At 33.3% G+C, this 72,089-nt stretch overlaps 1 protein-coding gene across 1 annotated transcript; it reads left to right on the forward strand.

The window, feature by feature from the left end:
• Nucleotides 1-16,997: 16,997 nt before the first annotated feature.
• Nucleotides 16,998-40,336, forward strand: LOC129948133 (venom acid phosphatase Acph-1-like). The gene is made up of 8 exons (XM_056058989.1): nt 16,998-17,441; nt 38,673-38,771; nt 38,828-38,911; nt 38,978-39,136; nt 39,201-39,386; nt 39,445-39,568; nt 39,642-39,859; nt 39,922-40,336. The coding sequence occupies exons 1-8, from the start codon at nt 17,229-17,231 to the stop codon at nt 40,102-40,104; spliced, it is 1,266 nt and encodes a 421-aa protein (XP_055914964.1). The 5' UTR covers nt 16,998-17,228; the 3' UTR covers nt 40,105-40,336.
• Nucleotides 40,337-72,089: the final 31,753 nt, after the last annotated feature.

Genomic DNA, 72,089 nt, shown 5'->3' on the forward strand with positions numbered 1-72,089 from the left:
TGTTTTCCATTCATTGCTTATAATATAGTTGGTACCTCCATAGTTTTTGTTCAGAGTAAAAAACAAAACTTTATAATAGTCCAAACGAATAATGCAGTTCTTGTGTAATATTTCATTAAATCTCCGATAGGGAAACTGTCAATTTTTTGTCAGCTATTTCAAAAACTTTTCAATGCACACATTTATGTGTACATAGATTTTCGTATATCTAGGACGACGCTTGGAAACTCTATCAAATGAAATACAAGATACAAACTGAAATTAGCAATAAATTTGAAAAACCTAAACAAAAGATAGGTATAGAGGTTCTGCATCAGGATATGGAGAGGACATTCAGGACACAACACACACACACAGTTACATAGCTAGGTACGCTCATATTATGAATGGTTTGCTTTTATGCTCCCAGTGAAATGGATCCCTTGAGTGTAATCCAATTATTACTGTCCGATGTGTGTGCTGTGAACTGAAAACGTTTTTCTTTATGGAAGTGGATAATAAAACAACAAAAACATACATAGTTTCACCTAGCGGCGTTCTATCATATATGAGGTGTATCTTGGACTCTGGAGCAACAGTGGCAGTTGCAACAGTAGCAGTAGCAGTAGCAACAGCAGCGGTAGCCAGGTAAAGTAACTCCATTGTGTTAGCTACTTCAACCGAAGTGAATTGCGAAAAGACTTCACTTTATTGATACAAACAAGAATTAGGGGAGAAGGACACACACTATTCTGCTGTGCGGCTAATGCTCCTTTTGAAAGGACGAACTACGTCCGATGACGACGACACGGTGGTGATGGCTTAACAAGTTCTTTTTTTGTTGTTGCTGCTGTTGGAAAATAAAGATACCTAACCTAGGTAAACATACAAACATAGGTACTGGGTATAGAAATTAATGATGTAATGAATTTGCTTGTGTACTTTTTGTGGCAAACTAAGGCTTACACGAATATCGTCTATGTTTCAGAACTGACTACGAGAATGGAAAAAATTGAATATTGTATAACATAGAAGAAGACGGTTTTTTGTTGCTTGGATAAAGATAAGTAAGTTATATGCAATTTAAGGTCAATCATTTGATTCACAAAATATCTCGAGGTAATAAGTAATAAACAAGTGGCAACTTAGAAGTCAAGTTTCGCCGTAAATCTTTTAATTACAATGACACAGCGTATATTTAGAAATTACAAAAACGGCTTGAAAAAAAAGGTGTCAGTGCGCATTGGTTTTGAATTCCTGATTATGATGACAAGAAATGACAGAGTGTGGTACAAGGGAGGATTTAGACGTTTAATAAGAGGGATCGCCCATCATATACACGAGTTTTTACTTACTGTTTAAAATGTTTTTTAATGTTTTGTAAAAGAGGCTAACAAAATTAAGATACCATAATGTGCAACGTAACCTAAAATGAACGCATTGCAAGGGCTAAAGTTACAACTTTAGTTTATAAATTATTTGAGAACGCTGTTGTTTAGCAATGTGTATTCTATAATTTGTTTGGGCGATTTTCTACATATCAAAGCAATCCAAGATTCCAACAGTTTTCTATATGTGCCATATTTAAGAACTAAAACCCTGTAGCTCAAAAGGGTTTTTATTGCTTTCACGCAAAAATTTAAGAAATTGTTTTGAAACTTGGCTTTAAACTTGCTACATATAGGAACTATGTACAGTTGTGTTCATAAAAACAGCAGTGCTCTCCAAATAAATCAAAAAGGCTTTCAATATTAACGTTATAATATATGTCATTAAACTTCCAATAACAAAATAAAACATTTTATTCATAATAACAGGAAATAAGTATTATCGATTTTTAACCGTTAGCTTTGACACAGTTAAAACCGTTTTATAAATATATGGCTTTTCCTAAAAATAGCAGTACATGACAAAGTACTAGATCTATTACGTAAGAAGAAGAACTGTAAAAAGTTATATGAAAGTATTCAAATAATGTAAGCTTACAATTAGTTCTTTGTTGCGCAACCATTGTTTTTTATAATGCTTCGCATCTACGTGGCATTGAGTCCACTAAAACCTAACACCTCTCGATTGGTATTGCGTTCCACGAATCGATGACTGCTTCCCGAAATTCTTTCGAATTCTAGGTTTTTGCTTTAAAAACTGCGTTCTTAACATCCGCTCACATATTTGCGATGGGGTTAAGGTCGGGGGATTGAGCGGGCTACAACATAACAGATAACTTCTTCTGCGCAGACTATGGTTTTGACTTTTTTGACGTATGCTTTGAGTCATAGTCTTGTTGGTATACCTAAACAAACAACGTTTCCTAGGGTAACATAACCTCCTCGAGAATTTGCACATACTCAATTGCATCTCTTATACCCCCGATGGCATAAACAGGGCCGACCCCGTAATATGAAAAGCAAGCCCATATCATAATTTTTCCTCCACCATACCTCACTGTTTTTATAGTGTACCGTGGATCGTATGCTGCATTTCAGACCCTTCTCACATATTCTCTACGACCCTTGGACCCAAAAAGGACGACTTTGCTTTCATCTCTCCACGGAACATTCCTTTGCCCAATCTCTATGACTTCGAGCTGGTAACTTTGTTTATAAAAGACGTCTTCGTATTGTGACAGCGCTAACATAGAGTTGAAGTCCATTTCTTATTTTCCTAGAGCTTATGGAAGGATTCTATTTGGCTAACTGAACAAATTTTCTGTCAGTTCTTTCAGTAGCCATCCTTTTTGGGCCTCGCGTTTTCGGTTTTTTTGCCATTTTAAGACGTTACTGACCATTTTTGCTGAGCAGCCTTTGATGTCTTGAATATTTTGGTAGATTTTTCCCTCCAAACACAGTTTTCGAATAAGTTTTCGAATTTCTTCGGTGCAGTGTCTTGACCGTCCACTTGTTTATTTTTGATCTAATATTTATTAATTTTTTATATGCTAGTATGTTACAAATACTTAAAACTTTAAATAGTGAAATATTTACTTATCGGAAAATAAAGAAAAATATGTTTTAACACTTTTTACTTATAAAATCAAGAGCACTGCTATTTTTATGAACACTCTATATGCAGAGAGTTTGAAATAATGGGTCTCACCGGGGAAAGTAGAGTATTACTTCAAGCTAAAAGTCTGCAATATGAAATCGAAAGACCGTTAGATGCAAGTAACATGGTAATTTTTTTTGGAAGAATTTCCGTTATTTAAATAATTAACAATCTAATAAAATGTGAACAGCACTTCTATTTTTATGAACATAGCTGTATGTATATATATGGCAAGTTTTGCATTCGTGCAAAATTTTGAACTCGAGATTTTAATCAAGAGAAGTCGAAAAAAGTGGGTCCCGCTAATCCGTCCGTCTGTCCTATTTGTTTGTCCACGCTCTTACAGCCTAAACCTTGGGTCGATTGAGTTCAAACTTGGGAGTTAAGGTTTTGAGCAGATGCGTGTTAGGCGTTCTTTTCATTTTTTTTAAAGATCAAAACTAACAGTGGCCCCCATATAATTTTGTTGGTCAAAAAACGAAAAGTCAAATTTTCTTAAAAACAAACCGATATATTTTTTAAATTTTCTGTAAAATTTTATTTTTTAACTTGGCTTCTTGAAAAACATATTCTGTATTGCTCCAGAAAGGTACAGCTCATAGAACAGTTATTTTGTTTTTTGTTTAAATTTTCTTAGCAACTTATGAACCGATTTCAATCATTTGTTTTTGAACGATCTCTTATATTGCTTTAACAATATTTGATTATCAAAAGTGCAATTTTTTTTGTTGTGATTTTTAAAAAAATATTGAATTATTTTTTTTCAAAATTCTATATATCCAAAACGGTTCAACATTTTTTTACGAAATTCAAATACAGAGCGTATATTTATAATCACTAAACAACTTCATACCAAAAATATTTTTAGAACATAACTGAAAAATTGTATATACATATGTGGATAAAATGATTTAAAAAAAGCGCTGATACGATTTTCGAAAAAAAAAATTAAAAATCAAGGGTTTTTTCATTTATAAAATGGCAATCACATTTTTGAAGAAAAATTTATTTATCAGTTAAAATTTCGAATCTTGAATTAATTTTTTAAAATTGTTTTACTTGTATTAAATGTAACTCCCTCCCATTTTACTGTGCATGAGCCCAAAAGAGCACATTACTTTGACAAAATTTTGATAACATTGCTATCTTTTATCCAAACTAATACATTCGCTACAAATTTATGTATTTGTATAACTATAACTATTGTTACTACCAACGATTGCAGTGTAGCGCCACTGCATCATCATAAACAAGTCTTTATCTATCTATCTGCATAAAGCTGAGCAAGCCAATGAACTATTTATTCTTTATCCGTTTTAGACACCTACCTAACTACTTAACCAATATGCTATCGTTTTACAATTTAAATATACATGTTCTGCCTCTTTCTTATTTTTAGATAATTTATTTTAAATCCTGGTTCTTCTAATATGATATTTAAATAAAGCTATCGATAAGAAAAAGCTTTCAACGAACTAGTTGAATACACAAACAATTGTTTTCGTTAAGTATGCTTACAAGTATTTTTCATTTCTGGGATGAGTTGTCCTTAGATTAGTTGTGTCTTGGGATGAAACTAGCTTACAAAAAATGGTGTGTATTCGATAAGTTCATTCAAATACACAAACCATTTCCCTTAACGTAATATTTTCTAAGTATTTCATATTTCTACTTAAAAAAATGCATTTCGCAAATTCTCTTTGTTTTGACACCTTATTTGTTGAAATTAGTTCCGAAAAAGGGAAACATGCTAATGAAATAATATATAATATGATGATTATATTATTCCAGGTTAAATGTCTATTCAATCAAAAAACAACTTCACATATTAAACAAATAATTTAAATAAAACCGGTCTAAAGATTTTTAAACACAAAAATTGACAAATTATATTATATAGGTAATTTTTTAAACAGACTGTTTGCATACAGGAGCAAGTTCCTGCCATCCAGTCGTTCACTTTATTTGCAAAACAATACATTCTTTTTATTGCCATTTCTGTAAATGCGGAAAACCCTACAAAAATTCAAAAAAACCTGTAAAATGAGAGAGAATCAATATATCAAGAATTTTCTGGCTTTTTTGACGTAGTTTTTTCGGACTTAATTTTCGTAAGACTATTATTACTATCGCTATCCGTCTGCTTACTCGTAGATTGGAGCTGATGCTAGAAAACTTAAAAATTGTAGAGAGAAAAATGTTTGGTTCTTAAATCTAAGGAAATATATGCATTTAAGTACATAACTTCTCTGAATATAAAATAGAAACAAATTAAGGTAAACAAATAAGCTGAGAAGAAACTTTTGTGTGGCAGTCACAAATTACACGCTTTAGACTCTTTTCACTTCAGTTCTCAAAATATTTAATGCTTTAATATTAATAAGTATGAAACATGCATTGTGGTTTTTAATTAGCTATTACGTTAACAAAAGTTTGGCTTTTGCTGTTATTCTGACATTTTTATTCTTGAAATTCGTGTTTTAATCTCAGTTCTAGAACATCTAAAGCGAATTAACTTTAAAAGAAATATTTCTTTAGTTTTTAACGATCTTAAAAGTTTCATATAAGAGAAAATTAATTTTGAAAGAAATATAATGAGAACTTGCCAATTTCTTCAAAAAATTTGTTAAAAATATTTCCTATATTTTTTTAGATTTAAAAATCTATCTGCAAAATAAACTTTGTACACAAATTTAAATGCCATTTTATGTCCCAAAAAACCTAGACTAACTTAATTTAATTTCGAAAATCATTAGAGGGGGGTTTTTAAAATTCGTTAAAAATGTTCAAATTTTAATGATCATCAAAAATCATCATCAATTTGAAAATTTGACCATCGACAAGAGCTTACAAGGTTATTAAAACCGGTTGATTGGTTCTGAAGAAAATTTAAGAAAACTGGTTTTAAAAAAATCTATTGGTTCAATTTTGAAAAAATCGAATTTTCAATTTTAAACTGTATTACAAATCTGAAAAAAACCGATTAAAGCTAAGACCTTACTTTCAATCGTCACAATGATTTAATGATTTAGGCTGTAGACAGACAGGGTCAATTAACTTATTACGATTAGTTTTGAATTAAAAAAGGGAATTCCTACAAATATACAAAACAAATTATCTGCCAGGGGGAGGGGGTTATGACCCCTCAACCATAGGTGTGCTAATATAATCCAGATAGTTACTGGTTAGCATTAACCTAAAGAAGAGTTTTAGGTCAGACCATTTTTCAACTTTTTTTTTAAATTAAGAACGTTAATATTTTGTAATTTTGTAACTGTCAAGGCAAAAATCTTAACTTGAAAGTTCATAACCTTAAACATTGAAATCTTATCTGAAAACCACTAAGAAACATTTTTTTTGTGAAAAAGCATATTCTGATACTTCGAAATCCAACACGGGTTATAATTGTGCTCAGTTAACGGCATGACACACCACTTTAAAACACAATAGACAATATTAATTGATGTTCTGGCTAAACTTGAATCAATCTTTTTTCTACAATTATTTATTAACCCACCACACACACACAAATGTATGCATAAAAATGTCATCGCTGCATTAATTTATTGTTAGAAAACAAACATCGCCATTAACGTAACTGTAAAATTCTAGTTTTTCAACATTTGCATCGAACTTATTGAATTAATTTTTTTTATGGATACAAATTTGGCATCTATGCAAATATAAGTTCATATTTCACCTTTCACTTTTTTATAAAATCATTTAGAAAACAAATAACCTATTGTTTACATTTTTTATAATTGCATATAAGTTTTTTGGCAGCAAGCTTCTTAGCCGAAATTACAGAATTAATTTTGCCATTTATAAAAAAGTATAAATTATTCTAGAATTCATTATAATCTAATGGCAAAGCTAGTTTCATTTGAAAATCATATGTATTGCATACATTAAAAGCAAAATATTTATTTCTGTTTAAAATTCAAATTTATTTAATAATACAAATTTATAAACAAAAACAAGACAACATACAAAAACAACTTCTAGGTTGCACTAACTTGCCTAAGAAATGTTTTATTTTATTTTAGTTACCTAAATCAGTTTTAAAACTGGTAAAACTCCTTCAAAAAATAATTTTGCAAAACAAGTGAACTTAGTTATTGCCTTTATAGAATACAAATTTTGCAAACACTTGCAAAGCTATATTAAGAATTTTTGGAGTATTTCTTTCAAACCCTATTTTTTCATACATATAAACTTTTATATGAGGCTCTAAATATAATCTTGAAAGCAGAAGTGCACTAGCACTTCCATGAATCTCCACGATTCTGAGAGCCTATATATAATAGTTTTCACAGGAGCTGAGATTTAGCATTTTGAAGAACGATTTACACAGACAAAATTTAAGAAGCTATCGAAACAACGAATGCAACTATTTTGTTCTAATATAAATAGAGTTACCAGATGCTTAAAAAATACTTAAATATACTCTAGATTTGTTTTATTCACATAAACATTCTGGTGACCCAAGATTTTTGGTAATTCAATTTCCATATCATATTGGAATTTTTTGAAAAATTGACCATGTTAACCATTATTTTAACAATTCCGATTGTTCATAAACTGTAAAAATCACATAGACGGTAAGCTTGATGATCAGATTTGACAATTAAATATGGGAAAAAAGCTTACCACCTTAATCAATTCTAATCCTCTTATTTTGTTAAGCATATTGCAGCCAGAAATTCAAAGCTACATGCACTCTTCAAGTCCACCGACTAAGGTGGCTGTGTCAGTTAAAGCGCATGGAAACTAATGCTTCGGCCCAAAAAGTCTAGGAAGACAGTGGATCATGTGCAGCGCACAAGTGGAAAGTAACCTCACCCAACTTGGAGCACGAAACTGGAGACACCTAGATAGGGACCGAGCAGATGGAGAAGTTTGTTGGGTGAGGGCCTAGTTCACACAGGAACGTAGCACCACCTTAAGTAAAGTAAGTATGTACTCTCCTTTAACTGAATACGCACAAATATTTTCTAAAAGGGTTTTTGTGACATCTGTCAATGTACTCCCTTAAGATGTTAAGAAGAAAATAAAAAAAAATATCAAAATAAAAGTGCGAGTTTTTGTGATTCAACTGAATAGGCGTCACGACAGTTTAAACGTTTCTTATGAGCGTTTTTAAGTACTGGATAGTTTAAATCAATAATTTTAGTGTTTTAAATAAAATCCAATTTCTAATCTAAAATTTTAAGACCAATAGATTTTAAAAGCTAAACTCGACTTGATTAGATACCAAGGCCTAACTGGACGTGTTGCAGCAGCTGATAAAATTCGACGAAGTCTTAATGGGTTTTATTCCTACTTAAAAAATAAACATTGATGGTAAAAAGAACTGAAAATACAGCAGCTTGAAGACGAGAAATCTTATGGCGTAAATCTAATTCCTGCGATACTGAGAAAAAAATGAAACAACAGTTTTAAGAGTTATTAAAATTCGAGAGATCTTAAACGAATTAAACTTCAGAAAAACCGCTCCTTAATGAACAACGGAAACTCATTCTATGAGAGTTTTTCAAAACTCAAACAATTTGGAAAAAAAATAGTATTACGTGGTTTTTTCAGACTATAAAACTATTTAATTTCGGTGGTCCTGTGTTTAATATATTATTTTCACGATTTGGTAAAATAAAAAAGGTGTTTAAAGCTTCATCACAACTGGTAAGAAGGTGTTGTTATAGTGAGAGCTGTCAATTATTATGGAAAAGATTAGGTTGAGGTGGCAACATCAAAAATTAATCCAGCTGCGCATAAAAGGATCTTAAAAGAAATTTGTCTATATAATCTAACATTTTTTAACCCATAAACTTGCTCAACCAACATGATAACGAGCCTATTTATTCGGCACAAAATCTTTGACAGAAAAGCAAAATTAGCACTTCTTTAATAACTGCCATACTTATGTGATCTACACTTTATTAACTTCCCATAGGGAGCTATTGTAATGGGTGCGATTTGTCAGATTGAAAATTTTGACATTTCTCGACGTTTCAAGGTCCTTGAGTTGAAATAAAGGATTTTTAGAAAGATGTCTGTGCGTAAGTGTGTACGTACGTTCGTACGTCCGTAAGTTCGCGACGTTTTTTTCGTCGTCCATAGCTCAAGATCCAGAAGAGATATCGATTTCAAATACATTTTGTTATACAGATAATAAAGCAGAAAGACGCAGAAAGGGCTCTCAAGAGAATTGCGTGGGTGGTTTTTTTAACATAGCAGTTTGAAAAAAAGGTGAACAATTTGGTTAACCCTAAATATCTTACGAACCAAAAACGCTAGAGACTTGAATTAAATTTTGTATAGTATATTGAAACGTGATATCAAAGAAGTATATTTTTTGAAAAAAAATCCATTTACGGGTTTTGTTTATAATTCGAAAAAACTGAAAAAAAATTTGTCACCTCCAAAATTTTACGACCAAAATATGATTTCATCTCCAAAACAATTTTGTACAACGAAAAATTATGTTTTTGACATCTGATAAAATTTTGAGAAAAATCGAATAGAATAGTTTTTTTTTTTATAAAAAATAAAAAACTAAAAAAAAATATATAAAAGTTGGTAAAAATTGATTTTCGACTGAAATATCTTTTTAAAATTTTGAAATATTGGCCTCAAAGTAATTTTATCTTATAAGAAATATTTTTTTCAACATTCGATAAAATTTTGAAAAAAATCGAGTTGACAGTTTTTTAACTAACTTAAAACTCTAAATAAAAAACAATACTAAAACAATACTAAACATTTACTTTCAACTCAAATAGCTTTTCAAAAATTAAAAAGATTGGCTTCAAATTTATTTTATTTCACAGAAAATATTGTTTTCGATATTCAGTAATTTTTAAATAAAAATCCAACAGTCCGTTTTTTCAGAAAAAATAAAATCTACAAAAAATAATACGCAAATTTGGTAAATATCGATACGAGTACATATAGACAAACTTTTAAGCAAGATAAATCTACAGACGCGATTGGAAGTTATTATTGTGGGTCGCATCTCAGCATCTTTTTAAATATACTTCTGGATAGTCAAGTTAGGTTAAAGTGGTTGTCCGTTATGGAGTAGGCCACACTTAGGCCAGTTTAATGGCTCATTGTGGTACCACATGAATCTTGAAGCTTTTTTCTTAGCCTAATGAAACCAGTTTAAATCCTTTAAAAAACGTGAGAGGTTGATTATGTTAATGTGATTGAGATAGTTTAGATCGTTATAGAATAATTTTCCTAGGCTATTCTTGCGCTTTTGAGCTAGATCAGGACATGCACAGAGGAGGTCTAGAACTGTTTCCTCTTTTTCCTCATCCATACAGCTTCTGTGTAAGTTATTTGAGAATACGCCTAGGCGCGACGCGTGCTTTTCTATTTGACATCTGTTTTACACGCTCGTGGACAGTCTCTATGGCCTAGCACCCAGCAAGTGTGAATAATGTGCCATCTCCATTAGAAATGGTCGACAGCTAAGGACTGTTATAGATTTTATAGAGATGGTTGGTGGTCGTCAGCTTAAAGAATAATTAAAATCTTTAATGTCTGCAACTGAGTTAGCTTTTAGTGAAAAATCGTTGAACAGCATCAAAAGGTTGTAGGTAGGGTTTATACCGGAACTAGTTTACGAAATGATTAAAATTAATAGTGGAACTATCAAATAACAAACTGAGCAGAAACTTGTTTCGCTCCCGTCCAATAACAATTTTAATACTTGTGCCTATGAAGTTGGCTTCATGAAAATATTCAACTTTTCTTAGTAGAAAGTTTTGCAGGTGGGCGAAAGAAAAAATGCAGACTGATTTTAGATAATTCTTTCCAAATTCTTTTTTTTTTTAACATCATTACCACCAACAAATGCCACTATACCCATTAATATTTGGCAAAATGTTAAACGAAACTTTCAAACCTTTTTGTGCGTATTCAGTTGAATGTATTTATGAGCATTTGTTTAAAAAAATGCAGTAAATATTTGACTTATGACCTCTTAAATTTACAGAAATGTACCAGAATATTATTGAAGTTCAAAACCCAAGTGTTAACTACGATCTTTCGACTTTATAACATGTAAGCAAGTCCATGGTTTAGAGTAGTTCTTTTTGATGTTAATGTAGTCTGAAAGCTAGATTGCCCTAAATTATTAAATTATGAACTACGTTCAAATAAATAGAATTAATAAAATATACCTAGGTAAATTTAAATATTTTTACTACATTATATCGCATTCATTTGCTACTGTGTATTTACTGCTGGATGTAAATAGCAAGTCAATATTTACAATTCCAACTTTTGGGGAGATATTGCATTCACAGGCTTCAAATGTGTTTTTTATTTATATGCAAATTTTGACCCTAGCTGTAAATTAATGTCTTCAAAAATATAGAAACAAAAAGAAACTATATAATTTTGAAAGAAAATGTTTTAAAATTTGGCATATTACTTTTATTAACAAAAAAAATAGTGTTATACATTTGGCGGTTTCAAAAGTTAACGTACTGAAATACTTCATCATTAATTTTCTATCATTTTTTGAAACATATTGGGCGGTATCCCAGCCATAATTTAACGAATGTTGGTTTTTAAGTGCTTAAGAGTTAAAGTATTATCAGAATAAACACGGTATTTCTCGTAGCTTGGTTGACCAGTTGATATCGCCTGGAAGAGAAATAACGCGGCCAGGAAATATCTCTTGCAATAAATCCATATTCAATCAAGTTGTGTGGAATGTCCCACCGTCGTGTTGAAACCACATATCTCCAAGTCATACTCTTCGATATCAGGCAAACAAAAGTTGGTTATCATATTACGATAACGCTCTGAATTGACGGTGACATTTGTTCCTTGTCGTTTTCGAAGCTTATTTTAAAATCACACCTCCGGAACATAGAATGCACAAAACAGTGACTTTTTGTGGATGTAATGGTATTTCTTCAATTACTTGAGGATTTTCAGAACCCCAAATACGACAGTTTTGTTTATTAACATACCAAGCGAGTGAGACATATGCTTCGTCGCTGAAGATAATTTTGTTCGAAAAATCGCTTTCAATCGCCTGTTGTTCAAGCACTCATTCGACGTATCTACAACACGTTGTGAATGGTCAGCTGCCTTCAGCTTTTCTGTAAGCTTGACTTTTTATTTATGTAGGTAAGATCCAAAAGCAAAATACGCCTGAGAACGACGAGGAACCGACACATTCGGGTCTTCGGCAACATTTTCACTTACAACAGCGATAGTTTCAGTTCTACGAGCGAAAATATGATGCACATGCCTTGAAATATCTGCAACCAATCTAATTTCTTTACAATGTTGACAATTGCTTGCGTAGTTGGACGATTATAAAAACCATAATCTCCTCTAAAAGCACGATATATGGCTGAAGCAGTATCACCTTTAACAGGAGGTTTTAACAATTAGTATGTGTTGTGCAATAATTAAACGATCCATTTTCGTAAATGTTAGACTTTCAATTGCCAAAAAAAATTGTTTTAATATCTTAGTAAGATATATGTCGATCCAGCCCTCCTTTACTTTTGAAACCTCAAAATGGATAACCTTTTATAACAATCAACTGTTAAAAAAATCGATGATTTCAATAAGCTACATCAATTTTTTTTTAAATATTGGGTTAGTACCCGTAATTCCAAAAACTTCCTCGGAAAATTAGATTTATAAAGATAAACAATTGATGAGGTAGAGTTTCAAACTATTTGCATAAAAAATGTTTCAAAAGCAAGTTAATAAGGAGTACAGACAATAATAGTGGATTGCAATACCTTTTTATAGAAGCCACTTGTGCATCCAATAAATGTCTGATTGGTGTTATCTACAAACCACCTAACATAACAGACACAAACGTTATTACAGACATTCTAGAGGAAGTAACACCTAACTTTAACCACATAATTATTGCAGGAGACTTAAATATTGATCTATTAGATAAACATAACAGTAGGACCAAAAACTTCAACGAAAATCTATTATCCATCAACCTTTTTCCAGTTAACACTGATCAACCCACGCATTTTACTTCGGCTAGCTCCACTCTACTTGATACATTCCTGGTCAATCAACCACATCTTGTGAACTTCTATGGGCAGCTTCATGTTCTCGGATTTTCCAAGCATGACTTAATCATCGATTTTTATAACATTAACCTAAATCCGACCTCAGAAACAGAAAGCATTTCATTAAGGAATTTCAATGCAATCGATAAGCAATCATTGGTAACAAGTATATATATTACTCTAATTTAGAAAATATATACTACATCTCAGACGTAGATGAGCAAGTTTATTTCTTTTGACACCTTTGTGCCAATTAAAAACGTGCGAATCAAAAACCCTGAAATAGGATGGTACACTAGTTACATTGATAAACTTATTCTGAAAGAAATATAGCTTACAAACGTTGGAAAAGGTTCAAGTTACCACAGTTGTTCAATGTTTCTTCCAAAAAACTGTGGAAGAACATTAAATCTCTTGGTATTATGACGAAACAAAAGATTGCTGATGATGACTGTGATGTAAATGAACTAAACAATCAGTTCGTAAGTTCTGTTTCTGACACAAATAATGGTGTTGCGTTTGACACAAACTTTGAAAGAAGTAATGAGCTTCTGTCAAGTTTCAGTTTTAAAAGAGTTTTTGAAGTTGAGGTATTTAAGGCCGTAAAAGACATACGCTATTGGACTAGACAATTTGCATCCTAAGTTTGTAAAAATTATTCTTACTTTTATATCTCCTTTCTTGACACATATCTTTAATTCAATATTAACAAAGTCCTGTTACCCGGCACTATGGAAAGCTTCAAAAATATTGCCAATTCTTAAAAAGTCAAATTCGCAACAAAAAGAATACCGACCGATTTCTTTCCTACCATTCATCTCAAAAGCGTTCGAAAAGATCGTTAGTCAGCAGATAGCAGCATTCTTGGAAACACGGAATTTAATCACACCGACGCAATCTGGCTTTAGACCGAAACACCTCTGTACGACTGCGCTTCTGTAAATAAGCGACGACATACGACAACAAATCGATAATAATAAAGTCACAACTCTGGTTCTCCTTGATTTCTCTAAGGCGTTCGACACTGTTTCACATACAATTCGTCTGAAAAAAATGAATTCTTTCTTCTTCTTTGAAAACTCAGCCTTAACCCTCATAGCACAGTATCTAAGCCGTCGAACTCAGGCTGTTTTTGCTAACTCTACATGGAACTAACTTAGCATGGAACTCCTTGCCTGCTAACCTGAGAGGGATTCACAGCAGCACTCGTTTTGAGAACTCTTTAAAGAACTTATACAAATGCTGAAAATGTTTCCAAAATAAATAAATAAATTTGACATGATCGTTTTGAACACGAAGTTATATGCTGCACAGAAAAATAATCACGAATTTCAAATAACTGTGGAGGACCTCAAATTGTTTTTTTGGCATTCTACTATTGACAGGTTATCACTCACTTCCGCGAGAAAGGTTATACTGGTCCTTGGATGAAGACTTACATGTTCCCAGTGTGTCTAAAGTTATGTCAAAGAACAGATTCATGGATATAAAGAAATACTTGCATTTTTGCTACAATGACGCTGCTTCTCGGTCCACCGATAAGCTGTTCAAAGAACGACCACTTGCTGATTTGCTTATCAAGAAATTTCTCCAGTGGGGTGTTTTTCATGAAAATGTATCTATACCTAGATGAATCTATGATTAAATATTTTGGACGACACCCATCGAAGCAGTTCATAAGAGGCAAGCCAGTGCGATTCGGTTACAAAAACTGGATGATTGCAAGTTCTGATGGTTATTGTTTCGCTTTCGATATATATTGTTGAAAATTAGTACAGAGCAGTAATGAGCCATTGGGAACACGTGTTGTAAGAGGCCTCTTGAACAAAGTGAATGCTGTTCCGCAACAGCATATTGTTTTCTTTGATAATTTCTTCACCAGCCACGCCTTGCTGCGAGATCTGCGTGATGCTGGCTATCGTGCAACAGGCACTGTGAGTGAAAACAGAACGAAAAGATGCTCACTGCTTTTCATCAAGGATATGAAGAAAAAAAAACGAGCAGAATTTGACTATCGGTTTGATACAGCAAATAAAATATTGTTCGTACGATGGATCGATAACTGCGTCGATCAAGCTGATCAGTCAGTTGCAGTATATAGAACAGCTATACGTGGTAAAAAGTGGTGGTGGGTTTTATTCACAAATATGCTCGAATTGGCAGTAGCTAATGCTTGGCGTTTACATTTACTGACCGCTGATGAGAAACTAGATCAACTCCAATTTCGTCGCAGTATTGCCCGTTTATATTTGAGGAAACTAGCCTCCGAAATCGATGGAAGACGCCGTAAGCCTTCTTCAGTGGTGCCAAAAATTGTTCAAGATGGACATGGACACTTCGCCCAAAAGTTGAGTAATCAGCTGCGATGCATAGTTTGTCACAAGAAAGAACAGTGGCAATGCAAAAGATGTTTAAAACATTATGCATCGAAAAGGGATGTTTCGGGAAATACCACACTTAAGCCCATTGGCCCCATTTTAGGACGGAGTTTATTTTACATATATAAATACAAAACCTCCATATTGCATAATTTTTAAATAGTCAATTTGATAGGTTAAAAGCTGTCATATCAAAAATTGTATTTTTAAAAAGTTTTTAATTTCGCATTGTGAATATAGAGCTAGTAGTACCCGTGGCATGATGGTTAGTGCGTTGGACTGTCATGCAAGGGGTCTTGGGTTCAATCCCTGCCTGTGCCACCTTAATTTAAAAAAAAAAATAATTTTCGCGGGTACTGCCTCTTGCGAGGAATTGACAAATCCTTCAAGAGTAATTCTTGTCATGAAAAAGTGCTTTCTCAAACTAGTCGTTCGGATTCGGCCTAAAATTGTAGGTCCCTTCCATTCCTGACAACAGTACTCGCACACAGGAATGGTTGAGAGTTGTAAGTCACTAGGCCCTGGTTCACAACGGACTGTTGCGCCACCCCATTTTTTGAATATAGAGCTCCCAAACGCTTACTCACGCTAATACTACATTTCTTCGGTTACCTGACAATATAGCAATCATCCATCATCTTAGCCGAATCCTAATAAATCAATTTCTCAGAATTTTTAAACTTATTAGAGTCATTGACTTAACATTTTACATTAAAATTTCTGTAAACTTATATTACACGTGTTAGACCCAGTTTTGAATTTCGTTTTTGTTCACAACTTTAATCAAAAAAAAGAAAAGAATTTTGCATATGCAAATTTCCATTTTATTGGCAAAATTAAATATGTTAATCTACAGAACATATTTATTCATCAAATCAATTCAAATCATTAAGAATACATTATTAATCCAATTTTATATTACACAATAGGCTAAGAGAATATTTCCAATTAATTCACTTTTATTCAATCTCAGATTAACATTTAACAAAAAAAATTCTTCTTTCACAATATTTTATCAAAAGCGCATTATTAATTTATGAAAAATAAAAACTCTAATAAGTTATGTATGAATATGGGTGCGATAAATTTGTATTTTTTTCTCCAGGGTATCCCCCAAAAGTCTAACTTCCCAGATTAATGACATCAAGCATTTAACCGTATAAAAGCCTACCCACCTACCTAAGTACATACCTAACCTAGTCTCTTAGCTATGATATCGCAAAAAAGCACAAACCTTACGATAAGTTCAGCATTATTCATTTTTTAAGTGAACTGTCGTCGCTCGGGCGCTCGTCGTCGTCTATAGCTTGCAAGCTATTGTAGGCGCACAAAGCAGAAAAAAATGACACAAAAAAAAAAAGTTCATACTAGCTCCAGCTCTACACACTCCTTAGATCAAAAATTCTTTTATTGACTCAGTTTGCTCTTTTATCTGGTTATCTGCTGCTCTTTTGCTAAGGTTCTGAAATTAAAATTAAACTTAAAATGATATAAAAAAAATTCAAAGTATACTAAAAAACGTGTGCCCCTATCAGCCGCTGGGAACGTTATAATAAAATAGAATCATAACCAACGGTAGATAATAAATTAACGAATTTTATTCATAGAAACCGGTGTGTTAGATGATTATTTTTTTGATATAAAACAAATACTAAGCAAAAAAAAAAAAAAAAAAACAACAACAACGAATCAGAACCTACCGAATGTCGTCGACTGAGAGCCTCATCGAAAGCTTATAAATATAAACATCGAATTTGACATGCCACAATCGCACAACACAAAAAAGCATCGACTCGCAATGACGGGTGGCGTGCTAGCAATTAGTCTTTTTGTCCTTTGTTTATTCGCCTTCGGCACTACTGTCTACTCTAGTTCGTTACGTGGCGCAGCAGAGGAGCGTCTGCATAACGCCGCCGTCGACAAACACAATAATTCCTCCTCCTCGGATTCAACACTAGAGCTGCTGCATGTGGTAAGCCATCATCACCATCTTCTCCTTTTGATCACCATCACATAACACGGATTGTTTGTCATTTGTTATCAATTTTAATCAATTAAATAGTACAATAGTATTAACAAGGTACTAACATAGATTGAAAAGAATTTTTTTATTAATCGCGAAACCAGACAAAGTAAAAATAATTCACTATAATTCACTGTTATAATTGGTAATAATAGTCTGGAGATGAGGGAGGGACATGACAGTCCGACAGACAGTTCGTTGTCAGCGGAGTGCGATGTAAGAGTGCGCGATAAAGTGCGGTATTCTCGAATTACTGAGTGCGTAAGCGCGTTCAGTTGCGACAGTTTAATAAAAGCTTCGACTCCATAGCTGCTTGTTCTTCAGGAAAAGCTGGCACATGGACGGAATTCGGCCTTTCTTTCGGTCTTAATCTTAAGACGCCACCGTGTCGGACCTTTTGAAAAAGTGCATACGTTAAGAAGGTGTGTTTTAACTAACAGAAAGAACATCTTGTACAGAGTATGGAGAAAACAAGGTGTCCAATTAAATTCAAATCACTGCAAATTAACTCGAGTCGCTAATGAAAGACAATGTAATTGATCCAAGCATTGCCACCACCATCCCAGCCGCTGACGCTACCGTGTCACCCGCAACCGCCGCGCCGCTAACCGTCACGTCGGTCGTCGTTCGTTTACTTTTAAGCCATAGACAAGCTTGTAATTGTATTATAATTGGGTTTTGGTATTTTTCTATTACTTGTACTTTTTCAAACCACAATACAGTGGAGTATTGAAATAGAAAAATCAGCCAACCTACATTTTCACAGAAAGCATTTGTAAAATGCATAAATTGTTATTTCCGGGATTTACTAATAGTTCAAATTTTCAACTGTCTCTTATTTTTAAAAAGTTGTTTGTTATTTTTTTTTTAAACAAATAAAATTAAAAAATGGTTTAATGTTATGACAATCATTATGCAGCTTACTTTTTCTATAAATGTGGATGTAAATGCATATAAACGGATTTTCTTTAAAGTCTGGAAAATCAAATTCCAGTTACTTGCCCAATTTTAGTTTGAGATTGCATCATTATTTTAAAATTTTTTTTTTGTTTGTTTTTTAACTATTTTATGCAAGAAAAAACTGAACATACAAATTCTGAAAAAAAGACAATAATCATAAATCTTCTCCTAGTTTTTAGTAAAATGTCAAACACGTGTGTAAACTTAAGTTTAAACAATTGATTTCATTTGAATCAATAGTGATATAATATTTGTTCAAATATTAAAAATATTAGATAATCTTAGTTTGAAAACAAATGGAAAAGTGTGGTTTGTGTTAACTTTTCAAACATTAATTCAATGTTTTAAAAAATATTGACGTCACGTTTTTTTTTTTTATTTACAAGAACTTGATACGCATTTTCAGAAAAATTTAGTAGATTTAGAAGGGTTTTGGAGAACATTGAAAAATTATACAGGAACATCTTATTTCCTTATAAAATAAAAAATAATTCAATTAAAAAGATGCTAGAATGCAATTCTGTTTATAACTTCCTATTAGTGCCCTTAAACATTTTTAAATAAGCTTTAGTAAAAAATAGAAAATTAAGCACTTTTCTGCCTCGATATTGAAGACAATCAATTTTGTAACATTTTGGTAAGGAATTTAATTTTTGCGACAATTTCTCGAAACTGTGTATTTTCAACTTCAGATAGGAAGTTTTTGTAATGGTCCGATTTTCGAATTGAAAATGTTGACATTTATCGACGTTTCAAGGTCCCTAGAGTCGAAATAAAAGATTTTTAGAAAGATGTCTGAACGTACGTGTGTACGTTCGTGACGTTGTTTTCGTTGTTAATAGCTCAAAAACCAGTAAAGAAATCAACTTCAAATAAATTTTGTTATACAGATAATAATTCAGTAAGACGCAGAAAGGACTCTCAAGAAAATGGCGTGGGTGGTTTTTTGACAATAGCAGTTTAGAAAAAGATGAACATTTTGGTTAACCCTAAATAGTTCACGAATCAAAATTCTTAGAGACTTGACTTAAATTTTATATTATTAACTTCCCATAGGAAGTTATTGTAATGGGTCCGATTTGTGAAATTGAAAATTTTGACATTTCTCGACGTTTCAAGGTCCCTAGAGTCGAAATAAAAGATTTTTAGAAAGATGTCTGTGCGTGCGTGTGTACGTACGTTCGTACGTCCGTACGTTCGCGACGTTTTTTTCGTCGTCCATAGCTCAAGAACCAGAAGAGATATCGACTTCAAATAAATTTTGTTATACAGATAATAAGGCTGAAAGATGCAGAAAGGGCTCTCAAGAAAATTGCGTGGGTGGTTTTTTTACCATAGCAGTTTGAAAAAAAGGTGAACATTTTGGTTAACCCTAAATATCTTACGAACCAAAAACGCTAGAGACTTAAATTAAATTTTATATAATATATTGTAACGTGATACCAAACAAGTATATTTTTTGAAAAAAATTAATATAAGGGTTTTTTTTACAAATCAATAAAACTGAAAAAATAAATTTGTCACCTCCAAAATTTTACGACTGAAATATGATTTTATCTCCAAAACAATTTTGTGCAACGAATAATAATGTTTTTGATATCTGATAAAATTTTGAGAAAAATTTAATTGACAGTTTTTTTTATAAAAAATAAAAATCTAAAAAAAACATTACCGAAAGTTGGTAAAAATTGAATATCGATTCAAATATCTTTTCAAAACTTTGAGATATTCGCTTTAATTTACTTTTATCTTTCAAAACATCTTGTTGTCAACATTCAGTTAAAGTTTGAAACAAATCGATTTGACAGTTTTTGTACAAAAAATTAAAAACCGAAATAAAAAATTAACAAAAGTTCGTAAAAAATGGTTTTCGACTTAAATATCTTTTAAAAACTTTGAGATAATAGGTTCTAACTAATTTTTTCTTATAAGAAATATTGTTTTCAACATTAGGATAAATTTTGAGAAAATTCGAATTGACAATTTTTTTTTACAAAAAATGAAAACCTGAAAAAAAATGTATAAAAGTTGGTAAAAATTAATTTTCGACTCAAATATCTCTTCAAAAATTTTAAGTATTGGCTTCTAACTAATTTTTTCTTATAAGAAATATTGTTTTCAACATTAGGATAAATTTTGAGAAAATTCGAATTGACAATTTTTTTTACAAAAAATGAAAACCTGAAAAAAAATGTATAAAAGTTGGTAAAAATTTACTTTCGGCTCAAATAGCTTTTCAAAAATTAAAAATATTGGCTTCAAACTTATTTTATTTCAAAAAAATATTGTTTTTAATATTCGGTAATTTTTATATAAAAATCCAATTTTCCGTTTTTTCATAAAAAATAAAATCTACAAAAAATAGTACGCAAATTTGGTAAAAATTGATACAAGTACATAAAGACAAACTTTTAAGCAAGACAAATCGACAGACGGGATGGGAAGTTATCAGTGTGGGTCGCATTCCAGCCTCTTTTTAATTTTTTTTTATGTGATACCAAACCAGTATATTTTTGGAACAAAATCCAATAGGAGTTTTTTCTTATAAAAAAAAAAACTGAAAAAAAAATGTTGCCAATTTGAAAATATTTCGAACAATAAATGGTTTTATATCCAAAACATTTTTGATATCAGGTAACATTTTGAGCAAGATCTAATGGACAGTTTTTTTATACAAAATAAAAACCTGAATACAATTAATAAAAGTTCGTAAAAATTGATTTTCTATTTAAAAAACTTTTAAAAACTTTAAGACATTGGCTTTAATTTAATTCTATTTTTTTAAACATTGTTTTTAAGATTCGGTAAAATTTTGAAAAAATAGAATAGAAATAAAAGTTCGTACAAATTAATTTTCGGCTCAAATAACTTTTCAAAACCTAAAGACATTGGCTTTAAACTAATTCAATTTTTCTTAATATTGTTGTCAACATTCAATAACATTTTGAGAAAAATCGAATTGACAGTTTTCTTACAAAAAATTAAAAACCTAAACAAAAAATTAACCAGAGGTGGTAAAAATTGATTTCGACTTAAATATCCTTTCAAAACTTTGAGATATTGGCTTTAAACTAATTTTGTCTTATGATAAATATTGTTCTTAATATTCAGTAAAATTTAATTTACAGTTTTTTTTACAAAAAAACAATAAAAACCTAAAAAAATTAATAAAAGTTGGTAAAAACAGAGTTTCGACTAAATCATCTTTTCAAAAATTAAAAATATTAGCTTCAAACATATCTTATAAGAAATATTGTTTTCAACATTAGAAACGATTTTGAGAAAAACCGAATTGAGAGTTTGTTAACAAAAAGTAAATACCTATAAACAGTTAATAAAAGTTCGTAAAAATCGACTCAAATATTTTTCCAAAAATTTAAGACACATGAAGGCTTGAAATTAATTGTATTTTATAAAAGCTAATGTTTACAACATTCAGTATTTTTTTTATAAAAGTCTTACAGTCAGATTTTTCATACAAAATTAAAATCTATAAAAAATAGAACGCAAAATTGGTAAAAATTGATGCTCGGTTCTCGATATCTCGAGAATAATAGAAAACATAAAATTAATTTAATTCATTCAATTTATATTTGTTTATGTTAGAAACACTAACTTTTAAAAAATGCTTTAAAAATTGGTATAAATCTTGTAAGCTAAAATAGATTTCGAAATCAAACTATTTCATTATATGCAAAATATTGTTGGTAATTTTGAAGTTTTTAAGAATAATTTAACTGACAGTTTTTTAACCCAACACGAAAACCTACAAACTTTTTAAGCAAGAGAAATCGACAGAAGGGATCGGAAGTTATCAGTGTTGGTCACATTGCAGCCTCTTTTTTATAATTTTTAGCAATTTTTTAATATAATATCATCTCCTGTTCTGAAATTTCGAATTACCCATTAAAAGTAATTGCAATTGATCTTTTTTATGAACTTGAAAATATGCATTGACATTCCCCAAAGTTTTGAGAACCCTAAAAACCTAAACCCATGTTTTTTGTAGAGAGAACCAGCGGAGCTATCTTTAATTAGGTAAAGCTTGAGAAATAATAAAATCGATTTGTACCGTGAAAATAAAAATAAGTGAAGGGTTTTTTTTAGTATGGCCATTTGAAAAAGAAATAAAAAAGAGTATCGGCTGCGACCCACACAATGAAAGTCCCATCCTCTCTGTCGATTTTTCTAAAACTTAAAAAAAAAACGTAAATAACAAATTTGAAGTTGATTTCTTTCTTTGTTCTCCTCATACTCGAGTCGAAAATTATTTTTTGTCATTTTTGTATGTTCTGTAGAAAAGTTGTCAATTGTTTTTTTTTTCTAAAAAACAATTTTAATATTTTCTTGCAAGATAAATCGATTTAAATTTATTATCTTTTATTTTTGACAAGTTATACGAATCAAAAATTTACTTTTTTAAAGCTTTTTTGTTTAATATTTTTTTTGTCAAAAAAAACAGTCAGTTGGATTTTTGTTAAAATTTTACCAGATGTCAAAAACGTTGCATAAACTTATTTTGGAGGTAAAAATCAGTTTTTTTTTTTCGAATAAAATTTGAGGTGACAACTATTCAACATCATCTTGTCATCTTGAATATTTTATTAATAAAATATCGTACACTACAACGTATAAAGTTCTTGACTTTTCGTTAGATAACAGAAAATTAATTGACAAAAAATAAACAAAGTAAAATTGGTTTAAATTTGTAAATATCTGAAGAAAAAAAACAGTCTAAACTTCATTAATTGTTAGTATACCTTCGATGTTTTTAAATGACAATTTGGCTCAGTGCTTAAAAAAGCTATTCATCCCACTGGGAAAAGTTATGAGTGAGGGTTTCATTCCCGTCATTTTCCTTAACAAAAACTTAGGATGGATTTGAATTATTAGTCGTTTTTTTTTCTGAAAATTCTAAAAATTAAAAAATATTCTATTCGGAAACAAAGAAAACATAAGAAATCAGCAAATTATTTCTGAATATATTCACAAAAAAAAAAAAAAACAATTTCAAATCTTTAGTGGGCTCTAAAAATGCAATCGATTTTGCATTTTTTGTTAACTTTACATAAATGAGGTAATTTTAAACATTTACCATTTTTTAAAAAGAATCAAGCTTAATAAGTTTATGTCTTGCATTTCACGATGTTTAATGGATTTGTATTCAGTATTCATCCATACTAATACCTTGAAACGTTTTGGAAATTATTATTTTTTTTTGTGAGACAAACCTGTCAAAGATTTAAAATTACTGTTTTTGAATATTTGAACAGTTAAAAAAAACAATATTGTTTGAAAATTAAGGATTTTTAATGCGTCATTTTGACAAAACTAGCAGTAAAAAAACAAATATTTTGAAGGCAATATAAAAATTATTTTTTCTTAAGAAAACTTAAAAACAAAATAACGGTTTACTGAGAGTTACCTTTCTGGACGAGTACTAGAATATTTGTATTTCTATTGAAAGAAGCCAAATTTAAAAACACAAAGAAATTTAATAAAAACCTATCGGTTCATTTTTGAAAAAATTCGAATTTTTGAGTTTTGACCAACAAAAATTGTATGGGGACTGTTATTTTTAGTCTCAAGTGAGAAAAAGGCTAATGTGAATGTAAAAACTTTAATTTAAAAGTTTGAACTCAGTAGACTAATTGGTTTCGGCTGTAGGGACGAGGACAGGCAGCCAGATGGACCGAATAGCTAAAACTACATTTATACACTTCTCTATCATCGTTATGTCATTCTGGAGTTAGAATTTGTTTTACGAATGCAATATGCAATGTCGAAATTCATTTTCTGAAACATTTTATTCTCTGATATTATGTTTTTTTTTTATAGTTAAGCACTCCATAAACATAATACTTAACTCTTAACTAACTTCAAAAGTCCAAGGACTTGAGATTAATAAAAGAAATATTCAAATCAGGAACTGGTGTGAAAATTTGTGAGTTACGAGGTTTGCTCATGAGGCTGACAAAATGTGATATTTTTCTAAGCAAAAAATCAATAAGTTCTGATCTTATGTCAGAATTTCTTGGCAGGTCGATATAATCACTACTTGTATCAAAACAAAGTTTTACATTTTTGTTCGAAACGCATGTTTTTTTTAAAGTAATGTTAAGAGCAATGTTTTTTTTCTAAGATACTCTTTTTTAACTTCCTAAAGGAAGTTATTGTAATGGGTCCGATTTGTGAAATTGAAAATTTTGGCATTTCTCGACGTTTCAAGGTCCCTAGAGCCGAAATAAAAGATTTTTAGAAAGATGTCTGTGCGTGCGTGTGTACGTACGTTCGGACGTCCGTACTTTCGCGACGTTTTTTTCGTCTTGCATAGCTCAAAAACCAGAAGAGATATCAACTTCAAATAAATTTTGTTATACAGATAATAAGGCAGAAAGATGCAGAAAGGGGTTTTAAGAAAATTGAGTGGGTGGTTTTTTTTACCATAGCAGTTTGAAAAAAAGGTGAACATTTTGGTTAACCCTAAAAATATCTTACGAACCAAAAACGCTAGAGACGTGAATTAAATTTTATGTAATATATTGTACCGTGATACCAAACAGGTATATTTTTTGAAAAAAATCAATATAACGGTTTTTTTTATTAAATCAATAAAACTAAACAAAAAAAATTTGTCACCTCCAAAATTTCACGACTGAAATATGATTTCATCTCTAAAACAATTTTGTGCAACGAAGAATATTGTTTTTGACATCTGATAAAATTTTGAGAAAAATCTAATTGATAGTTTTTTTTATAAACAATAAAAATCTAAAAAAAACATTACTCAGAGTTCGTAAAAATTGAATATCGATTCAAATATCTTTTCAAAAACATTAAATTTAGGCTTCAAACTTATTTAATCTTATAAGAAATATTGTTTTCAACATTCTGAAAAATTTTGAAAAAAATCAAATTGACAGTTTTTTTTACAAAAAATAAAAACCTAAAAAAAAATTATAAAAGTTTGTAAAAATTGATTTTCGACTCAAATATCTTTTCAAAACTTAGAGATATTGGCTTTTATTTACTTTTATCTTTCAAAAAATATTGTTGTCAACATTCATAAAGTTTGAAAAAAATCGAATAGACATTTTTTTTACAAAAAATAAAAACCTAAAAAAAATGTATAAAAGTTGGTAAAAATTGATTTTTGACTCAAATATCTCTTTAAAAATTTTAAGTATTGGCTTTAAAGTAATTTTATCTCATAAGAAATATTGTTGGTAAAATTTAAAAAAATCGAATTGACAGTTTTTGTTACAAAAAATAAAACTCAAAAAAAAAAAAAACAATACTAAAACTTCGTAAAAATTTACTTTCGACTCAAATAGTTTTTCAAAACTTAAAAATATTGGCTTGAAATTTATTTTATTTCACAGAAAATATTGTTTTCGATATTCAGTAATTTTTATATAAAAATCCAACAGTCCGTTTTTTCATATAAAAAACAAAATCTACAAAAAGAGTACCCAAATTTGGTAAAAATTGATACGAGTACATAAAGACAAACTTTTAAGCAAGACAAATCGACAGACGGGATGGGAAGTTATCAGTGTGGGTCGCATCCCAGCCTCTTTTTTTGTTAGGGATTAGGATTTTTCAAACATTTGTTGTTTCAATCAAAATGTATTTTTGCTTATGCCTATCGATAGTCCCAGTTTATTTAAAACTGTTTACTTACAATAAAATCAACATCACAATCTTTCTACCTTCAAAAAGCTTTTTTCAATTTTTTCCCTCATCTTGTTTTGTCTTATTTTTAATTTTGTTTTTTACAAAATATTTACACAACTCATCTCAGAGCATATCTGTGGACCTTTGGACCATTCAAACAATATTCATAAGTGAAGTGATGTTTTTCGAATTAAGATTAAAAATTATTGCATTTTGAATCATTTTCGAATTAAAAAAAGCTTTTCGAAACATAAGTAAAACATTTTTAGTATTCATATAAACATAACTTTGACGTAGGCACACTTTCAAAGAATATTACATGAGTTTGTATATTTTTAATCTTTTCATCAATACAATTTAAAAAATATCTATTTCAAGTTTCACGAACTGATAACAATTGTTTTGTTTAGCTGATAAATTTATTTTTTTTACTATAAATATAAAATAGACACTCGTGTGCCGTGTGATTAGAATTTTGTGTTCAATTGTTTATAAATTTCATGACTCTAGACGGGTGTGAAATTAAAAGCTTATGATTCACCGGTGTTAAGTATAGGATAAGCATATATGTTAGTACGTAAATTCAGCTTTATAAAATTATAATTATAATTTCAAAGATTTTGTTGATAGCAAAATTGGCACGACGACGGCGACAACGACAAGGTCATATAAACACACGAATTTGTTCCGAGTCGCTTTAATTTAGTGATAAGAAAACTTAGAAGTCACATCGCAATAGCGGTGTCATCTTCCGTCATTCTCCAATACAATTGTGTCAAAATACTGTCTTCCGGAATAGGTATAGAGATCAGTCGGTATTGCTTTTTATTAAAGGGTTGAAAACAAAAACAAGTGTTGTTGTGTATAATTTATGAGATTTTTTTAAATAAATATAATGTAGTTTCCATATAGCCCGTTTTTAATGAGCTAATAAGAGCTTATCTTGTGTCAATAGGCCAACCTTCACACGGAATACCTGACTACGTAATGAAGAATGTAATGATTATCAGGGTCAAGGTTCTTATCAGTGTTATTCTAAGCTCCTAAAAAGAAGAAAATTTTATAACAAAAGTAACACTGAAAGCTTTTAGTGGAAAACTTGAAATAAGTTCTAAACAAGCAGGTAGATTCGTAGGTAATTGGCAGTTAACATTGATAGTGTATTTATTAAAAAAACATGATACCCTGTATTCTTTAGCATGTGATTTGATTATAAACAAACTAATTGGGGGTTTCTGGAAAAGACAGTTTGTTGATGGTTATGCATCAATTAATTGTCTTTTGCCACCTTATCTTAATTATTCAAAGTACACATGTTTGCTTCGCTTTTATCAAACAATGCTATAAGAAAGCTGTTTATAAGTTAATTAATTGATTAAATCAAAAAATAATCGCCTTATATGTATGTAAGAAGATTTAAAGTAGAATCTTTGGAAAACTTAAGTATGTAGTACAATTTTATTTAATACACAATAACAACTTGAACAACATTTTGTGATAATTTTCGGATTCAAACGAGAAATATTAAAGACAAATAATTTTGTAAAAAATATTTGGTCTAATTTTACAGATTTTATAGATTTATTTATTTTGGATAAAACTTTTTAATCCTTGTTGAAAAATGTTTGCAGCTATTAAGAGATAAAGATTCTAGGTTTTAAATTTCAATTCGAATGTCCAAAAAAAACAACAATGACATTTTTGACCATGAAATATTATAAAAACAGTATAACAGCTTGTACAGAGAAAAAAATATTGAAATCGGTTGATGGGCTATTGAGAAAACTTAAAAGCAAAACAACGGTTCTATTGAGGGTACCCTCCAGGAGCATTACAAAAATATTTTTGTTGAATGTAAAAATTCTATCGGTTTGTTTTTGAAAAAATTCAAATTTTCACATTTTTACCAATAAATTTTTGTGGGGACTACTGTTTTTTTTTGAAAACAAATACGGCTAACGCGAATTGCCTCAAGGCCTTAATTTTTACATTTTCTGAGCAGTCGGCTCTACGATAGATAGACAGACAGACGAACAGAATCAAGAGACCCACTTTTTTCGACTTCTCTACCATCTTAATGCCAATTTTGATTAAAGTCTCGAGTTCGAAGTTATTTACGAATGCAAAACTTTAAAGAAAGTACTTAAAGAGGCAAATACAAATGCAGCTAAGCCCCTATTACCCTATGCCTCTATACATATATAACAATATCATCAAACCAATCAGCCTTATAAAACGATTCTTCCGAAATATTTTCGTTCGCTTTAAATTTTAAGGTGTTATGATTTTTATCTGATCAAAAATCGTCTTCGAATAAGAAATAAGATTTCGAATTTTGAATAGAGTTCAATTCCATAACAAACTAACGTACTCGCTCGGGAACTTCTGCAGCTAAAATAAGTTTTTGGTTGGGTTTTCTTGCCTTTATATATAAAGGCAAGGTTATAAGGTTAGCTAAACTTTTTAATTTTTCGTCAAAAACGAATCTTTAGTATCGAAACACTTGTCGTTCCTTCAATGTAAAGCGTCCACAGCGAAGCTCTAAAGAACATTTAGAAAACAAATGTTTCTAAAAGAATTATTATTGAAGTTGGTTAGACATTTAATACTCATTTTAATTAACCCGAAACCTAATTAGGAAAAGGAAATACACTACAAACAGTGCTTTTTAAATGATTAAGATGTCCTTAATTTTGAATCTGGATTTTAAATTTATTTGTCACGTCAAGTTTTAAAATTAACCTATTTAAAAGTGATAAGAAAAACCAAAAACGGGGACTCAAAATATTTCTTAACATTAAATTGTATGATGATTTGGGAAAGTATAAATCTTTCTCTTCTAAATACAATTTAAATTGTTTTATTATCTTATTTAGTTTCTGGAAATTCTCATTAGTTATACGAGTCTTTATTTGACACTATTAGAATTTTCGAGAAAATTTTGAAGTTGGTAATTATATAGTTTTGAAAAAAGGTTAAATTTTAACTATTTACTCAGGTTTTAAAACCCCGTATCAAGGTAGGTAGAAATGGCGATCTCAAGGCAACCTAGGCTGAGATCAAATTAGCGCTGTAGTGCGCCGTTTTGATACCAAAAGCCCGTTTGACCTTTGATAGAAAGGGAAAGATTTATAGAGAAGCTTCATATAGCGATTATGTTAGAGCCATTTTGTCGCATTGGGAAAAAAGATTAGGTCTCTAATCTTTGTCTCAGATAGCTCATCAAGTTCGTGAAAGAATGCTTTTTCAAAGTATTTCATTTTAGTGTTTGCCAAAGTAGGACATTTGCAGAGGTAATGGATTATCGTTTCACTTTCTCTTTGGTCACTACAGCTACCACAAAAGGTGTTGTAAGAGATACCCAACTTCTCTCCATGTACTCCTATAGGCCAATGTCCGGTACAAACAGCAACAATCCTGGCTTTGTCTTGCCTCGGCCTGTAAGAAGATCGTTTGTACGGGTTTTATTATAGGTGGGCAATATCTTCCTAGATATAATGCAGTTGGGTAAATTGCTCAACCTTCGGTTTGATTCAGTTTGGTGGATAGAAAAGATTTTACCCTTCATAGCACCAAGAGGAATGTTAACCATTTCCGCAAGTGAGCTATCAAGGGCCGATCCTTGCCTGGCAAGCTCGTCAGCCCGTTTATTTCCCACGATACCACTATGGCCCGGAACCCAGATCAGGGTGACACCGAGGTTAATATTCAGGCTCGCAAACTCATCTCGCGACATTGCTGGACCAATTTAGATCAGGATGAGGCCGAGTTACTGGCTTTGACAGATGCCTGACTGTCTGTGAAGATAGCCGCATTTTGGCTTTGGTTTGGGTTTTGTTTATGTATCTTACATGCCTCCCTTATTGCCAGCAGTTCAGCCTGAAAAACGCTAGCAAAGTTGAGAAGCTTAAAGGATTTGACTACATTTAGAGACTCAGAAAAGATCCCAAAACCAACTTTACACTCCATCTTTGAGCCGTCAGTAAAGATGGTTGTGTCGAAACCTATCGAAACGATGTCAATCTCCCAATCTTCTCTGGATGGTAAAATAACCTTAAAACCCTTACTAAGGCTCGAAGCAGTGTCTACCGAGATAATATCTGAGGGAATCAATTTCGTTGTGTTGCTGTGACCATAATTTTTTGACGACCAGCTGTTTGATTCCTTCAGCCTAATAGCGCTGCCGGAAACTATTTATTTAATAAAAAGGTCGATTGGTGGAAGATCCCCGTTTCAAGCTTCAACGTCAAAAACTTAATATAATATAATTGTGTAGACAGCAGATTCATTACAAGAACAAAACTTAATTCCAAACCATTTTGTTTTTTTTTTTTTTTTCTCTTGGCAACCGTTTTAACATAAATGGTTAAGTGTTTCTTTCCAACTTAAAACAGGTAATAACAATTTATGAAGATTTGTTTGAATATTATATAAAATAATAAATCATAGATTTAGAAAACCATCACACATTTTATTAATCAGAAAGACGTATGTATATTATTATCAAATTATAATAAATAATGTTTCAAAAACCTGACGTGATATATTTATTAATTTTGAAATCGGATTTAAATTACGACAATCAAAACCTATGTCAAAGTGCAATTTTAGAAGGAAGAAAAGTATGATATTTTTCTTGGGATGAGTCTTTGTTGCAGGTATGAGGTGTTCCTGAGGTATCTTATCCCCAAACCACTCATAACGTTAGATAAAAATAATACCAAAAAAATATAAAACACCCAGAAATTAACTTATCGGAAGAAATGGTTTGATTATTTCGTTAAAAACAACTAATCTAATACACAAACCATTTCCCACTATTTATTATTTTCTTTTTTTTTAGTAATAAAAAGTTAAACTTGTCAACATAAGAAAATACAAAATAAATTGGGTGGCGCAACAGTCCGTTGAGAACTAGGGCCTATTGACTTACACCTCTCAACTATTCCTGTGTGCGAGTACTGTTGTCAGGGAAGGAGAAGTAGTACCCGTGACACATGATGGTTAGTGTGCTGGACTGGACTGTCATGCCAGAGGCAGTGAAATGAAAAGTCGCTAGGCCAACCCCTAAAAGTCGCTAGATTGACTAAAACTTAGGAGATAAAAAGTCGCTAGAAGTCTCTAGAAAAAAATTGTAAAATAAAGCTCCTCAAAAATTTATTTTTGAATAACTTTATTTTTGTTTCAAAAATTTAAAGTTATTTAACAAACAAACTTAGGGCTAGAGTAACAATAAACAAATAAAGGTGAAACAAAAAATAATTCAGTCTCCTTAATCCTTAAATCTTTTGGAATAAAATACTTAGTATTTATTCTGAATCACATACAAAAAGATCACTATCGATTTCTTCAATATTCTCAGTTGCAAGAACCTTAACAGCATTATTTTTAAATACATTTGTTTTTAAAACGATTTCTGGTAGTTCATAGGCATGACAGTTTTTGTTTAGTAATTTAAGCTGATTTCGAATAAGAATAATAGAATTTAAAGTTTTTGTTGACAATTTATTTCTGGTTTTATTTTTCACAAGGTTCATTGTACTAAAAATGCGTTTAACTTCAGCATTAGAATGGGGAAGTGACATTACAGTTTCAGCTAGCTCAAATAGTTCTTGATAAGTATTGGCACCCGCTGCATCTTTGTACTTTGAAACTTCCATTTCCAGTTTTGAAATAACGAAAATTTCAAATTAATTTAAATGCCAAGGATATACAATTACCAGTTCTGTAGTATAATGAAAATTGTATTTACGGTTCAAAACTCAGAAATGCTTCAAAAGTCGCTATAAAAGTCACTAGAAATATTCTAGCGACATCAAAATATTTTTTGTCGCGGAAGAAGTTGAAATGTGGCATCCCTGGCCAGAGGTTGTACTGCCTTTTGTGAGGAATTGACAAATTCTCCAAGAGTAACTCTTTTCATGAAAAGTGCTTTCCTAAACTTGTCAAATTATTAAAGATGTATGTATATCTAATAAAATTACAATACAAACAATTATCTTTCTTTTAACAGTTTTTTTGTTATTGTTTATATGATTCTAATGATTTGATTATGGCTCTAAAATTAAATTCATGGAAAATCAAATCTTTTAAGACTTTTATAAAATCGTCACAAAATTCTTGGCTTATCAAACAAGCTCAAATTATATGGGGTCTCTTTTGAAATCCTTTTATAAATTTGTTTATCTTTATTTATGTCAACACTCCTTACACTGATTTAAATGTTTAATTACCATGAAAATATTATCATAAAAATTATACAATTTATAAGCAATGAATATACAATAAAGTTAACAGGGATGTCATCATAAATTTGGCTTCAATAAATGATTGCCCCATTTTACCCAGTTGATGAACTTCACCCGCATTGTTTTTATTTGTTTTATAAATTATTGTAATTAACCGATTAAAATGGGTCTTATAAAATTAAAAATCAAAAATGCATGCAGGTGCAGATATATCAGTTTTTTATGCAAAAATATAATATTTATTAATAACTTTAAATAACGCAATATTTATTTGAATCGTCTGCAAATTATCAGAAATTAGCATAAATAATGCAAACGTATTTATAAATCAGAAAAGAGCATTCATATGGTCTTGGAAACATTTAGATAGTTAATATTTTAATGAAATAAAAACAAATTATATGCATACATAGATATTTACCAAATCACTTGAATTAAACTGAAATTACGTCTAAAATAAATGTTTGTCGTGTTAATAGCGATAGACATGGGACATTAAATAAGTGAAATATATAATTTAAAAACAAAATTGATTTCTTATAATCTCATTAATTAAAATGTGTTTTGAGGAGATATTAAAGAAAACAAAATTCTATAATTAGGTTCAAGTGCGGTTATGTGCCAAAATTGATAAATGTTAAAAAAAAATCAACATTTTGATTAGATAATAAATTAAACAAGATGCTGGGATTCGACCCACGCTGATAACTTCTCATTCCGTCAATCGATTCGTCTTGCTTAGAATCTCAACAAAATATTCTTAACAATACTTTGTGTCGGATAAATGATTTGAAGTCAATATCCTTCTAATACTTGAGTCGAAAACATTTCTTATCAGTTTTTTGCTGTACTTGTAGGTTTTCGTGTTTTGTAAAAAATTTGTCAGTTGTTTTTTATAAAGAAAAAATTTAAAATTACAAACAGCGAAAAACTTTGATTTCAAAATTAAAAAGAGGCTGGGATGCGACCCACACCTATAACTTCCCATCTCGTCTGTCGATTTGGCTTTTTTAAAAGTTTCTAGCTTTTTGATATCAAAATCTATTTTAGTAAACGAGATTTTTTGTCGAAAACCGATTTTTACGAATTTTGGTACCATTTCCTAAAAGTTTTTTATTTCTCTTATAAACGAATAATACAAATTGGATTAGAAAATTAGTTTGAAAGTCAATATCATCTATTGTTCACGAGATATCGAGAACCCAACATCCAATTTTTAATATCGTTTTTTTATTTTATTTTTTGAAAGAAATCTGTCAATTTGATTTTTCTCAATATTTTACAATTTGTCAAAAATGTCATTCTTCGTTGTATTAAGTACAATTATATTTTTTAGTTTTTTTGATTTATCAAAAAACCGTTAATTGAATTTTGTTCAAGATTAAATTTAATCAATCAATAATCAATACAATCATTTAATTCAAGCCGCTAGGGTTACTGGTTCGAGAAATACAGTGTGTTAAGTAAGAGTGCGGTCGACTTTACCGACACTTAATGAAAGATTTCGCTCTAATTCCTTCGCGTGCCGATAGAGGGAGCTTTGTCCTTGATGAATTGTCAACAAAGGGTCAGTTGTCTTTGATCTTTTGATCTGGAATGGCGCAACACAATGAAGAAGCCTTTGTTGACTGAAAAACATGTGATAGAGCGACTCGCTTGGGCGCATGAGAATGCTCATTGTGATTTTGAAAATGTCATTTTTACAGATGAATGTTCTATATGGCCACGTTCTGTCCTCACGCGAGCCTGGTCAACTTCCACCAAGAGGCTTGTTCAGCGGACAGTATGATATGGAATAAAAGTGCATATTTGGGGTTGCTTCTCAGAGCAGGGATTCGGCACTTTGTACCTCTTTACTGACAATCTAAAGTCTTTAGTGCTATCTGCCAAACTGTGGTTCATCTCAAAAACTGAAGATTTTATTCTGGAGATGGAGAATGGAGGAGAAGATATAACGAGGAACTGTACGGGCTGTACAGTGACACTGACCTGGTTAACAGACCTCAACCAACTTGGCGTGCGAAACTGAAGACAACTAGCTAGGGACCGAGCTGGATGGAGACGCATGTTGGTTGAGGCCAAGGTCCGCCAAGGTAAGGATTCTGCAGGAGGATAACGATCCTAAACACCGCAGCAAGCTCTGTACTCAGTTACATTAGATTAGCCGTCCCCGTCGCGTCGCCCAATGCAAACGCTATGGAAAATTTGTGGCATATATTAAACAGAAGCTTCTTGGAAAACGCACTTGCAATTTGAAGCTGTTGTCTTATGAAATTCGTCGGATCTGGAGATCCTTTCCACTAAAATACGTCGACAAATTAGTAGTATTAGTATGCCTCGGAAATCCCAGGAAATTATCGACGCCGGTGGTGACTTTTTTTTTTTTTTTTATAATAAGCAAACACTAAAAGGGTTTTTTTTTATACCTTTAATATGCCAAAGACACAGTGTGAGCATTAGGAAAAGAGGGAAGGAGGAAGGAGGAAGGGACTGGACACATTATTGACCAAATTGACCAATATATAGATAAATATGAAAGTATCATAAAATAATTTTTTATAAATTAACACGACCACGCTCTTACTTGACAGACTGTATTTTGGGTTAACCAACATTTTCCTTGAGAGTCCTTTCTGCATTATTATCTGTATAACAAATATATTTGATTTGAAGCCGATATTTCCATTGAATTTTGAGATATGGATGACGAAAAAAAAGGATCCTGAACGTATGTACGTACATATGTATACGCAAACATCTCTCTAAAAATGTTTTATTTAGATTCTAGAGACATTGTAACGTATAGAAATGTTAACATTATTCAATTCGACAAATCGAATCGTTTTTAAATAACTTATTGAATTAAATTAAATTGGATGGCGCAACAGTCCGTTGCGAACCAGGGCCTAGCGACTTATAGCTCTCAACTTTTAGTTTTAAGTTTCAACGAAATATCTTAGAATTAGAAACAATAATTTTTTTTTATCAGAAACATACGAACAACATGTTCAAACCTCCAGCTGGCAATGTTATGAAAATTTCAATTCTCGATGAAATCTTCATATAAAGTTATATTATGAGTCCTCCTGTTCTTGAGAGCGTAAACGATTCTATGAGACGAATCTTCTTTCCAAGAGTACTGAAAGACTTTGATATACACAAATACGCTGGTCCGGTAGTATTGTTCTGAAGAGGTGTTCTTCAACGCTGGCAAAACCACTGCGTAAGCTTTTCCATCTGTCCTATTTTACAGGTCTCTTCCCGAGGGGATGGAAAACTGCATTTGTCCAGCCTGTCCCTTAAAAAGGCGAATCCTCCTCTCCCTCTAACTATCGTCCAATTGCACTTACGTCCCTTCTTTCCAAGGTCATGTAAACGCTGATTAATTTTCAGCTTAAGAAATTTCTTGAAGAACGGAAGCTTCTTAATGGCTTTCGCAGCAATAGGTCCACTGTTGATCTCATGGTTCATCTCACCGAACAGTGGAAGAAATCTTTACATCGTTTTGGAGAAAGTAAGATTATTGCACTTGATATTTCAAAAGTATTTATAGAGTTTGGCACCAAGCTCTCTTATCGAAAATGCGTGCTTTTGGTATTGATGATTCTCTTCTTCGTTGGATTAGAAATTACCTTTCTAACCGTTCAATACAAGTTGTATTGGATGGTTTCAAGTCTGAAATTCATAAAATAAATGCTGGTGTACCCCAGGGCTCCGTTTTGTTTCCGACTCTCTTCCTTATATTCATAAACGATATCTTGTCTGTCACTTCTAATCCATTAAACTGTTTCGACGACGACAGCACCCTCAGCTTTTCATATTCGTTTCTAGATTCACATCCTTGTCCTTTGGATGTGGAATTTCAACGGCAGCGTATGATAAGCTCATTAAATTCTGATCTTGACAGCATTGTCCAATGGGGAATCAAAAACCGTGTAGAATTTAATGCTTCGAAAACTCATTGCTGTCTCCTTTCGTTAAAGCAAAACCCACCCCCGATGCCACTATCCATGAGCGTCACTTGCATCCAGGAAGCTAATCAACTTTCAGTACTCGGTATGAATATCACAGATCACCTCTCATGGAATGATCACATATTCGATATCGCCAAAAATGCTGCCAGTTGCTTAGGATTTCTCCGAAGATGCAAGAAATTTTTCACCCCTTCTGATCTGGCTATAATCTACAAAGCTTTTATCCGTCCAAAGCTTGAATATAATTCGCATATCTGGGAAGGTGCCTCCAAAACAAGTTTAAAAAAAGGGCTTTAAAAATGATAGTTGACAGAACTATAAACGAAACATTTACATCGCTAGAACACCGTCACAATGTTTCATGCCTTTCGTTATTTTATAGATATTTTTACAAACAATGTTCTGTCGAATTAGCTAGTTGCATTCCACCCCTTAAACAATTCAGCCGTAATACTCTCACTTCTAGGAATGCTCATCAGTTTACCCTTGAGCTCAATTTCGGGCGTACTGTCAAGTACAGAGATTCTTTCTTAAATCGCACATCGAGAATGTGGAATGCCTTGGCCAACTCTGTTTTTCCCTCCCATTTTGATGTTCAGAACTTTAAGATCAATGTGCACCGGTATCTCCTTTTAAATCCTTCCCTATTTTCCTAACGCTCGCACTGTGTTTAGATATAAACATATAAAGGGTACTAATAACCCCTTGAGTGCTTGACTTATTTTATGTAATGTACATATATTCAACACATAAAATATTTCACATTTATTTATTAAAATTAGTTGCTTGCTTATTTTAGCGAACTCCTATTGTTAACTTTGACTCAGTATTTCCAAAGATCTCGTTTTTAAGCACTATTACATCTACCAGTTCCAATACTTTTTTGTCCTCTGTCTTTTAAAACTAAACTTAATTTAAACAAGATATGTTTTAAAACTTGTCTATCTTTTTAAATCTGTTATTGTAACCTAATTTGTTTATTCATATAAGATTTAATTATTTTCAAGAGCTTTTTAAATGACGTGATTTCACCGTCAAAATTGTCACATTTTTGTGTCATATTTAATCTAAGCACAGTTTACAATTAGAAAAAATATAAAAGTGCCCCAAAAATTATATCTTTTCAATTCATAATAAATAAAGAAGCCTTTAAAATTGTTTTTTTTTTTTTTTAATTGTTTATTACGTTATTTGTGGACATGGTATTTTTTGTATATTTTAAAATCAAATCTAATATTTAAATACACTAAATTGCTTATTCTAACACTGATTTATTTCAAATTTCGAGCCGTATTTTAACGTTTAAAAAAATGTATGTTTAGCAAAAAAGAATTAATAGAACAACTAAATTTAAGTCAAAAAAAATTATATCTTTTCAATTCATAATAAATAAAGAAGCCTTTAAAATTGTTTTTTTTTTTTTTAATTGTTTATTACGTTATTTGTGGACATGGTATTTTTTGTATATTTTAAAATCAAATCTAATATTTAAATACACTAAATTGCTTATTCTAACACTGATTTATTTCAAATTTCGAGCCGTATTTTAATGTTTAAAAAAAATGTATGTTTAGCAAAAAAGAATTAATAGAACAACTAAATTTGAGTCAAAAATCCTACACTGTTCCAAATTTAATTTATTTTTGCTAACAAAATTTAACAAACATACCACTGTGTGCCATTGGGAACTACCTCAAGTTTTTTAAATAATTAAACGTATAATACTAACCTTGTAAGCTTAAGAACACTATCTATCCAACATAAAAACCCATTTACATTTATTAAGTTTCTTTTAAGACTCAAAGCTTAACTTGTGTTTGGCGGGGAAAATCCAAATAAGGTTGTTATATATGAGAAGTTACGAATCCGTTAAAAAAAAAACAATCTAACATTTTTATTAAACTTAAAGCATTTCAATAATTCATTTGACAAATTAATCAATCTATCGTAAAGGCATGGTATAAATATTTTGTTGACTAAACAAGTCTAACATAAATAACACAAAAGCTTTTAATCTAAACTTGTAGTTTTTTTTCATGCTGCCATACCCCACTATTATAAAAGTACACTTGCCTCAAATTCAATAAAAACCGAAGATAACTGTATCTTTCTTGATCTTCATAGTAAAAATCTTTTGTTTTTCAAAAAACAAACAAAACAAAATTATTTTTAGAATCGGCGAGACTCTACGAGTATTTAACCTATTTTATTATTTTTTGTTTTGACTTGTGTACTGATAGGGAATTTAGTCTTTTGTAAATGTCATTCACGTTATTTACACTTATAAAAATGTGTTATATTACTTTTTTATTATCTTACAGATTTTTAGACATGGACCAAGGACGCCCGCAGACACTTATCCAAAAGATCCCCATGTAAACGAAACATTCTTCCCCTTTGGTTGGGGCCAACTTACTAATGTGAGTTAATTAACAATCAAAAAGTGTAAAATAATTTAATAATTATTTGTTTATAGAATGGCAAACGAGAGCTTTTCAATGTAGGCTCGTGGCTAAGAAAACGATACAATCATTTCCTAGGACCTTTCTATGTTCCTGATGTAAGAGCTTTTAAAAATTATTTTCACCTAAGAGCTAAAGACTATATCAAGACTTTCTTCTTCTAGTATGTTCACGCCCAAACTACAGGTGTTACCAGGACTTACATGTCAATGGCTACCGTTTTGGCCAGTCTTTGGCCCCCAAAGAATACACCTATGGAATGGAATTCAAAGTATAATTGGCAGCCAATTCCAATTATGTCTCAACCTTTGGAAGAAGATAATGTAAGTGTCTCAAGTATTTCAAACTTCAAGAAAATTCCTCAAAAGGTTGATTTTTTTTGTTCAGCTCCTCTTGGTTCGTACTCCATGTCCAAGATACTATGAAGCTATGAAAGAAGTTTTCCAACTGCCAGAAGTCAAGGCTGAACTAGAGCCATACGAGAGTCTTTTCAGTGAACTCACAGAATTGACAGGCATGAATGTAACAACTCCTGAAGACGTGCAATCAATTTACACTACACTACTAGCAGAGGTAAGTACCATCACCTTCTACTCATCAAGACTTATTCTAATGTTTTGTATCCTTTCAGACAGAATTTGGTTTAGCTCTTCCAGAGTGGACAAAGGAGTATTACCCAGAAAAAATGCAATTCCTTGCTGAACAAAGCTACCTCTACGCAGTTTATACACCAGAAATGCAGAAAATTAAGGCAGGTAAGTTCACAAAAAAAAACACTGTTTCACAAACTTCCACTTGAAAGTCACTTTTTTTAAAATATAATTCTAGGACCCTTTTTAAGGAAAATGCTTACTGAAATGAAACAAAAACGCGATGTTGACTTAAAGCCAAAAGATCGCAAGCTTTTCATCTATACCGGACACGATACGTCACTTGTAAATATTTTAACAGCTCTTGGTGTATGGGAAAGGCAGTTGCCAAGATATTCCATTATGGCACTTTTCGAGCTTCATAAAAATAAAAAGACTGGTGAATATCATGTTGAGGTAAGGAACCAGAAAACTTTTGACAAATTAAATAATAATTCTCTTTCTCCTTTTGCTTGTAGATATTCATGAGAAATAATCCTAAAGCAGATGCTAAACCATTAACAATTCCTGGCTGTGATAGAAAATGTCCATTGGACAAATTAATTGAGTTAACTCAGAATGTAGTTCCTACCGAGCAATCTTTGAGCTCATGTAGTGCGAAGGATCCTTCATTTACGGAACCACCACCAAGTGGTCCTTAGAAAGAGATGAAATGAAAAAAAAATGTGTTTAGTGTTTATTTTTTTGTGAAGTTTGTTAATTTATTTTCTTGTTTATTATTTTTTTTTTTGTATAATTGAGAGAAAAGTTTGGAATCTTGTATAGTCTTCCATTTATGTAACTATTTAAGAAGATTTTCAATTCCTTTTGAATAAAAAAAAAATATAATAATGTACCTATTTATTTGCCGTGGGTACAACAAATTAAATCAAATACTTTTATTTCAGAAGAATTAACCAAGTCGCCGACATTCGTTTGCTTATAGTATTTTGTAAGTTAAGTAGTATCATTTAAATAACAATACTCTCGTGAAGTTTGATAAAAATAATATACTTTTAGGAGCTAAATTGTAAAGATGATTAATTTAACCCAGTGATATGAAAGATAAAAACAAACAATTATCAAATGTTGTTAACTTTCATTAATGATAATTGTATTTTGTTAAAAAAGAGAAGTTTTATTACGCTTCCTATCTTAATCGAAAAAATAGTAATTTAAACATTTTTAAGGCAACTTGTTTTAGATGGGTAATACTTTAAGAATCAAAAATTGAAGTATATTTTGAGAAAAGTTTTAACAAATTACTGTACGTACTTTCTTATGGGAATATCCTGACAAATGCTATAAATTGTATTGATCCGATATTTCCAAAGAAATAGTTATGCTTTGCAGATGAATTTGTTTCTCAACAATTAACTTTTAGGTTTTTGAACCACGAATACAAACATTTTGTAGATCCATTAAGATGAAAATTAGCTTCTGATAATTATTTTGTTCTTAAAATCAACATGCACTTTAGTATAGGTCTTTATTTTTATCAGGTCCAAACTGTCAGTTGTCACATTATTAGATTCTTTGCCGTTTGCAACACTGAATTTATAAATTGCCCAACTTTTAACAGGACATTCTTTATATATTGGGACAAGAAAAGAATTTCAAACTATCCCTTTACTTACAGTTGGTATCTTATGTACTTTCTTAGCTTGATCCGGTCTAATTAATTAAGCATACAATTTGAAAGCGATTTTCAACAACGGTGAATTACTTGTATTTCAGAGTGACTTCGACAGCTTAATTGATTACGTGAATAACAATAAACTGGAGAACATCATGATCATTGGAGATCTAAACGCACGTATTGGGAGATATCAGAATCCTTCAAATTATGAATTACTGTCGCTAAACTTACTAAATGTTACTAGAAACTCCAAAGATGAACAGTTTAATAGGAATGGACGACTTCTTACCGAATTCTTTGAAAACTTAGGACTATTTGTACTGAATGGTGCGATTACAGGCGACGAATATGGAGAGTTTACCTTTATCAGCGGGCAAGGACAGTCAGTGATCGATATTTGCGCAGTATCAACTGGGTGGCTAAATACAATCCCAAACTTCAAAGTCGGCATAGCGAACTTCTCTGCACACCTTCCAATAGAAGTCAACGTTAAATTCTTTAATGTAGCTAGCCAAAGCATCTCGAATAATTTCCAAAAGTTAAGGTGGAAAGAAAACAGTGCTACCGTTTATAAATTTCTCCTGGATCGTTACTTTAGCTCCCTCCCTCCTCATGCCACAACCGGAGTAGAACATTTAGATGAACGAATAACAAGTGTAATTCATATCTCAGCGCCATTTGCCAGTAGCAATAACAACTCTAACTCTTTTACTCCTAAAAACGTATGGTTTGATATTGATTGCAAGAAGCTCCGCAAACTATCATTTGTGTATCTCAAACTATTTCGATCCACAAATGCATTGTTCTTTAAAAGTATTTACCTTCACGTAAATAAGGAGTACAAGACTTTATGCGCAGCAAAAAGAAGAGATTACAATACTAGTCTGGCGAAGAAACTGGTAGATTGTAAAAACTCAAAGGTTTTCTAGGATAATATTCGCGAGCTAGGAGGACGTTGTCGACATTCGGTGAATACTCTCGCAGCTGAGACACTAGCGACTCATTTTAAAACGCTTTTGTCGGCTGACGTGAATCTCCATACCTTCTCTTATGCTCTCCCCAACTTTATAGTCGATGAACTGGATGGTCCAATACTGTTACGTGAATTGAAATCAACTTTAAAAAAAATGAAAAATAATAAAGCACCTGGTTTCGATGGAATTCCAGTAGAATTTTACAAAAATGGTACTGAGCAATTGAAAAATTATCTTCTTCTATACTTCAACCGATTATATAATGAGTCTCATGTTCCAAACAATCTAAACAAAGCAGTTATTTTTGCAATTTATAAGAGTGGAGATGTGAACCAGCCATAGAGGCATATCTATTCTTAGCTCATTAAGGAAGATCTTCACTTCAATACTCTACGAACGGCTGACCAATTGGGTTGAGGACAAAAACCTTCTCAGTATGTTTCAAGCCGGTTTTCGAGCGGGTTACTCAACGCTGGACCATGTATTTGCGTTAACAAGTATTGCCAAGAAATGTATTGATAAAAAGAAAAAATTATACGCTTGTTTCGTTGACTGCAAAGCTGCATTTGACAAGGTGAATAGACAAGCATTGTTGTACAAGCTCTCAATGCTTGGAATCTCTCGGAAATTCTTGCAGCTATACTTCAATTTCCTTATCTCGTCGACGGCTTCGGTATGGGATGGATCGCATCTATCAGATTGGTTTGAAACGACAACAGGTGTCCCACAAGGCTGCATTCTAAGCCCAATCCTCTTCGATTTATTTATTGATGATATTTCCGATGTTCTTCCAGGAGGACTATCTTTTGCCGACATACAAGTAAAAGTCTTACTCTATGCTGATGAAATAGTATTGCTGGCTGAAAACCCTTTCACTCTACAGCTGCAAATAAACAGGTTAAATACATTCTGCGAGAAATGGGGGTTAGCTATCAATACTAGCAAAACTAAGGTGATGATTTTTGAGACTCGTCAAAGAAGAAGGCTTCCCGAAGAGAATTGGCAACTAAATAATATTCCTATTGAAGTGGTGCAGGAATTTAAGTATCTGGGAGTTTTAATCACACACAACCTTAACTTCGCAAAGCATGTTAAGAATAAAAGTAATGAGGCTAAATTAGCTTTGAGCATAATGTGGCCCAAGTTCGAAGCAGTACAAAAATATTTCTTCAAGCGCTTATTTAGATTGCCAAATTCAACGCCAAATTATGCCATCTACGTTGAATCAGGATTATCGCCTCTTTACATTGAAAATCTAAAATCAAACTCCGACTATTTAATAAGAGTTATGAGAAGAAGCGGAAGAAGTCTTCATAAATCAATCATGGTAAGATTGTTGCAAATGAGGGCTTCACCATTCAAGGATTGGAACGAGTTAGCTCTAGCCCACGGAACTAATCTTCCCCTAAGTGAAACAAACGTTGATGAATGGCCGGGGATTTTTGCTAATGTAATCGCTAAAATAGATGAAAAAATTTACACCCAGCATCTATCTAGAGCAAATGAAACTACATCTAGAAATTTGTATAAGAACCTCAATCACCAGTTACCCTCGGAAGCGAATTATTTCTGTACTGAATTTTCGGCCGAAGCTATAAGCTACATATTCAGAGCTCGTGTCGAATTGTTAAACTTAAACTTTATGCCCCACCGAGCTGACTTGTCACAAATTTGCGAGCTTTGCAACAGACGAGAGAATGAAGATACAATCCATTTTATTGCAATCTGTCCAATGCTGCAGGAAATCCGACGATTGTATTTCGAATCAAGTCATCTCACCCTAAACCGACTCTATGAAATACTCAATGGAGCGATAGGATGGTCTACCCTCTATAAGTACTGCAAACACGCCTTAGCATATCGCAATAGTTATGTAACTTAAAACAGCAGTTGTTGCAGTTCAAGCACCAACATTTTTGTTAATATCTTTTGTGTTTCAAATCACTTTAAAATTGAAAACGTATAAATATATTTGTGTTTCAAATCATTTCAAAATTGGTATCTTTTTGTGTTTCAAATTATATTAAAATTGTTAAATTTCTCAATTGAATTGTGTAAATCTAATTTTAGTTACTTTATGCTTTTTTGAATTTGTATACTATATAAAAAAAAAAACTTGTTACTTTTATTTATTTTATTTCATTTTTATTCTTTATAACACTAAATGAAATGTCATAACAGGCAGACGGCAGAATAAGCCATGTCATTATTCTTAAGAAAAGAAATATTGTTAATCGAAAATTTTTGTTAATAAAGAAGTTATTTACCTATCTATCTACTTGTATTGCCTTTCAAGACGCCTGCTCAATTTTGAAATAGGACTCGTAGGCTATTATGTATAGTTTTAGTTTTTTTTGTATCAATTCGCCAAGCTCTTAAAAATTTATGACAGAAGAAATGGGATTTCTATATACAGTTTTAAAATTTTATATTGTTTTAGGATCGCTTTTAAGCAGAATTCCTTAATCATAAAATAAATATCATCGAAACATACTTGCATTTTTTTTTCAGGTTTATTGAACAAATAATAATAATGCATTACTTTAAATGAAAAAATAAACTCATTTTTATATCAAATGAGTGCGGCACCTAACTTTAGTGTGCCATTGCCATGATCCCTTAACATTTCTAAAAAATGAAAATGACGAAAATAAGTTCAACGGAACGTGTACGACGATTTAATTTAAAGAGATACAAAACAAACATGAGCCCATTTTCCTAAGACAATTAAGAAAATGGCAGAGCCACCTTCATGTTTGGTAAACATTAGCTCTGAAAGTCCTGAACATTATTCAAAGAAAAAGCTTAGAATTTTGTCTACCAAATACGGGTAAATGCTCGTTAGTTAGCATTAAAGATATAAAACCTATAAGTCTTTCATCATTCTTTCTGACGACCTTAGAAACATAAAGAGTATACTATGGCTGAATGCTTGCTATAATTAAAGGTCTCATAAATGAATCAATAAGTAAAAATTTTGCTTAGAAATTTAATTCATAAAATTCTGAACAGTAAAATTATTGACTTACAACTAAGCAGCTCTTCTGCCAGAAGAGTATAAGCACAGGTATGCTATCTCCACGTAGTACCCGTGGCATGATAGTTAGTGCGTTGGAGTATCATGCAGGAGGTCTTGGGTTCCATCCCTGCCTATGCCACCTATAGTATTTCCACGGGTACTGCCTCTTGTGCGGAATAGACAAATTTTTGTCATGAAAAGTGCTTTTTTAAATTAGCCGTTTGGATTCGGCTGACAACAGTACTCGCACACAGGAATAGTTGAGAGTTGTAAGTCACTAGGCAATAGTTCTCAACGGACTATTGCGCCACCCGATTTTTTTAACTTTCCACAGGAAGTTATTGTAATGTGTCCGATTTGTAAAATTGAAAATTTTGAAATTTCTCGACCTTTCAAGGTCCCTAGAGTCGAAATAAAAGATTTATAGAAATATGTCTGTGCGTGCGAGTGTACGTACGTTCGCGACGTTTTTTTTCGTTGTCCATAGCTCAAGAACGAGAAGAGATATTGACTTCAAATAAATTTTGTTATACAGATAATAAAGCAGAAAGATGCAGGAAGGGCTTTCAATAAAATTGCATAGGTGGTTTTTTTTACCAGAGATATCTTACGAATATTGTAACGTGATACCAAACAAGAATTTTTTTTTGAAGAAAATCCAATGTACGGATTTTTGTAAATCAAAAAACTGCAAACAAAATTTGTCACCTCGAAAATTTTACGAATGCAAAATGATTTTATCTCAAAAACAATTTAGTGCAACGAAGAAAAACGTTTTTGAGAAAAATCGAATTGACAGTTTTTTTTATAAAAAATAAAAACATAAGAAAAACGTTACTCAAAGTTGGTAATATTCTTTCAAAACTTTGGGATTATGGCTTTCAACTAATTTTAACTTATAAGAAATATTGTTTTCAACAAATGGTAAAATTTTAAGAAAAATCGAATTGACAGTTTTTTTTTATAAACAATAAGAACTTAAAAGAAAATTAACAAAAGCTGGTAAAAATTGATTTTCGACTCAAATATCTTTTAAAAAATTGAGATTATGGATCCCAACTAATTTAAAATTATAAGAAATATTGTTTTCACCATTCGGTAAAATTTTGAGAAAAAACGAATGGACAAAAAATAAAAACGTAAACAAAAAAATTAATAAAAGTTTGTAAAAATTTGCTTACGACTCAAATAGCTTTTCAAAAATTAAAAAATATTGTCTTCAAACTTTTTTTATTTCACAGAAAATATTGCTTCGATATTCAGTAGTTTCCAACAGTCCGTTTTCATAAAAAAATAAAATCTACAAAAAATAGTTTGCAAATTTGGTAAACATTGATGGTCGGTTCTCGATATATCTCAAATTAATTTCATTTATCCAATTTGTAAAAATTTAAGAAATGCTAATAACATTGGTAAAAATTTGTTTTCGACTAAAAATCTAATAAACAAAACTAGATTTTCAAACTACACTATTTCTTTATATGAAAAATATTGTTGTTAATTTTAAAATTTTTAAGAATAATAAAACTAACAAATTTTTTAACCCTACATTTTTTTAATCGATAGACGTAATGGGTAATTATCAGTGTGGGTCGCATCCCAGCGTCTTTTTTTAATTCATCGATAGAACCGTGATGCCCATCTATCTGATTTATGTAGATGGATAATTTTTGCGAAAAAGTTTCAAAGAGTACACTATAGTTGCCTTCCTTGAAATTGAATGTACCTTTAACAACGATCACACATCTGCAATAACATCTACACTTGAATCTCTGCACGAAAAGAGTTCAAATCACATAAAACCGATTAAGTTCTATTCTCAAGGAAATACTATTAAAGTTTTTTAGAAGAATCTAAACACCGTGGTATCATTTTAGGCAAAGAACTAAATGAGAAACGTTGTATAAAAGAAAGAGTCAAGAAAACTCCGGTAGCTCTTTTACAAGTCTCTCATTCCGCCTTTCTAACCACTGAAGAGTGTTCTAGTCAAAACTTTTAGCAATAAAAGAAGTGATATCCGGATTTCCTTCAGATCAGGCTGCCATTAATTATTTGGACCCTTGAAAACTTTATAACAAATGCTGAGAATATGGAAGCACCACTTCTGCAGACTGTATAACGGCGATGACGAATCAAATTCCGATGGCAGGCAGGATGTTCCATTCAACATAGACGACGAAAGCCAACAATCCCGTCCTCCCGACTTAGACGAAGTAAAGATTGCCATTTCTAAGCTGAAGTCAAATATAGACGCTGGAGCGGATGGCTGGAATGCCGAGCAGATGGATGCTTAGGAGCATGCACCAACTTATCTGTAAGATATGGTCGGAAGAAAGCATTTCCGATGAATGGAAAAAGAAGACCCTCTAAACTGCACCAACTATAGTGGAATCAGTCTACTTCTTCAGTCTAAATCTTCTCTGCCGTAATATGTGAACGTCTAAAGCCTATCGTCAACAACCTGATAGGTCCTTATCAGTGTGGTTTTAGACCAGGAAAGTAGACAGTCGATCAAATATTCACATTACGGCAGATCCTGGAAAAACCCAAGAACACCAAATGGACACCCACCATCTTTTCATCGATTTGAAGGCCGCATATGACAGCATCCACAGGGACGAGCTGTTTAAAGCCATGTCTAGTTTTGGCATCCCTGCTAAACTCGTCTGTTTGTGCAGGATGACCATGGAGAATTCACGCTGCTCTATAAGGTTGAAAACAACTTGACAGAACCTTTTGATGTGCAAAAAGGTTTTAGACAAGGTGATGTGCTGCCACGCGATTTTGTTAACATCGTACTTGAAAGAATAGTGCGGAGCTTACACGTCAACATTAGAGGCACTATCTTTCAAAAGTCTGTCCAATTACTGGCATATGCTGATAAAATTGACATAATCGGAAGAACTCAGCGTGATGTCAATGGGCTTTTGTGAGTATTGAGGTAGAGGCGTCAAAAATGGGTCTCGAAGGACCAAAGTGTCGCTATATAAGACTCTTATCATCCCCGTCCTGCTATACTTTGCAGGAACATGGAATATGACAAAAGCGGATGAAAACACCTTGGGTCGTTTCGAGAGTAAATTTCTTCGTATATGATCTACGACCCCGTATGCTTCGAAGGGGAGTGGAGGGAGCAGAAAATGGAACGACGAGCTGTACGGGCTGTAGTGCGACGTAGACTTAGCCAGAAGGGAAAAATCCAACGACTAAGATGGCTGGGTCACGTAGAGTGCATGGAAACCAATGCTCCGGCCCGGTAAGTCTTCGAATCCACACCCACAGGACAGCGGATTTGAGGAAGACTGCGGATCAGGTGGCGGGCACAAGTGGAAAGTGATCTCAGCCAACTTGGAGCGCGAAACTGGAGACATCTAGCTAGAAACCGAGCTAGATGGCGAAGTTTTTTGGGTAAAGCTCCAGTTCACACAGGACTGTAGCGCCAACTTAAGTAAGCAAGTAAGTAAAACTCTATAACAGTCTATAACTGTCGATCATATTTAATATAGATAACACAATAGTTATAGTAATTCACCATTACTGGTGCTGGGCCAAAGCGATATTCCAGGAAATTGTAAGACAGATGAACTCCCCAAAAATAATTCAGTACTTTTCATTCTACAACGTTTGGCTAATTCTATCATATCAATAGCTACGTGTAAATTTTTTTACTAAAACGTGATACTATTAAGAAAACCAACATAAGATGGAACATCACCAGCTGGCCTAAGTTAGATTAGAGGCAAATTGCAAGTCGATAATTGGGGTCTTAATCAATAGGAAAGAACGCCATGGCTAGGCTTTTTTTTGAATCCCCTTTTACAGATGCAGTATGGACGAGCAAGAATAAGAAACAGTTACTTACAACCTCTGTACATGCCCTGTTCTAGCTCAAAAACGTAAGACCTACGGTTAATAACAATCTAAGCTTACATAGCCATAAGTAATTTTAATTGGAATCATTGAGCTCAGAAGAAGGTCTTAAGATTCATGTGGTATCACAATGTGCATAATTGCGTCTTTTTTCATAACGGATATATACTTCAACCTAACCTAAATTTACATAAACTAACCTAAGTTGTTAATTTACCATTGAAAATTATTGTAGTCGGTTTGATTTGTCGAACTAAAATTGTTGACATTTTTCAATGTTTCGAGGTCCTATTTTCAAGATTATCGTTCTTAGAGGGATTTCTGTTGGTACATGGGTTGTGTACGTTTCATTAATAAGATTAAGTAATAACAATTGAGTGACAGTGATTAAAAAAAAAACAAACTCGAATATTTTTCGAACAAAATAATTTTATACTGAGAACACAATATTTCTCAAAAAAGGCCTGCAAGAGATTTGTATTCTTGACTTGTATTTTGAAAACTAATTAATAAATTAATATCAATTAGATTTTATTATATACAAAATATGATTGTTGAATTGTGGTCATATTAAAAAAAAATCCATTCAAATTTTATAGTTCTACCAAAAAACTACTTAATTTAAAAAACTACTTAAACTTTAGGTTTTAGTCGGCACGCTTTTCAAAGATCTATGAGCAGTATTAATAAACCAATGGGAAGTCATAACTGTATGAAGAATGCAGCATCTTTTAGAGCGTTTCAAAATATGCGAAAGATATGAATTTTGATTGTTAAGTTAATGGTCAGCAACTGGCGGACCGCTTTTCGCTTGTGAAACTCAAAAGTTCAAATCTTGAACCACTAACTTTTGTTAGTTAAATGTTCCAATATTTTTAAAAAAGACATCTCAAAACAAGTATTTATTTATTTTCCAACAATTCTTGAATGCAAGAAGAAAGTATCTAAAAAAAAAATATGGATTGTTTTTATGGTTTTCATCCCATCTGAGAAACGTATTTTAATGCAAAATTTTCAAGACTTTGGAGAGATGGCTAAGCTATTTAAACTCATGAAATCACCACATAAAGTTGATGCGGCGGCAAATTAAACTAGCATGACTGCGGAGTTATGTATTATGTATTTCAAGGCCTTTTGCTGCAAATAGAAATATTTGAGTTGTAAACTGATATTTTCCTACCAATATTTTAAAACTGCATCTACTGGAGAATTTTAAGGAAAAAATGTTACAGAAAAGTACGGAGATTTATAAAAAAACAGCTTACAACATAGTTTGGCTCGACTTATACAATCCGAAGCTCGAGACTATCGAACAACCACCCGGACGATATTTTTGCATTTCATGTTCAACGCGTAAACCAAACAATACAAAGCTGGCTTAAAACCATCGTTGTCATTTCGTATATATTAAAAGTTTATTTTTAGTGGACCTCGACGAAATTTTTCATTTAGTTTTAGAACCTTTGAAAAATTCGCTGTCATTTCGTAAATATTAAAAGTTTGTTTATAGTGGACCGCGACAAAATTTTTCATTTAATTTTGGAACCTTTGAAAAATTGGTGTAAAGAAACAAGTTAATTATGAAGTAGAAAATTCAACGCTATTAATTGCCTTATTGATATATAATACAATTTTTTTCAATTGCAGTCCTTGGAACTTTGACTTTTCGAAATGAATTTCAATAATTTATCTATAGTCAAATGTTTGGTCTTATTTTTAAGATGTATACTTTTAATTTATTACTTCATATGATTGCTATCCGAAAGAATATTTTTCTCAAAAGGAAATACTCAAGTTTACTTTTCAGTTAAAGCTCATTCAAATATCTATACCATAAAACTTTGATTTGCAGATGATATCAAAGTCCTGAAATTAGAACAGATGTTACTTTTGATAATTGCTCTTTTAGATAACAATTCTTTTTTATGATTTCAACATACAAAAATATGTCTTTTGGCAAACCGTGTGACATTAATTGAGGTTCTATCTAAATATGGTCCTCTCTACAACCTTTCCTTATTTTTTTTTAAAGAAAAAAACTGTTATAAACTACAACCAATGGGGCATTGACTGCATCCATTAACAACTTCCTAGGGAGTCCTATCGTATAATAAACGTGTCCAACCCATAACATGATGTACACAGCTAAACACTGTACACAGGGCTCTGCTCATTTAACACGAAAACGGATAATGTCATTTGGCGGCGGCAGCAACATCGTCCTCGTCGTAATATCAGTGACAGTGCAATTCATTGCTTTGTCAGTACGGTGTCCTGGGATATCGAAACGCCATTATATGCCAATATCCATTTCATATACTTTCACATCTCTAAGCGGATGTGATTTTTCTATTTTTCTATGTTTTTCTTTTGTTGGCAAAGCGCAGCAAGGCGAACGCATAGTTTTCATTTTTTTCACTTCGGGAAAACAAAACAAAATGAAGATGAACAAATGAAAATAAAAAAGATAACTGCCATAAGATGAAAAAGAAAATCAAGACCCAGAGTAGTAGTTTATGGTAAACCGCAATGCGAAATCTGTCACAGAGCAGGCACAGCCAGGCAGCAGGACATATTCGAGGAAGCGATTTAAAGACAAAATGCATTGGCCCGTTTGAGGAGTTTTTACAAAGTAACACTTTCCGCTTCTTTTATATGATGCCACAAGCGGATGTTGGATGTTAGATGATGCAGACACTCGACTCGCTTTCGTTATTCGACTTCGACATCGACATCGACATTTGGACGACAATATATATCGTTTTTACGAAGACAGCAGGAGCAGCTGAGAAAATATGAGTCTGTTTAATAAATACTTACGTTAGCTCTATTTAAGTGGGAGCAATAATTTATATCCGGACTCTAACTCAAACTCAACTTCACTTGGATCGAGAGATGGGGATGAAGATGAAGATGAAGATGGGGTTTGTGCGAGAAGCTTAGCCCTTCACGTCTGTCGACGCGACGTCGAGTGCTAAAGTTGTTCAGTTTCAGTGTCCTGTTCCGAGTGTGTGTCGAATAAGTGTGTGCTCGGTTCATATAAGCCATGGAGACAGCACACATATGGAAAGACAAGAAAAGTGCTAAAAAATATGTTTTTTTTTTGTGAAAATTTAAATTTTCTTCCTAAGTTGGTGGAACGGTCCTTGTCATATAACTCCTTATATTACTCGCATTTCCACACCCTCCACACCATAAACAGGCTTTGAGCAAATATTTTCTCATGCCCAGTGCACATTGTCACACCGAAAGTCCTTTGAGAGACTTTGAGACGGTGGTGGCGGATAGAGCGGCGTTGTCTTCGTCAGTCGTGGTGACTGGTAGCTCTGGTGGCATTCGGTAACGGTAGCAGAAAACGATGGGCATGTTGATGATGTCGTTGTCGTTGTCGTTGTCATCTTCTAGTCAAGTAAATATATTGTCCTCAAAGAGTCACACAAGGAATGAACAATTTATTGCCTCATCTAGCTCCTATAGTCCGTGCTTTCTATCCTCAATGCTTGGCTTATACTGGCTCCGTGTAAACTCTATATATGGTGTAAGTTGATGGGGACAGGGAGTCATTTAAGTACCCTTATAGGTAGGCATATAGGGATGTAGGTATAGCTTCTCCATTTCTTTTTTTTTCAAGCATTATCATCATCAGAAATAGTTACAGATTTTGTTTGTGTTTATCATAAAATGTGCTTGGTTGCGATGTCCTCCTTATGGCATGGATTTCATTTTTATGGAGCTCTAGCTAACACAATCTTTGGATATATCTGAATTATAGGCATGGCTTTATAAGCCTGGATTTTTTATGATTTAATAAGCCCTATTAATGAGAAACAGCTCTGAAGAGCATGGAAGCGAATATAAAAATAAAATTTAAGAGGAATATAGATGCGTGCCTACTGCCTGTGTGTAAGGCTAAGAGTGTGAGAGAGGTATTGGATATTTAGAAGAGAAGAAAGAAATATTCAGCAATATTTTTAACGGTATATAGGTATCAAGAAGATGTAAATTAAAATAAAAAAATTTAAGAGTGAGGAAGAAGTATTTTTATCCCGATGGCAAAGTACTTCAATTTATAATTGAAATGTTAAAAAATTGTAAACATTGTTTCTACCAATTTATAAGTTTTTACAATGTACTTACCGTTAAACGAGGAATGATGCCAGCCAAATCAAATCAATCGTTTCATAGGATGCGCAGAAAGGCACGTGCAGGGTATAAATATCTACGAAAAAAAAATATACAATTCAATAAAATTTCTAAATAGAAGTGTACTAAAATTTTTAGTAAGTATAATATGAGATTTCATAAATATAATTAATAACTTAAAATTTTTAGACATGTGGTTTTCGATCTGGCAATACTTTCTTGGAGTTGGTCTTTTTGACAGCTGTCACTTGATTAAAACTCTGTTGGGTTTGGTATTTCTAGAATTTCTCCTGAACAAAATTTGAAAATCGTTCAAATTTATTAACAAAATCATGGTTCGGTTCCGCACAGTCAACAAAACAAACAATTTATTGAAGGAAATTCTTTGTGAGGGCATAACCTCAAATCGTGGGCCAAAGCCTTTGACAAATGGCCTCCAAGATTGTACATGGGATTTAATACAGTTGGACGATTTACTGTCATCGCTTGTATATGCAGAATGCCCGAGACAATTGACGCCTTGAAAAAGAATATTCGGTGCGTTATTGCTGGCAAACGGCCAAAACATCTGCAAAAAGAGTTCGAAAATTGGGCTTTTCGGCTGGAATTAATTTGAGTTAGCCACTTTCCCAAAACCATTTTAAGAACTTAATGACCAATTCTGACCTTCATAATAAAGCTGGATTATTCCTTCTTTCATAACACTATTCGTTAATATTTTATTTCTTTTTAAAAATCACACATTTCAAAAAACACTTTTTATACTTACATATCGAGGCTTAACGTACATTATTAGAATTCAGTAAAACCTCTAAACCCATACGGTGATGATATACTTTCCTGGAGTTGGTTAGTATTGAGTTACACAACTAACAATTTTACTTGTCTCTAAGAATCTAATTTGTGACTTGCAGTGGGTGTTTTATTTTGGACATATGGTTTTCAGTCTAGCAACACTTTTTTTGAAGTTATTCTTTTTGACAGCTGTCACTTGATTTGCTTTTTCATAATGTCTAGAGTTACTTCTAAACAACGTTTACAAATCGGGCATATTTATTGAAAAATAATGGTCGTTGGTACAGTCAACGAAAAAAACAGTTTGTTTCAGGAAACTTTTGAAGGCCTTAATGACAAGATGTACTATTTAACACAGTTTGGCTGTTGTTATGCATACAAAATAAAATATGAAGAAAAGTTTGTTTTTAAACCACACGTCTCAAAAATCACCCTTTATTATAACATATTGTGGTATAATATAAATAAATTTGTTATAAATAACTCTCATCACAATAGCCTTTCATGAATAGCGTTAGTAAATTATGAAAGGTGGAAACAACTTCATATAATGGTCACAGACTTATTTAAGCAGTTAAAATGTTATTATGCAGTGTTATTGCTTCCTAGTAAGCAGCAAGAAAAAACTTTTAAATAAGTTATGTAAGACCATTAGGAATCTATATTATAAAGCTTAAAAAAGGCCTTATAAAATACTCCAAATATTAAGGGATGACTCCAACCAAAAGTTATTGATTGCAGATCTTGAAATCTCAAGTTAGGTTTTAAAATATTAAGGATTGCCTTGTCAATTAAGAAAGGCCTTGAAATAAAAAGGAGATCTTGAAATATAAAAGAAGGTTTTGGAATCCGTAAGAAGGTGTTCAGATATTGAAATAGGTCTGGAGATTTTAAGAAAGGTCTTGTAATATTATAGAAGGTTTTGAGCTTTTGGAACTTAATAAAGCGAGGTCTGGATTTTGCAAGACATATATTAGAATTTAAATTTTCTTAAATATTCAAAGGTAAGTCTTAACATAGGGTTTTAAATTAGGGCGAGTAGATTTTGGGGTCTTGTGGTGGCCATTTTGTTTTGGTAAAATCTCACAAATCTTTTGTATATTATTCAGTTCTTGATGTCAAATCATCATGGCAAGTTACACGATCGAACAGCACGTTCAAATGATAAAACTTTATTATAAAAATAAGAGCCACCGGTAGACGTGGTGGCCTTTCACAATCGACCTTTAACGTTTGGCGGCCAAATTTGAGACGACCGGTTTAGTTAACAATCAGCCAACACTCGTACGTTCAAGGAAGGCAAGATCGGACGAGAACTTCGCCACGGTCGTAAAAGTGCACAGCATAACCCGAGAGATATCCTAGCCCTGCACAAGAACTCGGCCTTTCGCAGACTTCAACTTGGCAAATTTTGCTTTGGGACTTGGGCCTACACCCGTACAAGATCCAACTTCGAATCGTTTTGAAGAGGACCTCAATTTTGACCGAAAAATCATCAGAATACCAACTAGGTGATAATGCATCCTCAAAAAGTTGCCGTTTGGTGTGGATTTTGCACCGGCGGAGTAATTGGTCCATACTTTTTTTAAAATGACGTTAGGGAGGCGATCACCGTCAACAACGCGCGCTACATAACGATGATAAATAATTTCTTATGGCACACATTGAACTATAATATGTACCTATGTACCTACTTATGTGGTTTCAGAAGGACGGGCGGCGGCGCGGGGCGCTGCGTGCCACACAGCAACCACCACGACCGACACCTACACACAATATCTACCCGCCCTTATTGAAAAATCCTGTATATTAGTGAATGTTTTAAAATATCAAAGGTTGACTTAGAGTTTTAAGAACGGTGTTTAAATATTAAGGGTGGTATTGAATTCCAAGAAAGGTTTCACATTTTAAGGAACTTCTTACAAAGACAAGGAAGGTCTTGTAATTTAAGGGAATACCATGAACGGATGCTTGGATTTATCGTTGAATTCAAGGAAAATCTTGAATTATAATTGTTGAGATTTAGGGAAAGGTCTGGATGTTAATATAATAATAAAATGGTCTAATTTTTTGATTAAGATTTTATTAGTTTGAACATTAAAAATTACCCTGAAATCATGTATCGTACAGTTTGGAATGTATAAAATTGAATATTTAAGTTTGTTTTATCTATAAATCTTCCATTCACCCCTTCTTAAAATGACACTTTACAAAAAGCAAATATGGCCATTTTTAACGTGTTACTAAGGATGACATCCTGCGTTCGGTTCCAATCATAAAATTGATAAATTAATCATTTGGAGGTTCCGGTTATATTTTTGCTAGAATTTTCAGACTATTTGTAGAATATTGTGATTAAAAATATTTTTAAAATATGTATGTAAATCGTAGAATGTGGCGTTAATCAATATTTTTCTATTTTCAGGTTTTGGCAAGACTACAATAACGTAGGTGCAAAGGAATTATAAAGGTTTGTAAAAAATCAATACAAGCAGTTTCAACTAAGGGCCCTCCCTTAGCTTTTGCACAATATCAAATGTGAAGGGTGAAGGGTGTACATAGTACCAAGATTTTATTGAAATCGTAAGTCGTTGATATCAACCCACTGAGACGACAAAAAATTGTTAATCATCGTAATATAACTTTTTCCATTAGCAGTTATGACCTGGCGAACGTCTATTTTGTTCATGATGCTCAGATCGAACATACTTGAGAAGAAAAATACATATTTGAGATATATTGCTAAAACTTTGTCAAAGTTGTCAAAAATGGCGTACATCACATTTAATGTAAAACCAAAGTTCGGCTGCAATAATTCATATACTTATCAATTGCAATTTGGAACTTTCAAACATCGGTATTGACTGATTATGGGGTAATATCTGATCCACAAACAGTTATTAAAAAACAAAAATTAAGACAAGCATACGCACAGTGTTCGATAATTATCTTTGTATCTTTTTATCTTTTGCTTCGTGATCCAGATCAGAGAGGATACATTTATTTGCTTTACAAAAACAAAGCGAAATCCTTGCTTGAATCTATTTTTCTCCTCGAAAAATTAGTTTTACCATTTTACACTAGGTGACATTTTGTCTTGTAAAGTTTGGAATCACTTTGAACTATTCCATAAAAACTGTGTATCCACTGCAATTATGCTCTAAACGTCTAATAATATAATTCAAAATGATGATCCGGACAGTTTTATTTTCTTGATTTGCTATAGATTCCTTATTTATTTACTTAAGGTGGCGCTACAGTTCTGTGTGAAACAGGGCCTCACCCAACTAAGTTCTCCAAGCAGCGCTATCCCTAGATAGATGTCTCCAGTTTCGCGCTCCAAGTTGAACGATGTCACTTTCCACTTGTGCGCTCCATCTGATCCGCGGTCTTCCTCTACTGCGCTGTCCTGTGGGTTTGGATTCGAAGACTTTTCAAGCCGGAGCATATGTTTCCATGCGCTCTACGTGAACCAGCCATCTTAGTCGTTGGACTTTTATCCTTTTAGCTAAGCCTGTAAAGCCCGTATACAGCTCGTCGTTCCATCTTCTTCTCCACTATTTTTCGATGCATACGGAACAGCAGATCACTCGAAGCGACCCAAGGTGCTTTCATCCGCTTTTGTCATAGTCCATGCTTCTGCACCGTATAGTAGGACGGGGATGATGAGGGTCTTATATAACGACACTTTGGTTCCTCGAGAGAGGGCTTTTCTACTCAATTGCTTCCTTAGACCAAAGATACAGCGGTTAGCAAGAGTTATTGTTCGTTTGATTTCAGCGCTGGTGTTGTTTCTGTGTTGACTATCTCAAAGTTACGTCTGTCGATGATGACATTTGACCTAGACGTCGGTGGTGTAAGTTATTTCTTGACGACAGCATGAACTTTGTTTTGCCCTCATTAACCGTTAACACCATTTTTGCCGCCTTTGCCTCAATACTCACAAGAACCCCATTGACATCACTCTTAATTCTTCTTATTGTGTCAATGTCATCAGCATATGCTAGTAACAGACTTTTGAAAGATAGAGCCTCTATTGTTGACGTGTAAGCTCTGCACTATTCTTTCAAGTACGGTGTTATAAAAAACCCTTGACAGCGCATCACCTTTCCTAAAACCTTTTTTGACATCGAAAGCTTCTGTTAAGTTGGAGCAGTGTAAATTCTCCATGGTCTTCCTGCACAAACGAACGAGTTTCGCAGGGATGCCAAAACTAGACATGGCTCCATACAGCTCGTCCCTGTAGATGCTGTCATATGCAGCCTTGAAATCGATGTTCTAGGGTTTTTTCCAGGATCTTCCGTAATGTAAATATTTGATGGAATGTGGACTTTCCTGGTCTAAAACCATACTGATAAAGACCTATCACGTTGTTGACGATGGGCTTTAGACGTTCAAATATTACGGCGGAGAAGATTTTGTAAGAGATGTTTAGTATACTGCTTCTATAGTTGTTACAGTTTAGAGATGTTTTAGCGGAAATACCCCTCCCCCTTCCTAGTCTGCTAACCTAAAAAACCTTCCACTAAGGCTGGAACTCAATCTCCAGTTGAGGTACTAGGCACCCGATGTTCACCGTGGGGAGGTGAGAGTAGGAGTTGATAGACAGAGGTGGGTTTTGAGAAAAACTTATAGACTCTTGTGTCCTCTTAAGTGCACATGTACACCATTTGAACATACAAATAACTACAAAGTCGTCATTAAACAAAATGATCAAAAGGCAATTCTGCTCTAAACGTCAAATAAAAGGTATAATTTAAAACGATGATCCGAGCAGTTTTATTTTCTTGATTTGATTTGGATTGAATCTTTGTGAAAATAAAACGCGTCTATAACAGCTTTATAAATTCAAGAGTTTAACAGACCTTGTTTTTATTTATTAATATTTTTGTTCTGAATTTGATGTTGTTAAAGGATTCAGGCGTATAAAACTTATTTTAAATTATTTGCCATAAAATTTCTCATGCAAGATTTACATACCGCAAAAAAATTGAAGACCTAATTCCTTGAAAGCTTTTGGCTGATGTTGAATATTAATGAATGAATTATTGTGATTTTAAGAAAGAAAACAAAATAAAAGATTCATCAACATCTTTGGATGCGTACTTCCCTCCATGTAAAAGTGTCAGTTCAATCTACATTTTCCTATACATATATGACTTGGACATTATGACAAATTATTTATTTGTCCTTGACCTAAAATTTGAAATTTCTTGATTACCCAAAATCTACACCCGCCTAGTAGTTGTCGTAAATAATATATGGAAGTGAATCACATATAGATGGCGGGTAGGACGTAAATATACACTGAGAATATTATAATATGACGTACTATGAGTGTGGGTAAGTAAATTAATTTACCACTCAGGAAATCTGATACAGCATGTAAGGCCTTAGCATACCTTCCCTTTAACTCTACAATAACAGTAATCTGTACCTTCCATTACGACCAAATTATGTATCCCTTTTAATTACACAACACACACTCAACTAGGACCTAATATGAGGGTAATTATTAGAATCTAGAACCAAGGCAGAATGTCAACGAACGCAAATTCACTTCCCATAATCCAACCAAACCGAACCAAAATGAACCAAACCAACGCAACCCATCCCAATCAAACTCAGTCCAACCCGAGCCATCCCATTCGCATTCGCCCTCCACATTTATTGGAGAGAACTTACAGAATTAAGCGTTACAAGTGCAACACATTATCATCATCCTTCTATAGCTTCTACCAACTCTCCCCCATCGCATCCCCCTAAATACACATGAATCAATAAAACCAAAAACCATCTCAACAATCACTGCTCCAACAGTGAACAGTCCTGGCTTGGCTTGGCTATGACTATGGCGATGGCTTTGGCTAGGGGTGGCTAAATAATGATGTGCTTGATTTTTGTTCCAACCCCAGGACTATGTCGACAGTCGAACGACACGACGACGACGATGATGATAATCATGATGATGATGATGGTGATGACGATGACAAGGACCTATATAGGACCTACGAGTAGGACTTATATGATACGAATAACTGTAGTATAAGGATACAGCAATGGAATGGCTTCGCATGTGGGTCCTTCTGCCCACATAAATGAGCAATGAAATCTACTGCCGCCGACTAACCTCTAATAATTGAACGTACACCATATCAACATGCACAAATTTGTCCCAGTCCCCCAGCCTAAGCACCCAGTCCTTTCCTTATTTTATACCTACTGCCACTCCATCAGCTGCTTCCGAGGCTTTAGTTTTGTGGAAATATTAAATTCTGAGTACTCAGCTTTAAAACAGGACGCAACACATACATAAACAACTCATTAAAGTGCAACAATACACACCTATAGCTCATTCTCATCTGTGCTGTGGATGCTGCATCGCTTGCTACAAAGAGCCACCAGCCCGACGACAGAGCCGTTACAGTTTCCCCTGGCCAGAGCTCTACAATGATATCACTACTCAGAACCACCATCCGAAAACCACACCAACGGTTTTAGTGAGACGTGTGGTGTCAGCGATGAGAGTGTAAACTTTAACGCGCTAAATCAGAGCAAACGTCATGCTGAATGGAAGAAATGAGCGTTTCCATCGGCAACGTCAAGCTCGGGAGGAGGGATTGCAACATGCACCGATGTTTCAAAGCTTTGCTGAATTGAAAATAAATCGAAGAGCTTAAAATCCTAGAAGCTCAACAAAGTAGGGTGCATGCGCATGAACTTAATCCCGGGGCCTGGAATGCGGGCGGAGTGGGATACAAAGAAAAGTACCACAATGATATCTTGGAACAAGGTCGTGGATTGACGATGAATAAAATCTTCTAATGGCGTCGAACAGCTGTTCAGAAAGTCCTTTTTGTAACAGCCATACTCACTACTCACAGCCACAGCAGTTTTTTGTATTGGAATGTGTGCGGTGCGCGGGTTAGCGACATTGTGTGGATTAAAAAGAGAACAAAAAAATAAAACCAATTGCTCGAGGTCCTTGTGCGTAGGAAGGTAGCTATAGGACAAACAAAAAAACAGAAAAAAGCTTCAAAATGTCTAATATCCAAGTCCTTTTTGTTGTTGTGTTATTTTCTATCCAGTCCATTGTTTCTGGGCCTCTTAAAAAGACGACGCAACGACGATGGGAAAATAATCCTTAGATCGTTAGTCGGTTATAAATGAAACAAACAGTGGTTTGTGGTTTGTTTTTTGTTTTTGTTTTTTTTTTGTGTTTCCTTTCTTTTAAGTGCGGAAAAGATATCCTTATTCGTTATTCTAGGAAGAGTTGGTTAGGTAGAAATGTCATTTATTCCTCCACCCGAATGACTGTCCCGAAATATATATACAAGCTCTGCTAGCCAAGAGTGATTCAATTAGAATCGTATTAAACACTTGTGCTCGCAAAAGGATATTTTCGAGATTTTTATAATTGAGGCTAATTAGGGATCATAACATTATTTTTTTTCCGTTTTAAAGAGGATATCATCAAAATGATTTAAGAAAGCAGCTTTTTTTTTATATATATATATATATATTTAATCTAAGAACAGAGGTAGACAAATTTCTAGGTATTTGGGTTTATCATTTCTTAACATGGTTTCATTAGGGACATTTTGTTCTTATTTTAAGTTGAAAATTAATTTATTTATTTATGTAGGAGTTAAATTAAGTCAAGATTAAAGGATGGATACGTAGGGGTAGGTACTTTTTATAGAAATATTTTATTTTGATGGAAGATGACAGAGCTCGGGTACTGGATTTAAGGATTTAATATGATATTTTAGTTCCAGTGAACATTTTGACTGGAAAAAGAATTTAGACAGAAATTGATGACACAGTATGTGATTTCTTCGTTTTTTTTGTTCTTTTTTGTAAATTGAACGCGCACTTAAGGGGTTATGAATACCCTTATAATGATTAAACACAGTGCGAGCAATTAGGAAACGAGGATAGGATTAGAAAGGAGAAACCGATGCACTTTGGTTTTGAATGTCTGCACATTTTTATGAGCGGGTAATATTGAACCAGGTTAAGCATTCCACATTCGCGTAGTGCGGCGAAAGAAAGAATCTGTACTTAACAGAACGTTCGAAACTGAGCTCTAGGGTTAACTGATGGGCATTACTAGGAGTACGATAAAACAATGAGGGGCATGATACCTTGCGGTGTTCAAGAAAAACAAATATTTCGGTAATTGAACGATCTTCTATCATTTTAGAGCTCTTTTTTTTTAGTTCTATCCCAAAGACTCAAGTACGTTATTATGGCACCCAGACCAGAGTTATACTCGAGTTTTGGACGAAAAAAGCTTTGTTAATTATAGCCAAATCAGAAGAGGTAACAAAATTCTTGCATCGTTGGAGATAACCTAAACACTTAGCAGCATTTTTGGCAATGACAAATATGTGATCACTCCACAACAAGTGGTTTTTAATGCGCATACCTAGGACTGATAGCTAGTAGTACTAACGAAAAGTGGCATTGGGAGAGGGTTACGCTTTTGCGACAGTAGACAGTTTTGATTCCCCATTGGACAATGCTGTCAAGATCACAATTCAATGCGCTTACCTACGCTGCCCTTTGTAGTCCTAAGAACAAGGATAAGAATCTAACAACGAATATGAAAAGCTGAGGGAGCTGTCATCAGCGAAACACTGAAGAGTGTTATAAGTTTCAGATAAGAATTTATAAAAATAAGGGAGAATATCAGACATAAAACAGAGCCTTGAGGTACACCAGCGTTTATTTTGAGGATATCAGATTTCATCAATACCAAAAGTACGCATTTTCGATAAGAGAACTTGATGCCAAACTCTATCAGCAGTGGATCTATTGAAACGAAAGCCATACTGACGGTCATTAAAAAGCTTTCGTTCTTTAAGATAAGCTGAAAATCAGCGTTTGCATGACCTTGGAAAAAAGAGATGTAAGTTCAATTGGACATTAGTAAGATGTCGAAGAGGATTCGCCGTTTTTAGGGACAGGCTAGACAAATGCAGTTTTTCATCCATCGGTTTCAGTAAAAATTCTTCTAATATGAATTTTCTACTTTTAAAACCTGCGTATACAGCGTTGACTAAAACATGAAAATGGTACAATAGTTATTAAACAAAGTAACTTTTGATCCAAGAAGGCAAAAAGGACCAATGTATGTCAGAAATTGGTCTCACAGACTCAATAAACTAAAGTTAATATCAAAACATTTATGATTTTGTCTGTCTTATTGTCAAAAGACTAAATTAATAGGATGTTTAGCAGTTTTTAAGCGAAAGACCTAAAATGTAATTTTTTTACTTAAGACCTTAGCCTTTTGGACTTAACATCTAGCAGTTTCCTTACAGAATTCCATCCTTCACATCCATTTTAAATATTAGTTATTCTCTCTAATACTATTTTCGTGCTGTCAAAAAAAAACCCTTCTTATCTTACTGAGAAACGGGGATATTGCTATAAAATGAACTACATCCTTTCGTGATCCAAGGTTACATAAAGTGCAAAATAAAGGAAGATCATCCCTGTGTAGTTCGAAATTCAAGTTAATCAGTTCTCCTCTTGCTCTAAAAATGGTTGATATGTTGAAGGTATTATTTTCATCCCGAAAATAATTGGATTCATTTAAGTCGCCATTAAGATTGCAGTAATATCGTCTATAAAGGGATGACTGCGTTTGCTCTTCAAACTCCTCTTTCTCATCCAGTCTACTTATAAAAACATACAAATTCTCTCTCTAAGCATCCATATTAGCAAACGTAACATTTAGATCCAGATTGTATCTTCTTGCCAAAAGTTGCCACTTTTTGTAAAACAAAGAGATAGCATGCGTTACAACAAGCCTAGTCAGACGGTTAGATGGCTGCGACATTGCTTTCATTATATAATCAAAGTAAAGCTTCAAGGTTTCAGTAAATATTGGCGACAATCCCGTTTCTAATAAAAGCATATAGTTTAGACAGTTCAAAGGGAGTTTGAACAATCTCTTGAAAAAAAATCTAAGAAATGTTTCAATTTGTTCGCAACCCCAAACCTGTGCAGCGTAAAACATGACACTTAAACTGACTGTAATCGAATTAATGCAGGATTTAAATATAGAGTTCAGTGTTGTTTTAGATAGTTGAAGCTTAATGGAAAGAATGAAAGATGACTTTTCGGAGATAAATTTGATGATATTTTTATGCCAAGATATTCGTATGCTCCTTGACGGTTTCAATATCTTCACCAACAAATGTGCACTTCTCATTTTGGGCATACCGTCCACCGACGTTTCGAAATATCATTATTTTGGACAATCATGCGACTTAGTTTTTGAGTCGTGTCCGATAAAAGAACAATATCATCAGCATACATGAGCACTTTAATTCTCCTTCCAGCCCGCAAAATTCCACCGCAAAGCACTTCATTCAGGTCGTCAAGAAATAGAATGAACAAAAGAGTATGGGAGTTTTACTCCCATGTTTTTTTGGAAACCAAACCGAAAGTATCTTTCCATTCCAAACTGCTGATTGTGTATCCGCGTACAAGAGTTTAAGAATATTTAGCATCTTTGTGAACATTTCCATCAATGACAATTTTTAAAATAGTGACCTTCTATGGATAGAATCAAAAGCTGCTTAAAAAGAATCGATGTAAAAAGCATACAGTTTCTTATGTTGGTCCTGGAACGATTGCGCAATATTCATTTCAGTGAAAATCTGGTCGATTGTTGAATGATTTTGCCTAAATCCAGCCTGAAAATCACTCAGCAGGTTCTCCTTTTCAGCCCATGTTGTAAGTCTTGTGAAAAGAACAGATGAAAAAAATTTTAATGAACAGTTCAGCAAGGAAATTCCTTTATAATTCTTGGCTAAATGTGTGTCACCTTTTTTATGTAATAGAAACAAAATTGACTTTCGAAAGCCTTGTGGTAAATTCATGAAGTTAAATATGTGATTAATTGCGTAATTCAGCATAATTAAAGCCTCTCCTGACTCTTGTAGCTTTCAAAAGGTATTCTGTTTTCCCCTGGGGCTTTGTTCTTCATTGTTTTTCCGATGGCCTCTTTGACTTCCTCCAAACTAATGCATCTATCTAGATAGTCATTTTCTACTAGAAGGCTGGAATATTGTACTATTAAGCAGTTGTTTATTGGGTTGGGAAGTTTGAAGCAATGCTCCTTAAGTATATTAGGGTGTAAGTTAACACCAATTGTGAAGGATCGGCCAGATTGTTTCTTTGCTTGGTGAACAAAGAAAAGTCTTCAGCATCAGTATTTATCTATAATTAAAAGCATTTTGATAGGACAATCCGTTCACAATAACAGTTGCTCCAGCGTCTTTTACTAATAAGAATGATCTTATTACATGGTATCATCCCAACAACAGCAAAAGATAGCTAAACACGTTAATGAAGAGGCTTTGATGGCTTTCGACGACTTGAGTTCATTTTTTAACTTAACTTTAAAAGATTCAAAAATTAGATCTGTACGCCAAATACGGTGTAATAAATTTTGTGGAATGTCTTATTTTAAAGACTGATCGAGAATTGACAAACGCACAATTTTGTTGAAATTACGATCTACAGTAGCAATATACTCATTTGTTCTTGAGAGACGCAAACAGTTTCCGTCCCTTACATTACTAACTTGGCCCAGATTAAATTATTCTCATTCTTTATTCAGTGAGTATTGTTGAGAGTGTTTGGCTCAATTTTTTATAATGGCCTTAATTTAACCTGTCAAATGTTAAAAGATGACACTTTCAAAAGTGACAGAAATCGAAGTAACAAGCTATTCAAAGTGAAACTTCTTTTTGGAAACCCTTTATTTGTAAACCAAAAGAATTGTATACATAAGAATATAGGTGGTAAAAACCCTAACAAAAACAAAACCCTTTTTTATGTTTCTTTCAAAATAATAAAAATAAGAAAAGAATACAATAGAATTGAAGTTTGACAACAAAATAGAAATAAAGATGACATTTTGGTCTTGACTGAAATGTGAGTGAACCAAAAGTGCATTCTTGTCACTTTAAATTAATTTCAGTACATAAAAGATGTCCTGATATGCTACTGATGCCATTACCTAGGTGTACAAGTATAACAAGTCTATATAAATAACTTTTAGTGCCCTCGTTGTTATATAGCTTCACCAATAAAGGACAAGAGTATAACGAATGATATTCCTTCCATTCATAAGATTGTGTATGTGTGTTCCTTAAATTTGTATATATGGGTCTTATTTATGTAGGTATACCTTTTTGTATAAAGCTGAAAGTCTTCTTCTGTGTTTATATGGGGATAGTAAAGTTAGATTTTTTTTGTATTTTTTGATTTCATAGCACCACATCTAACTAACTTCATGAAATTTCAAACTACATTGAAGTCCTGGGGGACTTTGAAAACTTTGGTAATTATTACGACGATTGAACTTTTTCAGTTGCTCTGGCTCTTTGGATATGTTAGTTGGTTGGTGGACAACTTCTATGTACATAGTACATACTGATGGTATATATACTCAAGCCATAGCAGTGATAGTACTTGATCACCTGCATTGAAAACTCACCGTGGCATCAGCGTCAGAATCATCATGCCCTTAAAAAGAGACAGGAAGGACGATTTTTATTTTTTAGTTTTTTGTGTATATATATACTCGTAGATAGGTACCTTCGTAACATAAAAAGGGGGAACTTTTGGTCAATTAAGCGTGTCAAAAGCGTGATTTAAACAAAAGACAGAAGGGGTTTAGTTGGTCTTTATTATAGGAGAAAGACGTCGAACTGAGTAAAGAAGAAGTAGTTAATGTGAAAGTTTAACAAACTCTCTCTCTAACGAAAGTTTTGTCTTCAAAATGATATAGCCATCAGGTGGTGTGGTATAAAGATAGTCTTGATGCATTGAGGTTAACAGGACGTATCGGTGCAATTTGCATGACTGACTTTGTGTGATGTCCGAAAACATTCGTTTTAATAAGAAACTCAAGTTGATGATGCTGAGGATGAGGATAAACTTGTTGGATAATCGGATTGAAGAAAACTGTGTCTTAATTCTTTTTATTTTCGAAATTTTCAATGAATGATGGAGACAAGGTTCTTAACAAGTAATTATTCTCTTACTTGAAGTCTTAAAAGTTTCATAACTACACAGATGAGAAAAACATAAATCTTTATTTTGTATGGAGTCTCTCATATAGTGCAACCAATCTTTAAGCTTTAAACAAAGAATCACGCAATCTTGGTCAGTTCATATGCACCGGTCGCAAACTGTGGAGAATGTGTCATATCTTCTTATAAGGGGTTTAAATGTTATTCAACTTTTTACTAAAACATATTGACAAATGAGACTTGTTAACAAAGTCTAGAGGTGTTAAACACGACACAATCGTAGCTTGTTCTAAATAAATCAAATATATCTACTCTCTTAAGTGCCAAAAAATATCCTTTAACTTTACGATGACCGTTATTAATGACACACTTTCGACGTGAAAATAAAAGTATATATTTTTAATTTAATTTTGGATGAAGTAGTGTTTCATAGAATACATCAAAACGCTGGAAAAGCTGTTCAACCATAAATAATCCCTGAAAAATGATAAACATGAGATATTTAAGGGTAGTTTGCTCTTAAAATATTACGGTTATATAATCGAGATTTTGTAGCTTGAAGGTTTTGAATACACGAATCATTTGTTAACAACATTTGTTGTTCACTGTCAAAGTTTAAATTTGTCAATCTGACCGACTTGAAAAAGCTGATCCTGAAAATTGTATTGTTTTATGGATAATACTCCTTAATATTTTGTTTAAAAGAAACGTTAGCATTTTAAAATGCACACATAGAAAAGTTGACCATTTGTGATTCTTGTGATTTATCACAAAAAAGGTATGTTCCAGTGGGGTTACTGCAATTTAATATTTTTAAGAAATACAAATTAAAAACTTGTAAAACTTAAATCACATGAATTACTTGACTTGAATACTAAGTTACAAAAAAGTGACGCAGTCATACTTTATGAATTGTTATTATTATTTTGATAATATACTGCTTTATTTTTGTAGAATTATTAGGTGCCTCAAAGCCTTCAAGATCATCACCAAACAGCGGTTGAAGTGTCTCACAGGCTTTAATCAGTGAGGGGGATAAATTTGAATAAACGGTGGGCAGCGTTTAATTGAGTCAGACATCCATCAAGACTCAAGATACAGCACGAGCGAAATGAATTTAATCGCCTTCATCAAGATTGAAGCCGACTAGGGTATAGTTCTCTTCACTTGAGGTCCTCTCCCACTTGGGTGCGCCACCTGAGTCGCGGTCTTCCTCTACTGCGCCGCCGTCCCTCGGGATTGGATTCGAAGACCTTCCGAGCTGGAGCGTTGATGTCCATTCGCTCTATATGACCTAGCCATCTAAGCCGTTAGACTTTATTTCTGCTAACTAGGTCAGTGTCGATGTACAGCCCGTACAGTTCGTCGTTATATCTTCTCCTCCATTCTCCATCTAAGCGTACTGGACCAAAAATCACCCAGATGAGAACCAGGATGATGAATGTCTTAAAGATGGTGATTTTACATGCTCGAGAGAGGACTTTACTTCTCAATTGCCTTCTAAGTCCAAAGAAACAGCGATTTGCAAGAGTTATTCTTCGTTTGATTTCAGCGCTGGTGTCGTTGTCTGCATTAATAGCGGTGCCTAGGTAGACAAAGTCCTTAACTACCTCGAAGTTATAGCTGTCCATGGTGACGTTTTGTCCAAGACGTCGTCGTTCAGTGTCCTTTTTTGATGACAGCATATACTTGGTCTTGCCCTCATTGACCAGTAAACCCATCTTCTTCGCTTCCGTCGCAATGCTCAAAAACGCTCCACTGACATCATGCTTTGATTTTCCAATTATGTCAATATCATCTGCGTATCCGAGTAATTGGATGGACCTTCGGAAGATTGTGCCTATAGTGCTGACGATTGAGTTTTGCACAATTCTTTCCAGAACGATGTTGAAGAAGTCGCATGACAGTGCATCGTCTTGTCTAAAATCTTTTTTGACATCAAATGCATCGGTAAGATCTTTTCCGACCTTGATAGAGCAGCGTGCATTCTCCATCGTCATTCTGCACAAACGGATAAGTTTGACAGGGATGTCGAAACTAGACATTGCTCGGTAGAGCTCTTCGCTATAGATGCTGTCAAACGCGGCTTTAAAATCGATAAAGAGATGGTGGGCATCGATTTGAAGCTCCTGGGTTTTTTCCAAGATCTGCCGTAGTGTGAATATTTGGTCGATAGTGGACTTTCCTGGTCTGAAGCCACACTGATAAGGACCAATCAAGTTGTTGACGAATAGCTTCAGACGTTCACATAATACGGCAGAGAGGATCTTATACGCAATGTTAAGGGGACTGATGCCTCTGTAGTTGGCGTAGTTTAGAGGGTCTCCTTTCTTATGTATTGGGCATACTATGTTGAGATTCCACTCATCGGGCATGCTTTCTTCCGACCATATTTTGCAGATGAGTACGTGTATGCTCCGTGCCAAGTCATTGCCGGCTGCTTTGAATAGTTCGGCAGCAATGCCTTCAGCTTCAGCAGCTTTGTTTGACTTAAGTTTAGATATAGCTATCTTCGCTCCATCAAGGTCGGGTAGGCGGAATTGTTGATCTGCGTCGCCGAGGTCTCCCTTACAGCGGAATTCGGTTCGTCATCGCCGTTATATAATTTGGAGAAGTGATCTTTCCATATTTTCAGCATCGACTGCGGTTCTACTACGATGTTCCCCTGGTCGTCTTTACAGGCTTCGATTCGTGGCTGGTACCCTTGGGAGGTTTTTTTTACTCTATCTCCTCGATCGCGCGCTTCTCATGCTCTCTTTTTTTCCATCTAAGAAGCCGGTGTTCCTCTCTCCTCTTCTGCTCGTACAGCTCGCGAGCAGATCTAGTCCTTTTGTTCAGCGCCGTTATGTATGCCTCTTGTTTCGCTGCGTGCGTTTGCCGGCATTCGTCATCAAACCAGGGGTTTCGCTGTGGTGGCCGTGTGAAACCTAGCACTTCAGAGGCGGCATCTCTGATGGCTGCAAGGCAATGTTGCCACTGGTTTTCAATGCTTAATGCAGGCAGCATAGGACTCCTTAAGGGGTTATTAGAGACTCGATCGGAAAAGGACATGGCAGTCTCTTGCTATTGTAGCCGTCTAACGTCGAATCTTCTCACAGTACTTCCTTGTTTTGGCTTGGATCGGGATATCCGTAGCCGTACCTTGGCTACAACGAGGTAGTGGTCCGAGTCAATGTTGGCTTCTCGGAATGTTCGGATATCCTGGTTACTGGAGAAGTGTCGTGCGTCGATCTGGTTGACGGTTGATTGATCAGGAGATTTCCATGTCCTCTTGTGGATATTAAGATGCGTGAACTGCGTACTAGCTACCAGAACGTCTCGCCCCGCAGCGAAATTGACCAGCCTGAATCCGTTGTCGGATGTAGTGTCGTGCAAGCTGTATCTCCCGATTATGCCATCAAAGATGTCTTCTCTTCCTAGCTTGGCATTAAAATCTCCTAAGACAATTTTAATGTCATAGCCAGGTCTATCCCATCGCACTTCTTGGATGGCTGTAATATCTGCCTTGCAGCAGCTTAGAGCTTCCGTTAATTGTTCGGCTGCACGTGGTCTGTTAAGGGACCTAACATTCTACGTACCGTATCCGAAGTTCGTTGTCCTTATTTCGTTTGCGTGGGTTGTCAACAGTGAATCCGTCCGTATCCGAGGCTTGTTGGTGCTTCGAAACTTAAGGTATTTTTACGTGGCCAGGAAGTCACCCCGACGGCACAACCCCCAACCTGGAGGGCCAGATTCTTAGTATAACTCCAAGGATGGGGAGCCGGATAAACCGCTCCTACAGGCCTGGGCTCCAAACAAGTCGAAGAAGTCTTATGAGTTGTTCACTAAGTAGTTCAACCTTACTGGAACTGTAGACGCCACCGTTGATTCCATCTCGAGAATTCGTCCGCTGCAGCCTGGATAAGGAGAGGTGCCTTAGAGGAAACACCTCTCCCCCCTCTCTCGTTTGCTGCCCCCAACAACTTTCCACTGGGGTTTGAACTCAATCTCCAGTTGAGGTACTCGGCACCCGATGTTCACCGCGGGGAGGTGAGAGTAGGAGTTGATAGACAGAGGTGGGTTTTGAGAAAAACCTGTGGACATTTGTGTCCTCTTGAATGCACATGTCTACCATTTGAACATCCTACGCTCATTAGAGGGACGTAAAATAGTGTGGAGAACATCAGATGGGAGATACAATTCGACGACAGTTGCCCAGCGGGAAAATTTCTGGGGAGGTTACGTCATGGTGTGGGCAGGAATGTCCGTGCACGGAATAACAGGTCTATGCATAGTGAAATGACCGGTGAACTCCAATGTTTACATCACCAACATTTTCGAAGAATATGTGGTTTCTTTTGCACCATTTACTGGTGAAAGTTTCTTGATTATCCAAGACAATGCGAGACCTAACGTTGCCAGGTGCATTAGGGACTACTTGGAAGAAGTAGAAATCAATGTGATGGCTTGGCATACCATGGTATCGGACGTGAATCCCATCAAACATAGTTGGGATCGGCTGAAAAAAATGATTGCGCTCTGCTCTTTCCGAGACACTAAGTGAGGAATGTGATAATTTGGACGATGCGATCGTAAAAACCTTATCCAAGGTATGTCGAGGTATGCTTTGATAGATGTTAGGGCAGTCAATACCCACTACTCAGTAACAAAAATTGATTAATTGTATGTTTTATTTAAAAGTTCTTTCCATTTATTTATTTTGTACATAATTTAATAATATAAAATGTTAAAAAAGTCTTTTTAACAAATTTAAAATGATTTCAAGGCGAACCACTGTTTTTGTAACTCAGTGTATATTACATTTTTTTTGCAGTCTACATATGAATGAACAAATCAATATGAAATAAATATAATTCTTATGCACTTGCTAGTGTTTTTAGTGTTTTTTTTGTTGTGTTTTAAATTGTATATTCTTGTGTATAGGTGTAAAATGTATAATTAACACGATTGTGCTGAATCCTCTTTTTATATTTTATTACAGTAAAATTAAAGTAAAATAACAACTACTATCCAATAACCACACAAATTTTAATTATTTTTCATTTTATTTAACAGTTTTTCACCCTCTTTTTGAATATGATAACGATGAAACCATTAATTTACAATTTAATGATAATATTGTTAAATTGAAAGGAAAAACATCTAA

Source organism: Eupeodes corollae, chromosome 2 (assembly GCF_945859685.1).
Source record: "Eupeodes corollae chromosome 2, idEupCoro1.1, whole genome shotgun sequence".
NCBI classification, from domain to species: domain Eukaryota; kingdom Metazoa; phylum Arthropoda; class Insecta; order Diptera; family Syrphidae; genus Eupeodes; species Eupeodes corollae.

Excerpts from the sequence above, each read along its gene's own strand:
- LOC129948133 (XM_056058989.1), top strand. The coding sequence starts at position 17,229 with ATGCCACAATCGCACAACACAAAAAAGCATCGACTCGCAATGACGGGT. Across the intron at positions 38,912-38,977 it reads GACCTTTCTATGTTCCTGAT|TATGTTCACGCCCAAACTAC; the intron begins GTAAGAGCTTTT and ends TTCTTCTTCTAG. Across the intron at positions 39,569-39,641 it reads AATGCAGAAAATTAAGGCAG|GACCCTTTTTAAGGAAAATG; the intron begins GTAAGTTCACAA and ends ATATAATTCTAG.